At 34.8% G+C, this 72,089-nt stretch overlaps 1 protein-coding gene across 1 annotated transcript; it reads right to left on the bottom strand.

Moving 5' to 3' along the window:
- Positions 1-13,864: 13,864 nt before the first annotated feature.
- Positions 13,865-42,606, bottom strand: LOC123530749 (fibropellin-1-like). Its single transcript, XM_053517942.1, has 19 exons — positions 42,552-42,606; positions 41,986-42,128; positions 32,895-33,027; positions 29,480-29,593; positions 28,970-29,083; positions 23,077-23,190; positions 22,763-22,876; positions 21,658-21,771; positions 20,763-20,876; positions 20,318-20,431; positions 19,127-19,240; positions 18,584-18,697; positions 17,651-17,764; positions 17,296-17,409; positions 16,628-16,741; positions 16,214-16,324; positions 15,593-15,781; positions 14,980-15,197; positions 13,865-14,074 (listed from the first exon to the last, which is right to left on the bottom strand). The coding sequence occupies exons 1-19, from the start codon at positions 42,604-42,606 to the stop codon at positions 13,865-13,867; spliced, it is 2,427 nt and encodes an 808-aa protein (XP_053373917.1).
- Between the last annotated feature and the right edge of the window lie 29,483 nt (positions 42,607-72,089).

Here is a 72,089-nt window from a genome sequence, read left to right on the forward strand (position 1 = left end):
GTAAATAAATAGTTTTAGATAAGGTTTGTCCGTCTGTACGATCTATAGACTTGCTAAAGGGACCGTATAACCATAATTTTGGTCGCATGTTTTCATTTTATTATAAAAAGCCGTAAGAGTAAGATATCAAACTTAAATTTCTTTTAATAAGTAGTTGGATTTCTTTTTTAATGAATATGAAAAGCAATTTTCTTCCCTGGACACGCCGTCGGGGACGTTTGCTGAACTTTGCCATTTTTGGCTTTAAAAACTTTGCCATTTTTGGCTTTAATTATTACCCGTAAAATAAGGAAAAAGTGCTCACGAAACATTTATTTTAGGTAAATAACTGCAAATAAAAACTTCTTTTGATAGTAAATGACAAAATCTGAAATATGACAAAACAAAACAAAACAACAACATCTGTTCGTCCCTCTGTACGTAATTTAGGATAAAAGCTGTATTTTCGTACGGAAAAAGTATTGTGTCGTGCTGTCTACTGCCTGAAATATGGTCTGTGTATAAAAGTATAAAAATGTCAAGAACAAATGAATATAGGAATAACGAACAAGAGTATATATTTTACGAAGGAGCTACTATGTCCTGCTCTAACGTATGTTTAATAACAATCTGTGTTGCTCTCTTATACAAAGCTGAATGCGTGTTTGTCTTCAGTGTACATGTGATACAAACCTGACGAGACCGTCTCAAGTACATGTTTACCACGAATCCCATCTCCAGTTTAAGCTTAATATAGACTTGGCGTGTCCTGCTCCAGTACATGCGTAACAATAACCAGGAGTGCATTTCTCCAGTGTATATTCAATAACTACATGCTGTGCACGTCTCAGCACTTTTCAATGTATGTTAAAAACAAAGCTGCCGTTCCTTTTCCAGCGTATGTTAAATACAAAGCCGTTGTCTCCCTTTCAGTGTATGTTAAACACAAAGCTACCGTGCCCTTCTCCAATGTATGTTAAATACAAAGCAGCCTGTCCTTCTCCAGTGTATGTTAAATACAAAGCAGCCTGTCCTTCTCCAGTGTATGTTAAATACAAAGCCGCTGTGTCCCTTTCAGTGTATGTTAAAAACAAAGCTACCGTGCCCTTCTCCAGTGTATGTTAAATACAAAGCAGCCTGTCCTTTTCCAGTGTATGTTAAATACAAAGCCGCTGTGTCCCTTTCAGTGTATGTTAAAAACAAAGCTACCGTGCCCTTCTCCAGTGTATGTTAAATACAAAGCAGCCTGTCCTTCTCCAGTGTATGTTAAATACAAAGCCGCTGTGTCCCTTTCAGTGTATGTTAAAAACAAAGCTACCGTGCCCTTCTCCAGTGTATGTTAAATACAAAGCAGCCTGTCCTTCTCCAGTGTATGTTAAATACAAAGCCGCTGTATCCCTTTCAGTGTATGTTAAAAACAAAGCTACCATGCCCTTCTCCAGTGTATGTTAAATACAAAGCAGCCTGTCCTTCTCCAGTGTATGTTAAATACAAAGCCGCTGTGTCCCTTTCAGTGTATGTTAAAAACAAAGCTACCGTGCCCTTCTCCAGTGTATGTTAAATGCAAAGCCGCATGTCCTTCTCAAGTGTATGTTAAAAACAAAGCCGCTGTGTCCCTTTCAATGTATGTTAAAAACAAAGCTACCGTGCCCTTCTCCAGTGTATGTTAAAAACAAAGCCGCATGTCCTTCTCCAGTGTATGTTAAATACAAAGCCGCTGAGTCCCTTTCAGTGGATGTTAAAACAAAGATACTGTGCCCTTCTCCAGTGTATATTAAATACAAAGCCGCTGTGTCCCTTCCAGTGTCTGTTAAAAACAAAGCTACCATGCCCTTCTCCAGTGTATGTTAAATACAAAGCCGCTGTGCCCCTTTTAGTGTATGTTAAAACAAAGCTACCGTGCCCTTCTCCAGTGAATGTTAAATACAAAGCCGCCTGTCCTTCTCCAGTGTATGTTAAATACATAGCCGCTGAGTCCCTCTCAGTGTATATTAAAAAAAAGCTACCATGCCCTTCTCCAGTGTATGTTAAATACAAAACCGCCTGTCCTTCTCCAGTGTATGTTAAATACAAAGCCGCTGTGTCTCTTCCAGTGTCTGTTAAAAACAAAGCTACCATGCCATTCTCCAGTGTATGTTAAATACAAAGCCGCCTGTCCTTCTCCAGTGTATGTTAAATACAAAGCCGCTGTGTCCCTTTCAGTGTATATTAAAAAAAAGCTACCATGCCCCTCTCCGGTGTATGTTAAACACAAAGCCGCCTGTCCTCTTCCAGTGTATGTTAAATACAAAGCCGCTGTGTCCCTTCCAGTGTCTGTTAAAAACAAAGCTACCGTGCCCTTCTCCAGTGTATGTTAAATACAAAGCCGCCTGTCCTTCTCCAGTGTATGTTAAATACAAAGCCGCAAGGTCCCTTTCAAAGTATATTAAAAAAGCTACCACGCCCTTCTCCAGTGTATATTAAAAACAAAGCTACCGTGACCTTCTCCAGTGTATGTTAAATACAAAGCCGCTGTGTTCGTTCCAGTGTCTGTTAAAAACAAAGCTACCATGCCCTTCTCCAGTGTATGTTAAATACAAAGCCGCCTGTCCTTCTCCAGTGTATGTTAAATACAAAGCCGCTGTGTCCCTTTCAGTGTATATTAAAAAAAAGCTACCATGCCCTTCTCCAGTGTATGTTAAACACAAAGCCGCCTGTCCTCTTCCAGTGTATGTTAAATACAAAGCCGCTGTGTCCCTTCCAGTGTCTGTTAAAAACAAAGCTACCGTGCCCTTCTCCAGTGTATGTTAAATACAAAGCCGCCTATCCTTCTCCAGTGTATGTTAAATACAAAGCCGCTGAGTCCCTTTCAGTGTATATTGAAAAAAAAAGCTACCATGCCCTTCTTCAGTGTATGTTAAATACAAAGCCGCCTGTCCTTCTCCAGTGTATGTTAAATACAAAGCCGCTGTGTCCCTTCCAGTGTCTGTTAAAAACAAAGCTACCATGCCCTTCTCCAGTGTATGTTAAATACAAAGCCGCCTGTCCTTCTCCAGTGTATGTTAAATACAAAGCCGCTGTGTCCCTTTCAGTGTATATTAAAAAAAAGCTACCATGCCCTTCTCCAGTGTATGTTAAACACAAAGCCGCCTGTCCTCTTCCAGTGTATGTTAAATACAAAGCCGCTCTGTCCCGTCTAGTGTCTGTTAAAAACAAAGCTACCGTGCCCTTCTCCAGCGTATGTTAAATACAAAGCCGCTGTGTCCCTTCCAGTGTCTGTTAAAAACAAAGCTACCATGCCCTTCTCCAGTGTATGTTAAATACAAAGCCGCCTGTCCTTCTCCAGTGTATGTTAAATACAAAGCCGCAAGGTCCCTTTCAAAGTATATTAAAAAAAGCTACCACGCCCTTCTCCAGTGTATGTTAAAAACAAAGCTACCGTGCCCTTCTCCAGTGTATGTTAAATACAAAGCCACTGTGTCCCTTCCAGTGTCTGTTAAAAACAAATCTACCATGCCCTTCTCCAGTTTATGTGTGATACAAAGCCGCCTGTCCTTCTCCAGTGTATGTTAAATACAAAGCCGCTGAGTCCCTTTCAGTGTATATTAAAAAATAGCTACCATGCCCTTAACCAGTGTATGTTAAATACAAAGCCGCATGTCCTTCTCCAGTGTATGTTAAATACAAAGCCGCTGTGCCCCTTTCAGTGTATGTTAAAAACAAAGCTACCGTGCCCTTCTTCAGTGTATGTTAAATACAAAGCCGCTGTGCCCCTTTCAGTGTCTGTTAAAAACAAAACTAACGTGCCTTTCTCCAGTGTATGTTAAATACAAAGCCGCCTGTCCTTCTCCAGTGTATGTTAAATACAAAGCCGCTGTGTCCCTTTCAGTGTATATTCAACAAAGCTACCATGCCCTTCTCCAGTGTATGTTAAAAAAAGCTACAATGCCCTTCTTCAGTGTATGTTAAATACGAAGCCGCTGTGCCCCTTTCAGTGAATGTTAAAAACAAAGCTACCGTGTCCCTGTACAGTGAATGTTAAATACAAAGCCGCCTGTCCTTCTCCAGTGTATGTTAAATACAAAGCCGCCTGTCCTTCTCCAGTGTATGTTAAATACAGATCGCTGTGCCCCTTTCAGTGTATGTTAAAAACAAAGCTACCGTGTCCTTCTCCAGTGAATGTTAAATACAAAGCCGCTGTGCCCTTCTCCAGTGTATATTAAATACAAAGCTGTCGTATCCCTCCCAAGTGTATGTTAAATGTAAAGCTGCACTGCCCCGACTCTAGTGTATGTAATATACAAAGCTGTCGTGTAATTCTCCAGTGAATGTTTAATATAAAGCCTCCCCAGTGTATGTTAGATACTGCAGTGCACGTTTAATACAAAGCCGCCGTGCCCTTCCCCAGTGTATGTAATATGTAAAGCTGCACTGCCCCGACTCAAGTCTATGTTATATACAAAGCCACCGTGCCCTCTCCAGAGTATGTTATATACAAAGCTGCAGTGCACGTTTGATACAAAGCCGTCGTGCCCCTCCCCAGTGTATGTTACAGGTACAAAGCCACCGTGCCCCTCTCCAGTGTTTGTTAGATACAAAGCCACCGTGCCCCTCTCTAGTGTATGTTAGATACAAAGCCACCGTACCCCTCTCCAGTGTATGTTAGATACAAAGCCGCCGTACCCCTCTCCAGTGTATGTTAGATACAAAGCCGCCGTACCCCTCTCCAGTGTATGTTAGGTACAATGCCGCCGTACCCCTCTCCAGCGTATGTTAGATACAAAGCTGCCATGTCCCTCTCCAGTGCGTGTTAGATACAAAGCCGCCGTACCCTCTCCAGTGTATGTTAGGTACAAAGCCGCCGTACCCCTTATCAGTGTATGTTAGATATAAAGCCGCCGTACCCCTCTCCAGTGTATGTTAGGTACAAAGCAACCGTACCCCTCTCCAGTGTATGTTAGGTACAAAGCCGCCGTACCCCTCCCCAGTGTATGTTAGGTACAAAGCCGCCGTACCACACCCCAGTGTATGTTTGACACAAAGCCGCCGTAGCCCTCTCCAGTGTATGTTAGATACCAAGCCGCAGTACTCCTCTCCAGTGTATGTTAGATACAAAGCCTCCATACACGTCTCCAGTGTATGTTAGATACAAAGCTGCCATGCCCCTCTCCAGTGTATGTTAGATACAAAGCCGCCGTACCCCTCTCCAGTGTATGTTAGGTACAAAGCTGCTATGTCCCTCTTCAGTGTATGTTAGATACAAAGCTGCCATGTCCCTCTCCAGTGTATGTTAGATACAAAGCTGCTATGTCCCTCTTTAGTGTATGTTAAATAGAAAGCTGTCATGCCCCTCTCCAGTGTATGTTAGATACAAACCCGCCGTACCCCTCTCCAGTGTATGTTAGATACAAAGCCACCGTACCCCTCTCCAGTGTACGTTAGGTACAAAGCCGCCGTACCCCTCTCCAGTGTATGTTAGGTACAAAGCTGGTATGTCCCTCTCCAGTGTATGTTAGATACAAAGCTGCCATGTCCCTCTCCAGTGTATGTTAGATACAAAGCCGCCGTATCCCTCTCCAGTGTATGTTAGATACAAAGCCGCCGTACCCCTCTCCAGTGTATGTTAGATACAAAGCCACCGTACCCCTCTCCAGTGTACGTTAGGTACAAAGCCGCCCTTCTCTGTTGAGTATGTTAAAATCATAGCTGCCATACCCCTGTCAAGAGTATGGTTAACACATGAGAAAAAAATTCCCGCCTCCGTGCCTCTCTCCAGTGTATGTTAAATACAAAGCTTAACTATGGTAGAATTCCGCTTTAGCGATGCTAGGGGGCTTGAAAGATATTGCACATTTTATTACCTCTCACGAACGTACTCAGTCAAACCGACTCTACTATTAATTTGCTTGTTGCATTCTACACTTCCAAAAAATGTTTTTACGTTTTATTAACTATCACAACAGTAGTATTATAGTGCCATGTTGCGATTGTAAAGTCTCCCGGCTTCAGTATTGTTATATTTTCTTGTCCTTTGGGGTCATGTTAATTATTCAAATTTACTATAATAGAATTCCGCTTACGCCGGTGCTAGCGGATGTGAAGGGTGTTGTACATTTTATTTCCCCTCATGTACAGACTCAATCAAACCGAGTCGGTATAATGTCGCTTTGGTGAATTCTATGCTTCTAAAAATATTTTCACAGATTTTAATGATTGAGACTGTTATTGAGAGGTAATGAAATCTGCAACACCTCTTTCCGTCATTAATTTACAGGGAAAATGTGTTTTGTACATAATTATGTTAAACACATCTACAGGGCATGTTTAGGACATACCTGCCACGACCTTCTCCAACGCTTTGACACAAATTTATGCCGTTTATCTCTCAATATATGTTTAACACACACCAGTCTATGTTTAACAAACACAAAATGTGCAAATCTCTTATATACTAGACATAGCATTCTCTTTTTCTGTGTATTTTACAAAAAGGAAGTGCCATTTACCAGATACCAGTCCTTTTTAGTGTATGTTTAATCCGAACCTAGCATGTCTTCTTGTTTTTAATGGAAATGATCCTGCCAAGTTCATATACGGGGGTTGTTTGGGAAATTCTGAAAAGGACATTTTTAAATATGAATATGAAACTCTTACAATATTGAAAAAATATCATGTTTGTCGGATGATGTATAACAACAAACTACATCAACAATGCCGTCGTCATAGGAACTCATCACCTCGATGGCGGCGTAAGTCATATTTTGGCTTTAATTGCAAAACATTATACGTGCTTGAGTAAAATATATTTATCTCGTACATAACATTGTTCATGATTGCTTGATATCAAGGCGTTCATTAGAACGGCGCAAGTGGAACTAACCGATTAAACGCAATTTCGAAATACTGTATTGCGGAACTGATACGGGTATGTGCTTTTAAGAGTAGCACGTAAATGATGATAGCTGTCTTCAAGTCAAGGAAGAAAGCTTTACCATATCACGATAAAATGAAAAGTTCGAGTAAAAATTATTGTCTATCATGTATCAATGTACCCACTACCGCCTTCATCAGGATAATGGTATTTATAGGTATAATAATTTTAATTGATGTAGGACAAACGAAGTCCGCATTCAGATATCAATAAAACCTGACAATTTTGACATGTTTAGTCGGAACGTGTTTATCTTCAATGCCGCTTGATTATTTTCTAGATCAAATCTATGAAGCCCATATATACCTGTTTTACTCGACTTTTGTATTCATGTTTTGTTTAAATCATCATTACAGAAATTTCGTTCGGAATTACACATTGGATGGTGCACTGCTACGGATACCAATATTTAACACGTTTTGCAGACCAGAACTAATTTCTCAATGCGTTTCCTTTAAAAACATACTGCACTTTATTTTGTCAAATATCCTACAGACAGATTTGCCCATTGTCTAAATATTCGTGAGAAAATTCCATGAACTTCCCGCACAACTCTCGTATATATGCGTTTAACACAAAGCTACAATGCCATTGTAACATGTATTCAAGTACAAATGTACTGTGCGCAAATCTTCTGAATTATATAATACAAATCTTCTCATGTATATCTTAAAATTGTAATGTTTATCGGCATCAGGTAAGTTGTGTTCTCCGCCAGTGTAAGTTTAAAACAACTCTGTATGTATGTAAAATAAGCGTTCGATAATCAATCAAAATTGACAGTTATCCATACCGGCAAATATAGCAGTTTGTAAAATTATAAAGGTCATATCTCTTGAAACAGGACAGTATTTGCAAGCACATCTTATAGGGATACATTTCTGAAAGATTAGACCAGGTCCCTTGAAAAAAGCGGAATTATCCGGGCAAACATTTCAGTAGTAATATGAATTTTGTAAAATTTCAAAGGCCATAACTCCAAAACAGGACATGGTAAGTACATATCCTGATATTATGCGCAAGTACAAATCATAGAGAGTTTAGGCAAATTCACTTGATAAATGTAAGAGTTATTCGGGCAAGGCTATATCAGTTTTGGGAAATATACAGTATTCTGTAATTTTCAAAGAGCTAGAACTCCTAAACTGGGCATGATACAATTATTTTCCTGGCAGTCAACGCAGGATCACTACAATTTGTAGATCATTTCATGAACAAAATCGAAAAAATTCGAGAATCGTTGAAACATTTCGATAATTTTCAACCATGCGAAAAATATATTCTTTGCTTTGACAGTCTTAAAGATCTGAGTGAGGAAGAAGTAAGAAAACTTATAAACCAACTACAGACGAAATCATGTGAACTTGATATTCTACCAACAAAAGTGATAAAATTGTATTTAGATGAACTATTACCTATTATTGCCAAATTGGTAAATTTTTCGTTGCGTGACGGCATCTTTCAAACAAAATGGAAACAGGCAATTATAAGACCTTTGTTGAAGAAAGTGAGGCTCTTGCGAATCAGCATTGTTACGTCTAGTAAATGATTAACTTGATGCTATGGAGAAGAAAGAAGTTACGGCGCTAATTGCCATCGATCTCAGTGCCGCCTCTATCAACTGATGTATGATGTGTGAACATCTTGAAGGATTCCCCTATAATCGATCAATTATAATTTTTAAACTCCAGAATCCTCTAGAAAACAATTACACAACATTCATCAGTAAATAAGGTGCTGCCGGAAGTATTACTGTAGCTTCAGTTTTGGATACAGTTCATCCCCATGTTGTAAATTATTTACCTTGGGAGAAAATAAAGTTATCTGTCTGTCTGTCTCTCTGATACTGTAGACCATGACATTCTCGTTGATGTGTTGAACAAGCAGCATGGCATCTGTTGAACAGCCCTGAGCTAGGTTGATTCCTATTTGCGCCCCAGAAGTTGCCGTGTAAGTGTCAATTCAGCCGTGTCCTTTCCACGCCAATTACATTGTAGCGTTCCACAAGGGAGTTGCTTAAGACCATGGCTCTATTTGACATATGCGGGGACACTGTTTGATGTTATTCCGCCATCGATTTCAGTTTACGGCTTTGCGGATGACCACACTGCTTAAACACGCTTTAAACCATCATACTAACAGTCGAATCCCAGGCAATACAAGAACTTGAACAATGTGCTATAACAATCAATAACTGGATGAATGAAAAAATGCTCAAAATGTACACTTTCAAAACCGAGTTCATCATGTTTGGTAGTAGGCGACAGCTCTCTAAGTGTGCAACTGACAAAATATGCATTGTAGGCGAAGAAGTGAAATCAGTGAGCTTTATTCGATATCTAGGTGCATACCTGGATAGAAACTTGAATCTGAAAGAGCATGTAAAACGAAAATGTAGAACAGCAATGCTCAACTACGTCAGAATAAAATGTATCGAGAAATATCTTACCAAAGAGGCTGCCGAAACTCTTGTGCTGTCATTGGTGATATCCCATTTAGATTATTGCGATGTCATTCTGTACGGTATTGCTCAAAGCGAGGTAAACAAAATGCAACGAATTCAGAACATGTGTGCAAAACTTGTCCTAAATCGAAGAAAATATGATAGTTCCAAGCAAACGCTCTATGATCTTCACTGACTACACATCAAAGCCAGAATCACATTCAAAATGCTCACCTACATGTATAATTGTTCGGTTGGAAATTCTCCGGAATATCTTTCAGGACTTCTCATAAAACAAACACAGACAAGGGACTTGCGTTCTTCAAATTCCGTTTCTGGGTGTTTCGTTGTTCCTTTCAACAAGCGCAAAACGTTCAGCGACAGAAGTTTTGGTACTGTTGGACCTAAACTCTGGAATGAATGGCCTCTCGAAATAAGGAACTCAGACACATTAGATGTTTTCAATAAGAAGTTGAAAACTCATTATTTTGGAAATTACTTTGCACTCTTTTAGAGACTGTGACTGCGGGTTTTAAGATATTGTGGTAACATGAACTGGATGAATTTTACTATGTAAATACATTGGAATATGAACAATTTTATCACAAATACAAAAATACAGATGTTTGTAATAACTTATGGACATGTCACAATAACTTACTTCTACTTACTTACTAACAAAATAATCTTACTGTATCTTCATATTCTAATATTTAATTAATCTTATCTGATGCCTGATCTTTTATTTAATATTTACTAAATAGTTTATTCACAATGATATTTATGCTAATTTATTTCATACATCTTTAAAATGCCTTTATTTTTAGACGTATTTTTTATGTGTTTGTAAAATGCCATTGAATATGTTTTACGTAAAAAAGGCGTTTAATCAAATAAAACAGTTTCAGTTTCAGTAGACATGTTAAACACCCAGAGTTTACGTACAAAACATTTAAAGTTCACGGTATGGCACAGTTATATAACATTGCTGACCTCCTTACACTTCGTGTCTACGTATGGCTTATGTATTAGAAATTGTGTTTAGCAAGCCGATATTAGCCTATAAAATCATTATAATTAAGGGTAATCTATTGGGTTTTAGAGGGGCAAGTCGCAGATATATTTTAATACTGATCGGATTAATCAGATTAACTTATTTAAGCACAAAAAAATGTAACTGAAGTTGGTTAACGATCGATAGAAAGTAATGTTAATATCTGATTTCGTCCAGGCTTGTTGACAAAACCCATTAAGGAAAATGACAAATTACAAGAATAATCTAAGCAATATAAGACATTTTTGTATCAAATAAGATTACCAAACAGAATTGTTAAACTTTTATGTCATTTATGTAAAAATTTTAATTTTTATTTTGCATCCGATTTGTAAAGAAATCTCTAACCGACTATATAAAAACGGTTACAGTCTTTCCACCTTTCTATCATCAAAGACATCTGGAATATTGAAGCAAATTGGCTATGCACAGTCATCTTTTCTGGGAATGAGTTTGACAATACTTTAAGTCAGACTGTATTTTGTCGTTTGTGAATTGAGATAAAATAGGACAAATTAACAAATTAAAAGATGTATGCCACTCATCTGATTTATTCAGAGCGTCACATGTAAAAACAAATTAACAACACGGTGACTATGAAATACATGTGTAAACTACGTAAAAATGATGAAAGACATTCGTTATTTATGTTCATGTATATAAAGAGATGAAGACTACGTTAGTACAAGACAGAATCGATAAATTATGAGAGAAATAAAAACAAGACCGACAACTACTAAACAAAAAGACGATTCAAGTTGTTGATACAAAATATTTACACTTAAGGTTTCGATGGAGGCCTTGAGAAACAAAAATCAAACAACACCAAATCATAGAAAGAAAGAGTTGTTTGACATGAAAATTGAACAGCATGTAAAACATGTATATTACTTTACGAAACAAGTGTCAGTATACTGATATAAACATTGAATTCCGGAAAAGGGCTGCCTAAAGGGGCTCCACTTCCGGACAGTTAAACGCCTTTAAAAACTCACCATTTTCAAAGAACAGTTACACATGTTCGTTTTGATGCATTTGCAATAGCGTGCGAGTGGTGAAATTTCGCATAACAAGGTGGAACACAGTTTTCAGCAATTGTTTATTTTTATTTCTTTACAAATGGCATTCATTTTCAAAGGGAGACAACTGTTCCCGATTATTTTAAGTACAAATTGCATTCATTTTCAAAGGGAAACAACTTTTTCCGATTATTTTAAGTAATCTTTGAGAAAAAGTTGTCTCCCTTTGAAAATGAATGCCATTTGTAAAGAAATAAAGATAAACAATTGCTGAAAACTATGTTCCACCTTGTTACGTGAAATTTCACCACTCGCACGCTATTGTAAATGCATCAAAACAAACATGTGTAACAGTTCTTTGAAAATGGTGAGTTTTTAAAGGCGTTTAACTGTCCGGAAGTGGAGCCCCTTTAGGCAGCCCTTTTCCGGAATTCAATGTTTATATCAGTATGCTGACACTTGTTTCGTAAAGTAATATACATGTTTTACATGCTGTTCAATTTTCATGTCAAACAACTCTTTCTTTCTATGATTTGGTGTTGTTTGATTCTTGTTTCTCAAGGCCTCCATCGAAACCTTAATGTTAAAATTCCTGTCACACGTCACACAGCACTTCCTCTAATGTTTGGTATATAAATATATGTGATACAGATTTTAAATCATATCCGACAATGCCCTGTTTATGCCCTGTATGGAATCTAATTTATATAGCAGTTTTTCGGGGTGGGGGCAAATTGACAAACGAATATTTCTGGAAATCCACTTCTTCAATGTCTATAATGCTAAAGCTAGCAGTTTTATTTGCTTTTAAAGGTGGTATATATGCATATGTCGTCAACTGTTTGAGACAGACTCCATACCGTCTAGAATATCTTTCTTGGACAAACTACGGTCAATGTCATAAGCAGTACGGTCGCAAGAGATAGACTTTGTAGGCCTGAAATAAAAATAGAAAATAAAGATTGACATGGAACAACCTGACAACAATGAGCACATTATTCTTTTCTGAGAACGTCTCTATTGAGATATGCGTAATAATTCAGTTCTGACTGAGAAAGTAAAATATGTGTCAATAATGATTGTTGTATTGTACGGGAAACGGAATACTTTTCAATATATGAAACTTTTCACTTGTACCTAAGTTCTACCCATAATTCCATTTCTTCCCATAGTTCTGCTTTATAGTGCATAACCTTCAGGAAGACATTTAGTATGATAAAATTACAGATCCTTCAAAATTCCTACAGGACTGGTTTCCCGATATGATTCTCTTCGAAAGATACATATTTGAAAGAAATGTTTCGCTGACATTATAAAGTTGCTTTGACATTAAGCAGGCAAAATAATTTGTTAAAACTATCGAAAAAGAAACTGCGTACCCATATTCTAATCAATAAACTTAAATGTTTATATCATGTTTAACTTAAATATTATCGCAGCCCGTTTGTTCATTCCATTAAACGTGTTTTTTTTATATTCTAATTATCGTTGAGTGAAATCCTAAACACCAGATGCCCAACTTCACATGCTATAAAACAATTCCTTAATTCTTTATGACTGTTTGTTAAATAATTTTACATATGACACAAACGTGTATGCCCTTTATACATATTTTTGACAATCAAGGGCAATAACTCTGAACTGACTAACAAATTGAGAACAAAATCCCAGGTACACACCTTTATATGTTGAATAATATTACTAGTATGTTTCATGACCCTAGGTTAAATACTTTTTTAGATATGTTCGATACAAACTTAATTAAGTCAAGTACAATACCTCTGGTCTGGCATTGTGATATCTCTTACAGAATACCAGATGCACAAATTAACATGCCGAATAGAACTCCTGTAATGTTTCTAAATCCCTGTTCAAATACTTTCTTTAGAAACAACTGACACAAAATAAGGCCCTTTTCATGCATATTTTAGACTTTGGATTAAATGCGTTTTTTGAGATATGCACGGCACAAAAGGTGGACCACACACCCCTCCAAAAAGATGTTTTTGAAGGGGTGATGCACAAAAACCTACAAGTAAATATACACATACGTGTTAAGTTTCAAAAAAGAGCAGCTCGCCTAATTCTTGATAAAGACTTCGATACCCCTTCTGCTGAATTATTTCGAGAATTTAACTGGATGACTTTTCCGGAGCGGGTAATATTTCAAAAAGCAGTTTTAATGTACAAAAGTCTAAACGATCAAGCACCTATTTACCTCAGAAATTCATTTACATTTAGCTGTGATATACATGACATACATGCTCGAACTTTGAGGTCAGATTCTAATTTGCAGCTTTACCTTCCTCGACCGAAAACTGAACTATTTAAAAAAAGTTTTACATATTCTGGTGCTACTATCTGGAATTCCTTACCAAGTCATATAAAAAGAGCATCATCAGTAGGGCAATTCAAATCACTATACACAGCTTGCATTGCAATTCACCTGTTTTAATGTGTTATATCACTAGATATCTCAAAGAAACGAATAAGAAACAATTTGCTAACCAACCTGGAGAATCATTGTCTGGACAGATGTCTGTACAACCAGCCCAAACCTGGTTTTCATCACTTCCGTCGTCACAATCAGAGAAACAATCACATCTGAATATTTCCTGTATACACGTGAGTCTTCCCGAGTAACATGTGAAATAGCCATTTGGACAAACCTGGAAAGCACCAGAAAAAATGGTCGGTTTTTCAAACGTTTCTTGCGGGCTATCAATTGATAAGTTGGATTTTATAGAATAAATGTATTAAAAACCGTATTTTCTCAGATATTAACACCATTCAGGCTAACACTACCCTTTTGCACACAAATGGGATCGGCCACAACATAAGCATAGAAATTCGCGGAAAAAATTCCTCCGCGATACCTATTTGGCAGCGTACATCACTTTATCGCTTCGGTAAATATTGTCTTCTTCTGTTCAATATCACATCATATTGAATGGCTGAAATTCTTTTATTATACCAAAGTTCGTTTTTAGGCTAAACGTAAGTGTTCAATATTTGACAGACAAAAAACACATTTATCTTTATATTTTAAAACTAAACATATAAGTATTAAGAAACAGTCATTAGTACATCTAGTTGTTTTTCCTTTCAAGAGCCTCCCTCTCAGTTAAAATTTTACTCTTCTCTCCGTTTGATAAAGAAGCAAATCTCAATAGTTTAGTTTTTTGTCGTTTGTTTTCATAATCATTTTGATAACCTAAGTCAGCAGCACTAAACTTAATTACAGCGAACATGAACGTCAAATGGAAATAAAATGGCGAACAGTAAAAGAACAGAATGGTTAACAGTTGTGTTGCTGCTTTTGTGTGTGTTTAATATGACGCACAGTTAACTGGGAACCAAGCATTGTTTAATATTTAGGAAACGCATGGTGCTATTTTTAGACCTTTTTTCTACAGGGAAAACCCTAATATAATGCCCGGTTGACAGTGACTGAAACACGCAGCGCTGACCGATCAATAACCGGTTCTCACCTATTACACTGAACTACATTCGGGGATGCAAACTAACCAAGAACTAACTGATTGGAGCCATAGCTTCAAGATAAAAAGCGTACATTAACATAGGCGCCTCCGTTAGAGTTCGAGCTACTTCCAGCTGTGCAGTTGGCAACTATGCATGTGGAAAGTACCGCAGCGTCACCGGTGCACACATTCCCTCCATTGCTAGGAGCTGGGTTATCACACTGTCGTGTCTTCAATGACTTTCCTTGTCCACAGGTAGCGCTGCAAGACGATACTGTTGTCCAGGCTCCCCAGTTACCATCGACAACCACTTGTAGAAAGAATAAGGTTGCATCATTTACACATAAATTTACTTTTTACTCCTTTTATCAAAAAACTATTTAAAATTTTGTCATTCTTACTAATCTGAATTGGTACTCATTGCAATTTAGTACTGAGGAACGGAAATGCCTAGATTTGAACATGCTAAATCTAAAACTCACTTAAAACATATATAACACGGAAAATGAATACCTGTCATATACATATATGAACAGAAACGTATGGTAATCTTAAATGTATAAATGTTATGCTGTGTATCTCCTTATTAATTTGTGTTTTAACTACAGGATATGTTCAGTTTATCACTTATGCGCTCAAATATTGTTTCTCTATATCGCAGGATATCAAAAAAACAAAGCAGTAAGTCTTGAAATGAATACAAACCAGGGCAAGCGCTTCCTCCAGAGCAACTGGTTTCGTCAAATCCGTAACCAACACATGGCTGGCCGCCGTAATCTGGTGGTGGATCATCACAGGCACGGTATCGACGTTGCCGTCCAGTTCCACAAGTCGCAGAGCAACCCTGCCACGCCTCCCATTGACCCCACTCTCCATCCATTGGGGATCCGATCACTGAGTAAAGTAACATGAAAAACAAAATGTCCGTAAACAGTTGAATAATGAAATCGCAATTACTTATTACTTAATTTTATTTCTCTTTGACATCGATTACTTACATGTTGGTGTTTCCGAGTAGGATAATACTAATTAAACTATTCTACTGTATTTGTTTGTTGTTTTCGAATGTATTTCTACTGTTTCAAACTCCACATATTCAATAAAAAGTTAATATATTTTGATGATACAACTTACGAAATTAAGAATGACAGCAAACAGGTCAACAGAGAAATCTGTCAGTGGAAGTATAGAACTTGACCAAGTAAACTAATAGCACACTCGGTGTTACTGAGTCTGTACATAACAGATAACAAATTAAATATAACAGTAAATGTATTTTAAAACAGGGCATAGCTACAATTTCTTTTAAAATTCAAATTTACTTACAGTAATCGCAATTCCTAGCGGTGTATTTTGGGAAGCACGTGCACATGTAGGCGTTCTGGAGATTTGTGCACGTGCCATTGATGCACGGACTACTGAGACATTCATCAATATCTGAAAAAAAAAGGTTATGAACAAAAATCTAGTAAAATAATGTACTAGTTATGTTATTTGAACTAATTGAATAATGTCAAGTCAGTGTAGTCCAACAAAGTAAAATCTTTCTGTTTTCTTTAAAACTATTTCGGCCAAAACATAGGTTCCTCTCGCAATACTAGCATGAAGCAATTTTCTAGAATACATCACATCAAGCTAAAAAAGAATACAAACAAAATGTTGTAGTAGCTAATTACTGAGAATAAGCAACATGACTAGCATAAGAAAACAAAAAAGTGTTGAATGCTATTTATACCGTACCAACATCACAGTCATAGCCTTGCCAACCACCCGTACAATCGCACGTGTATTGGTCCAGTAGGTTGTTACACGTGGCTCCATTATAGCACGGATTGCTCGCACACTCATCAATGTCTGAAATGTTGAAGATCAATTGTTAACTTCAAGGTAGCTTTAAATTCCTAATGTAATTAAATTTAAATTTTACGAAATTGCATCCCATTTTTGATGCTTCAGGGAGACATATAACAAAACGAAATTCATCTTCTACTAGTACAGGCACAGAGCGAGATGACCAGAGGGACAGAGTGAGATAAAGCCCACAGAACAGATACAGGCCTGTCCGGCTAACTTAGCCTAGCTCTTTGCGAACAGGCAGTCTGGTTCTTTAACGTGCCCGGTGTATAGCACCGACACATGCGAAGCCGTCTTTCCTGGGAAGAACCAATACAGGCCTCTTACGTGGGAGACACTCAAGAGCATCTCAGAAATATCCAGTGCCTGGACCTGGATTTGAACCCCGGACCTCTGGATTGACAGTTAAGTTTGTTACCACTAGACCATCGGCCCATCTCTTCCATAAAAGAACTTTGTAAATTGTGTATTTGAACCGGAAACGTACATACATAATACGGAAGTACAAGTATTTTATTTTATTGATTGATATGCAAAGAGCAAGCGCTTCTTACCTATATCACAGTCGTATCCCTGCCAGCCACCGGCACATGTGCACGTGTAATGGTTGACAAGGTTGTTGCATGTGGCTCCATTCTGGCACGGGTTGCTCGCACATTCATCAATATCTGTTCAAGTTCAGTTATACACATTTATGGAACTCAATAGAAGATACTCGCTTTAGGTATTTATCATGAAAACAATATCTGTTTCACAAAAATAGCCTCAGTGATCGCTTACTTCCTGAAATATATTGACTACATGTCCATCAACTACATTAATTTATTTGAAGTGAATTCTTACAGATCATCTTAACTCCATTCAGCAAGTGTAAATAATGATAATAAAAAACCTGTTGCTTGAACATACCAATGTCACAGTCATACCCCTGCCAACCACCGGCGCAGTCACAAGTGTATAGATCTAACAAGTTGTTGCACGTGGCACCATTCTGGCACGGGTTGCTTGCGCACTCATCAATGTCTGAGGTAAAAATAAACACCACTCATATCGATTAACCATAAAAAATGTACAATCTGACGTCACAAGTGTCCAAGTCATTACATGTATAAACAGTTTTATTGCAAGCTCGAGAAGCTTTATAGTGCGATAATTTAAACATTCTTTTAAGAGATAAATGTTCGGGAAAAAAATAAGAAGAGTTTGTCCTTATTGTTCCGAAAACACGCAGCGAACAGCAAATGACACCAACGACACCGCCTCTCCCCCCATACACACACACGCCCACCCACTCCTTGATAGACCTGTACAGTATGATATTCACTCTAACAAGTAGAACAGAACAGAACAAAACAGAACAGAACACAACACAACAGAACAGAACAGAACAGAATTGAATATAATAGAATAGAATAGTATACACTTTATCAAGCAATTGTTGAACATCACTGGCATTGAAATCAAGTATAAACGCAACATAACAAAACATAAAAGATATAATGCCACGAAATTAAAACATTTTAAAAAAGTAATTTAAATGATTTCACGCAAGTATTATCGTTTCGTCGTAACAATTAAAAAAATCCTCGAGCTCACTTATTTTATATCATATTATCATCTATAGATGCGATGTTTATTGCAAATGTATACAGTATATATATAGATGTCATTTAAATATTCAACCTTCGCCAACTCAAGGACAGAATCAGGTTTTACACACCAATTAGAAGCCAGTTTCATCGTGAGTCAACCTGTACTTTATCTATGACGCCTTCTAACTCTACAACTTAGAATGACATGTGCATATATCAAATGGAATATCATCTTCTCAGAACAACCTACCCTGATCACAGTCGTATCCTTGCCAACCACCAGCACAGGTGCACGTGTAGTGATCCAGTAAATTGTTGCACGTGGCTCCATTGTGGCACGGGTTGCTTGCACATTCGTCAATATCTGGTTGAGAAACAACGTTATTTTCATATAACTTGTACAAAATAAAGCCGCGGACGTTAACATCGCCAAAACAGCTGTACACGATGTTTCTCCATATTTAAATCTGATATTAATTCCAACGTTAATCTAATTAGAGTAGGCATGTGTGATGTAACTAGATTGAATATGAAAATAAATTTGTAAGTATTCAAAAAGCTTGTAATACTGATATTTTTCAGTTGTTACAAATAAAACTTAATACAAGCTTACTTCCGTGAGCACAAAGTTTTGCGGTTTTTGCTAAAAGGGCTGTTTTGTAGAGATATAATTTCAAGGATATTGATCTTTGAATTTAACATAAAAGAGAATTTTACGTGTTCGTTGCGATCTAATTTCGTGGAATGACTCAACCACAAAATCAACTATTAAAATATTATTATGCAAACAGACCTATATCACAGTCATATCCTTGCCAGCCTCCAGCACATGTGCACGAGTAACTGTTCTGGTTGTTGTGACACGTGGCTCCATTCTGGCATGGGTTGCTCAAACATTCGTCGATATCTGCAAGCAGATGGAATATTTACAGGTTATTAGCTTTGTATCGGAAAATATGCACGAGTTCTTCAGAGGAAATACTGCGCGACTTTAGGAGCGCAATATTCTTCCGCTGAAGAACGAGTGCATATTTCCCGATGCAAAGATAATAACCTTTTTATTACATACGCATCTACACGTATAAATATTATGTAAATATCATAAATAAATTCAATAGCCTGAATAGGATTGACAATACTGAACTAAATAGAAAAAAATAGTGCAACAACACACACTGAATTACGCCACGCACCCGATATGAAATTCGGGCGTCAGTGTATGGAAAAATATTGACGTTTCCGGTACCAGTGTAACTTAACGGGGAATAGAAACGAGTATGTAATAAGACCAGTGTAACTTAACGGGGAATAGAAACGAGTATGTAATAAGATAATTTATTACATACTCGTTTCTATTCCCCGTTAAGTTACACTGGTACCGGAAACGTCAATATTTTTCCATACACTGACGCCTGAATTTCATATCGGGTGCGTGACGTAATTCAGTGTGTGTTGTTGCACTATTTATTTCTGTTTAGTTCAATATTGTCAATCCTATTCAGGCTGTTGAACATATATATGATATTTACATAATATTTATACGTGTAGATGCGTATGTAATAATAAGGTTATTATCTTTGCATCAGGAAATATGCTCCTAAAGTCGCGCAATATTTCCGCTGAAGAACACGTGCATATTTCCCGATACAAAGCTAATAACCTTTAAATATATTACATGAACCGCATATTAAAATAAACGTACCTTAAACTTACTTTATTTTTCCACAGATAAATTTTTATCATTTTATTATTTCCTTTATAAAAAACGGTCAACAATGCAATATAGTTAAGACCCTAACAAACAAAAAAAGATAAAACGTGAATCTATTCATCAATCCATACGAAAGGAAAGTACATGTATATGCAACGTTTAAATTTATAATATTCCTATACATGTAAATAACATTTTGGATATCAAACATTTCACTTTATTGAGTATATTCATATAGAGTATATTACGAAGAATACCGATTAAGTTGCATACCTAAGTCACAGTCATATCCTTGCCATCCTCCGGCACAAGTGCACGTGTACTGGTCAAGCAAGTTGTTACACGTAGCACCGTTAAAGCACGGGTTACTTGCGCATTCATCAATATCTGAAAATCATAAAGTGAATATTTCTGATAATCTAAGAACATTTTTTGATGTAAACAATTTTTAAACGGAAGAAAAGACGGATATCTTTGGACGTCATTTTGGTAATGTTGGTCATAAAACATCAAGTTAAACAAAATACACAGAAGATTGTACTTTCTTCTTGAATAGATAGCAATTGCCTTGCTTTGTCACCACAAAACTATGTTTATTCTTAAATATAAAATGCCAATCAAAGTAACTGCATGTTTAATGTTTTACAGGCTATTTTAAATTCCGTCTTCGTTTTGCAGTATAAGTAAATTTCAATTAGTTTTATATCCGTTAACTTACCTTGATCACAGTCATAGGCCTGCCAACCTGCTGCACACGTGCATGTGTATTGATCTAGTAAATTATTGCACGTGGCTCCGTTCTTGCACGGGTTGCTTGCACACTCGTTTATATCTAGAATCAGAAAATATCCGCGTATAAATTTGGCTAAAAAACTGATACATGTTTATTTTAGAAATTGTTTCTTTACTTCAATTAACTTATTGAGAATCAATATACATGGTGAGATAGTAATTCAAGTTTGGTATGTCAGTAAAAGTGGTTTGCATTTAATCAAAGGAGAGATAAAAGCTTTAAAACTAAGCGTCATCCTTAATTTATATGTAATAAAAACAAATATACCCTACCCTGATCACAGTCGTTTCCTTGCCAACCACCAGCACAAGTGCACGTGTACTGATTCTGTAAATTGTTGCACGTGGCTCCATTTTGGCACGGGTTACTGTCGCATTCGTTAATGTCTAGTAAGTGATATAAGCAGAGTTGTTTTGTTGTTGTTAGTTACAGAAAACACTTAAATATTTTCAGATCAATTTTAAAAAATATCGTCTTCAAAATTTCAAAAGTGAACTATTATTATTTGTCCCATTTTTCATAGTCTAGGAAAGTGATGTTGATATCTATCGAAAATATAGTTAATGAAATTGCCATCCATTCTTTTGGCATGCTTCCCTTATGTAAGACATCTTTGGTCGTGTCGCATACTCCCTAACGTCTACTGATGACACACTTTATAATGTGGCAAAACTAGATCATATATAAATTATAAATATTTGCTTCCTTTTGGAGCTATGGTTTAATTTCACAACGGGTAAAATTGTTTTAAACATTTAAACGAAAGAAAGAGTGCTGATTAAATGCATTCTGCCATATTTTGTTATAAAAATATTCATACCCAGGTCACAGTCGTATCCTTGCCAGCCTCCTGCACACGTGCACGAGTAACTGTTCTGGTTGTTGTGACATGTAGCTCCATTCTGGCACGGGTTACTCGCGCATTCGTTGACATCTAAAACATGTATCATTTCAAAATTGATAAGCAAAAAATCATATTGATACCTTTATGTACCTTTTGTACAATGATATATTGTTTTCTTTTGAATTATTGAAAAATTAGAGTGAAATATATCTTAATTTATCAGTTAAAATATCAAGTAAACAAAATTTTGGACAACTGAAAATCGTGAAATAATAAGAATATTTGTTTGTCTTGCCTGTAAGATAACATATTTTTCACCCTTGAACACAAGATTTTACATTATCACTCGTGGGTACAACACTCGTAAACATATCGCATCTGGTGTTCATTCGGTGAAAAATAGTTCGATCTTATAAAATGTTTACTGAAACAAACATATTTGGTCTATGTATTGCAAAGAAATTATATGTGTTGAAATGAGCGAATGTGAAGTTGCGATTCGTAAAAAGTTCTGTGTTCCGTTTGGGCCTTTGGGCCAGCGTAAGATCCCTGTTTAAACGCAAAGTGCGAAGGCACGATGGCAAAGCACGAAGTTTTAATCGCACTTTGTTTGTTATAGTCCCCGCCGGAAACCCATATTGGCGACTCCTCCAGAAAACTGTATATCTAGTTGAATGATAGTGCCTTGCCAAGATACAGAAGACGCTCCTGTTGTAGTACCTTCCCTGGTTCGTGTAAAGCACCAATATATGGGTCTCTTATCACAATGTTAGTAGTTTAATTGGAGGAGCGGTGGCTCGAACGCATTACGGGTTTGATTTAACGCCCTACTCCAACAGGCGTCTGGGTTGTCAAATTCAAATATTGAAATTAGCATATACTTTAACCTTAAACTTAAATATGAAATGTAAAATATTTAGACTGATGTGTATTTTCAGGAATGTATAGGACATATACATTGGCTTTTGTGAACGTCTTCCAACTTTTCTCTTAAGTAGCTTCGGATCAATACTTCAAAAAGACAAAAAATATTTGGGGCATAGGTTAAGCCATTTAAGATATAAAGAAGTCCAAGCATTACCTGTGTTACAGTCCGCGCCAGTCCAGCCACCAGTACACGTGCATACAAAACGGTTTTGCTCATTTGAGCACGCAGCTCCATTTTGGCACGGGCTACTTGCACACTCGTCAATATCTATAGATGACAAAACAGTATAGATTAGAAAATATATATTTTTGCTTTCAACATTCTAAAGTTGTATGTAGCTGTTGAAAACAAACAAAATAAACAATAAGTTTTTGTATGCATTCAAACCTACATGTTTTAAGGAAAGCATATCTTTAAAGTGTATTCTATAATTTTATATAGATATTCTGACAATACCAAGACAGTACCTAGTTCACAGTGTGTTCCTGTCCACCCTCCCGCGCATTCGCACGTGTAACTATTCTGTCCGTTATGACACGTGGCTCCATTCTGACATGGGTTGCTCGCACATTCGTCAATATCTAACAACAAACACGAAACAAAATTATTATACTAAAAAACTCTCTGTCTTGGTTTTCACTTCCCCTTCTTGTTGCATTATTATTATTATTATTTTTATTATTATTATTATTATTATACTACACTTACCTAGTCAGCTTTTCATGCATATGCATATTCAAAAGTACTTTAAAGAAAAATCCTAACTATTTTTTTTTTAATTTCCAGATATATTTATGAATTTTTAAACAATCAAAGGGCAATAACTCTGCAGTTTCTGAAGAGCTCCTTATGAAAGATGTGCATGCGCCATTACCCTATAGCGATCTATATTAGTCTTAAAATTTCATGAAGATCCATCTACGGATTACTTTGGTTTGTGATAATTTATGGATTATAAAACAATTAAAGGAAAACACCTCTAAGCAATAAGTGATCCTGACGAAAGTCGTGCGAGTACCACCGCTCTATGGTGATGTACACTTGTGTAACGTTTCATGAAGATCCATCAATAGGTTACCTAGATACAGTCATAAACTCCTGTTTTTAACCAAATAGGGGAAAAAACTCTGCTTTTACTGGAATAAGTGGGAAATGCATATGTGAGTTTATTAATAGTTATCTGAGGTTTGGTAATTCTAGCTTAAATATTTTTTGAATAATTAATACAACAACAACAACAACAACACATTTATTAGCAAAAATCGGCAATAACATGCCTTTGGCTAATGAACAGAAAAAAACAACACATTTTATATCTTAATCACAATGTGCACATACATGAAGATATTTAACAATATATTTAGATAGTACTATCAAATATAATTGTGGTAACCATATATAAATTATACAATTCAACACAAAGTTTCTTCACTTTCCCAGTTTTTTGAAGTATAGATTTATAAATCTGGATTCCTTACATTATATGCTTCTTTCAGGTATTTGCAAATTCCTAATACTGTTTTCTTTTTATTTGAAGACATCAGTCTATTGAAAAGGTTAATATTTGGCCACGATGTATTTGGTAAGAATTTAGTGCGAATATGGCTATACTTTGGACAAGTCAATAAAAAGTGATATTCAGATTCGACAACGTTGAAGTTACAATTTCTACATATCCTATCAGTTCTATTTATTCCCACATATCTTCCAGTTTCAATTGCAAGGGCATGCGACGATAACCTAAAACATGTAAAGAGTTTTCTCAGATATTCGTTCTCAACAATGTCAAGATAGTTTTCATATTTAAATTCATTCTTAAATCTAACACATAAGAGTCAAGTTTCGACATACTATGGACACTACCACTCCAATTTTGAACAAACTGGTCCCTCAAACGACATTTTAACATATTAAAAGAAATATTTTCATCAAAATGATTCCAAAGATACCCGTACCCAAGACTCTCTAAAAGCGACTTAACCTGTTTTGCCCAATATGAACATCCAGCATTATATGTCTCCTTATATTGTATTTGATAAATGTTATACATCAGTGATTCCCTATTTTTATTAATTCTCACCCAGTAATTCAAAACTCTCTCTTTGCATAAAACAGATATAGGTAATCTTCCAAGTTCGCCCAGAACAGCCATATTTGGAGTAGATGGTTTAACTCCTAGAATCTTTTTACAAAACTTTATCTGAATTCTGTCTAAAACATCTGTCTTGTAAACACTTAATACTTCTGCACAATAGAGTAAAATAGGTTCAACCATTCTATCAAATAGTAAAAACTTGGTTTTAACATCGAACTTGATTCTTGTGAAAATAGAGTATAAACTATTTATAGCTCTAAATGCCTGGTCAGACAAAGATTTCATTGCACCTAGCATTAACCCATTGTATTTGAAATTTACCCCGAGATAACAGAATGAATCTACAATTTCAATGTTTTCATTATTAATATACCAACTATAATTAATGTTTGTTCTCCCTTTTCTAAAAACACAATTTTTCGGCGACGCCGTCTAAATTCGTTTTCGTTACCTATGCCACGTGACTTCAGTTTGCAAATCAAACTACTTGATAACGCATTATAGATAATTTATCAAAATGGAAGATTTATGCAACGCTCTGCCTGATTGGACGAGAGTGTCAATTTCTTTCACTCTGTTGATTGTGCTACGCTGAGTGAAATGTAGACAAAGCGTTTATCCTAAACGACGCTGTTCACAGTTTTAAAGCTAACTTTGGCTCAGTATATTTAGCAAGAATATTGATATATCTCAAAATGATAAGTAAGTTTAATAAATATGATAAAAAAAACTGTTCAAATACCAACATATATCAAATTAAAGAAAGAGCTGAATACGGTCTGCGTATCACATGAATAAGGGTGTAATAAGAGTCTTTTATGTAGAGAAGTGTTTTTTAAAAGATTTTCCTTGTTACAATTGTCGTCTGTATATGAAAAGGTTTCTTGCTTTTGTGACTTATTCAGATTGCATATTAAAATGAGTACTTGTTTGCTTTGATATATTTGTTATAAATTATTGAACTGATTTATTATATATGAATATTTTTCTTTAGTATGGTATGCAAATATTGAACTCAGTTGAAATCTGTTTTATTATATATATGCTATATAATGACTGAATCTCATTACACTGACGCTGCATACAGTTTATCTATGTGATATGACTACGGTCAAACTTTACTTATGAAACAGAAATATTGAAATAATTACAATTGTATGTTTTGCTTGACCTTCACTTTTTTATAGGTGTGACGTCATTGTCCAAAGATTCATGAATAGCGAATATGCATTTGTTAAAGCGGGATCAGTTGGCCTATTTTAGAAATGAATAAAAATAATAAATCCTTTAACTGATTTTTTCTCGTGTATTCTAATCAAACTTGATTTGTAGCATCTTTATTAGGCCCGCAGCCAATTTTGTTCAGCTGGGACATTTAACCCCTTTTAGGGGCTGCTACAGCTAAAACTAGAAATGCCTTTATACAGCGTCTCATGAACAGCTTGGTGGATCTTTGTCATACTTGGTCTGGAGCATCATTATAAGGCCCTCTTCCAAATTTATTTATATAGGAACTTGGGCCCTATTAGGGACCACTATAGCTAAAAGTAGATATGCCTTTCTTCGCATTAACCACTAAAATGTAACGGATTTTTATCAAACTCGATGTGTAACAATATCGTAAGGTCTCCTGCTATTTTGTTACAAATGGGGATAGGGACCAATTTAGCTAAAAATATAAACAGGTCTAATGACCTCTTCTCATGAACCACTTCATGAATCTTCATCAAACTACTGCTGTAATTATTCGTCTAAGGATAAACGAAACAAAATTGCAACCCTACGAAACCTTTGCGAAAAATTAAAAGAGAACCATTTAAATTGTTAAAGTGCGGTGTTTAGTTTTGCAATTTGAAAAATGTTAGATGAAAGATGAATGTTAGATGAAAAATTCATAAACTTCTTTCCTTATTACAATTCGCCGACCATCATTTTTAAAGATATTTCTTGTTTGTCTTCTTAACGTTTATCTTTAAACCCCATTTAAGGGAATATGTATATAAGCTGTCTAACTGTGTCTGTAGACTTTGTGCGCTAGTGGTAAACAACACCATGTCGTCCGCAAATAATAACATATATATGCTCAAAAAGTTAAGGTCTGTTTCAGTCAATGAATTAAAATCAAGATTTTCTGTTACATCATTTACGAACAGTATAAAAAGTATGGGCGAGAGTGGTTCTCCTTGTTTCAATCCAAGCGACACATCAAAAAAGTCAGACAAATTTGCATGCACTTTAACACAGGCTGACACTTTTTGATATAAGGACTTTAACATTGTTACCATTTTACTACTAACACCAGTTTCAATCAATTTGTACCATAAAGCATCCCTAGCTATTGTACCAAAGGCCTTTTCGTAATCGATAAAAGCGCAATAAAGTGATTTATTTTCAGACAATACCTTTTGAATTATGCTATGCAAAATAAAAACACAATCCACTGTACTCCTGTTACTTCTAAATCCAAATTGCATATCATTGAAAATTGACATACTTTCACACCATTTATCTAATCGGTTTCTTAAACATAAAGAAAATAGCTTAGCCATAGTACTGATTAGTGAAATTCCTCTATAATTGTTTGGGTCGGCCTTATCTCCCTTTTTATGAATCGGGACAATAATACCCTTTGTCCAGCTTAAAAGATAAACGCCTTCACTGTATATTTTATTAAAAATTTGTACTAAAAATGGTGTAATAAAAGGCTTGGCATCTATGAAAAAATCTGAAACAATTAAATCGATGCCTGGTGCCTTATTTCTTGATAATGTTGAGATGCACTTATCAATTTCAGTTTCATCAAAAGGCTTTTCCAAACTCTCTATGACAATATGCTGATCCTCATCAAGAGTAAAATCATTTAACATTGCATCATTTTGAGCTGGTCTATTTAAAATGTCCGCAAAATATGTAGAAAACTGAGTTGTATCAATAGGAATGTGTTTTGAACTTTTAGTGTTTCTGTACCTATTCACTTTACTCCAAAACTGTTTAGGTGATTTACGGCTTAACTCCGACAAAGTACGTTTCTCTTTAGAAAAATAGACATATTTAGCTCTACGCTTAGCTGTACAAAAGTATTTACGACTTTCTAGAAACAATAATTTATTCTCCGGTGATGGATTATTTTTAAATCTTCTTTTTTCAGCAAAGAATCTAGCCTTTGCATTCCTGCAGTCTTCATTGAACCATAAAGTTTTGCGGTTTTTACGATTCTGTCTTATATGTACAGTTTTACCAAAAACTTCGAATGAACAATCATACATAATATCTGAAAAAGACGATATATTTGTATCCAAATCTCCCACATCATTTAAAATGTCGTTTGTAATACCAACAAATAGATGTCTCTTAGACTCTAGTGCGTTTATAAATTCCTGAGACCTCGAAGAATCCCACGACAACTTATTAAATGAAATGTCATTAAGCAGTGGTTTATGTACATTATTTTGACACGTGGTATTGAATGTAACTGGGCAGTGATCCGAAAGCTCAGTCATATGTAAAATAGACATATTTGTTATGTGCTCAAAATTTTCATACGTAGTGATTAAATAGTCTACAACACTTGCTCCAGTTTTGTTCCTGCTAACACAATGATAGGTATAATCGCCCTTTTCTAACCGTCCGTAAGCAATTAATAAATCATGCTCTTTACATAAGGTAAGAAGCTTATGACCAAACGAATTTACAGTTCTGTCGTTCGATTTTCGCTCGGTAATCGGCAAATGTTCAAACTCAGGTAGGTCTACGTATCTGTCAAAATTGCTTTTCTGAATGAAATTCAAAGCTTCTCCGGTTCTACTGTTCATGTCCCCGCACAGATATACTTCTCCTAAGGCACTGTATCTTAAAATATCGTCACTTAAAATTTCAAAAAAACCGAATTCAAAAAGACAGGATTGGTTGTTTCTATAAACATTTGAATCTTCCGGTGGAATGTAACAGGCACAAATATTTAGATTCTTTTTCTCGTTTGACTGGATACTCTTTAATCTAAACCACACAATACCATTTCGATGCACTTTTACTAGGTCAGTATTAGAGATTAAAGATTCTTTCGCATATATAATGAGCATTTTCAATTCAGACGGACGCACCGTCGGAGGTACAGTCCGATACATATAGAACACCAAATCTATATCCCTCCGCCTTCAGCGGGGGGGGGGGGGGGGGGATAACAAGAGATAACAAGGCGAGAGTCGTCTCTTTATCAACACGCATTCCTAATTTTTCTTTAGACATGTCGCCATTCACGTACTTACCAACGTCACAATTTGTTGATGTCCAACCGGCAGCACAAGTACACGTGTATTCATTTCGACCATTGACGCACGTGGCTCCATTTTTGCAGGGGTTACTGGCACATTCATTTACATCTGTGTAAAGACAAAAGGAACATGTTAAATCAAATTGCTTACCGCGGCGACATAAACAATAGCTGTCTCAAATATTTGTGAATTAAAACATTTTCTACAGATTCTTTTCATTTAATGCATCCTTGTCTATCTTAAGCGCGATTTCTGTCATGCAAATACAGCAACATTCATTTCGTTCTCTTTCCACGAACTACTTTCACCTATAATGATGTTTCTCATGAAAATCTAACTATATATCATTACGATAGTTTCTTTCTTTTACTGCTCAGAATACGATAATATTTCAAACCTTTCGATACTGTGTACGAGTGTCTAGCGAAATCAACAGGAATTTCTCATATCTACTTAAAATTTGTAAACATCAAATCATTAACATGTGTTTCGACTTAAACTTACCTTGGTCACAATTTGTTCCTTGCCAACCTCCGGTACATGTACACGAGTAACTATTCACAAGGTTGTTGCATGTGGCTCCATTTTCGCACGGGTTGCTCGAGCATTCGTTGATGTCTGTAATAGGCAATTCAATGTAGACAGAGTGAAATGAAGCTATATGATGGATACTATGCACTGTGGCGGCAACCATACCAGATCGTCATAACTCTCTACCACCATCCCAATCTCGAAGAAAAAAGTGTTTTGTGATTTACAACATGAAACGTGCAATGCTTCATAAACTGTCTTAGAATAAAAGAATCTATCTACCTAACATTTCTTATGACATTTCTTATGAACGAATGGGAGCCATTCGCTCTATTTTCGTCTACTTAACTATGTTGATCTAATTTTCGTTTCGTTTTTCTTCTTTTTTCATTTACTATTTACATATGAGCTGAAGTAAGAGTACCTTTAAGCTCTTTTCTTCTTAAAGTAGCGTAGCTGATTAATTTACCCGAATTCAATCATTATTTGCCGAGGTTTTAAAAGAGTTTTTTTCCAGCACCGTGAAAACACCGGAAACTTCTGTCTGGTATGCAAGTTTTATATGGGAAGTCCTTCACGAAACTTCCAATCAGAAGTCGTGTATATTGAAGCCGAGAAGCGTTTGCTAACATGGATGATTGACCGAATACTACACATCCTAAGAAATTCGTCCGCCACCTTTGCTTTAAGTGGGGATTATTTTCAGTCACGAATCCAGGAACGGGGGTTATATAAACTGACCGCCTATTTTTCAGTTGAACAATCATCCAGTATACCTAGCATAGAGCACTGATCCATTTTGCAAGACCGCTTCAATATTTAACTACAAAACAACTGATAATAGATAATTATTAAAGAAATGATAATGAAAAGTATATAATAAAAAAAATAATAAGAATAATTATAAGAATGATTAAATAAAGTAATAAATAATAATGGTAATAATAATAATGATAACATAATCATAATAAAGATAATTATAAACATTTCATCATTTTTTCACCATCATCACTATCATCATCATCATCATCATCACTCGTATAATCAGATTTCGTTTTCTACCTTGATCACAGTTGGTACCCGTCCACCCACTCGGACACGAGCACACATAACTGTTGGCGTTGATGTCACGACACGAGGCACCGTTCTTGCATGGACCGGTTGCACACCCTGAAATAAATGCCTGTTACATTTAATTTGTGTTTCCACTAGCATTAGTAACGAAGAAAGGGCAAATAATTAAAGACTAAATACAACAAGAAATATCTTTAAAAATGATAGTCGGCGAATTGTAATAAGGAAAGAACTTTATGAATTTTTCATCTAACATTCATCTTTCACCTAACATTTTTCAAATTGCAAAACTAAACACCGCACTTTAACAATTTAAATGGTTCTCTTTTAATTTTTCGCAAAGGTTTCGTAGGACGAATAATTACAGCAGTAGTTTGATCAAGATTCATGAAGCGGTTCATGAGAAGAGGTCATTAAACGTGTTTATATTTCTAGCTAAATTGGTCCCTATCCCCATTTGTAACAAAATAGCAGGAGACCTTACGATATTGTTACACATCGAGTTTGATAAAAATTCATTACATTTTAGTGGTAAATGCGAAGAAAGGCATATCTACTTTTAGCTATAGTGGTCCATAATAGGGCCCAAGTTCCTATATAAATAAATTTGGAAGAGGACCTTATAATGATGCTCGAAACCAAGTATGACAAAGATCCACCAAGCTGTTCATGAGACGCTGTATAAAGGCATTTCTAGTTTTAGCTCTAGCAGCCCCTAAAAGGGGTCAAATGTCCCAGCTGAACAAAGTTGGCTGCTGGCCTAATAAAGATGCTACAAATCAAGTTTGATTAGAATACATGAGAAAAAATCAATTAAAGGATTTTTATTTATTATTTCTATTTATTTCTAAAATAGGCCAACTGATCCCTGCATATTCGCTATTCATGAATCTTTGGACAATGACGTCACACCTATAAAAATGTGAAGGTCAAGCAAAACATACAATTGTAATTATTTCAATATTTCTGTTAATAACCAAAGTTTAATCGTAGTCATAACACTTAGATAAACTGTATGCAGCGTACCTTCATTTCAGTGTAATGAGATTCTGTCATTATATAGCATATATATAACGAAACAGATTTCAACTGAGTTCAATATTTGCATACCATACTAAAGAAAAATATTCATATATAATAAATCAGTTAAATAATTTATAACAAATATATCAAAGCAAACAAGTACTCATTTTAATATGCAATCTGAATAAATCACAAAAGCAAGAAACCTTTTCATATACAGACGACAATTGTAACAAGGAAAATCTTTTAAAAAGTACTTCTCTACATAAAAGACTCTTATCACACCCTTATTTATGTGATACGCAGACCGTATTCAGCTCTTTCTTTAATTTGATATATGTTGGTATTTGAACAGGTTTTTATCATATTTATTAAACTTACTTATCATTTTGAGATATATCAATATTCTTGCTAAATATACTGAGCCAAAGTAAGCTTTAAAACTGTGAACAGCGTCGTTTACTCGTTTAGGATAAACGCTTTGTCTACATTTCACTCAGCGTAGCACAATCAACAGAGTGAAAGAAATTGATACTCTCGTCCAATCAGGCAGAGTGTTGCATAAATCTTCCATTTTGATAAATTATCTATAATGCGTTATCAAGTAGTTTGATTTGCAAACTGAAGTCACGTGGCATAGGTAACGAAAAACGAATTTAGACGGCGTCGCCGAAAAAAGACCGAGATACCTATGAATTTAATCCTATCAGTGTTGAAAAATGAGTTATCACCGGAACAAACTTTTGTGCTGTGGGCGCGTAACAGCTAGATAGAGATTTTGCAATATGAATTGTCGATGTGATGCATGTGCTTAGTAGGTCTTTCCTGATAATTATATCGTTTGCATGTATAATCGTCCGGAGTCCGGTGTCAGATGTCTTTGGTTTAGATTAGGAATAGACTAACTAGTAAGCACTTCCGTTTTTAACAAAATAAAGCTTTAAAACGTTATGGCTACACACGGCAAAAGTGGTATCATTAATGAATTAGATTACAAAATTCAATGCCCCTACAGTAAGCTTGTATGTACAAAGCTATGAATCGAAAGAACGCGAGTTTGATCCTTAGTGAGTTTGTAACTTCGGAGTCGCTTGTTCTCTACCTTTGAGCAAAGTCAGGATGTTGCCAGTTACACATGTACTTGCTGAGAAAAGGACCAGTTTTATTTTTCAAATGGCCACCGTTAATTGACTTACATACTACTTAACGAAAGAGTACTATCCAATATATTTATATATCTTAATGTACGAAGATATTGCTATGTATCCCAAGACGAACATGGTTTACTTACACCAAGTGTCATAAATAGATATGTGCCAATCGCCTCCACAGTACTCGTTCCTGTTTCCCGTGCATCTCATGTTACATCCGTTCCCTTTCGGATAATTTTTCATGGAGTTTCCACAGAAACATTCTTTTGACCACTGCAACAAAAATAAATAAAATTAAGAATAACGGTTTGGACGTTTGTCGAACCTGTATTGATTTATAAAAGAGAAATCTAGACGTTTGATCGGGATTTGTGTATGTAATGCTGGGTGCAAACTCATATATACATGTATTTTTAAAAAACAGTTTTATAAATTTATGCATGTGGAACACTGAATATGGTCTAATAAATACATTATATCAACGATAATACAACCATCATCCCATACCTTGTCTCTTCTATATTAAATATCTGTAACATTTTGAGGTAATTTTAAACTTTGTTTCGTAGTATCAATAACCTTCTGAGGAAATGTATCCTCGCTTCACATACCTCAGTTGATGCATATAGATATATGTACGTTCTAGCGAATAAATGATCGTCTGATTTTATATACCTCAGTCCCAGCGTATCCATGACCTTTAAAGTTTGCATACCTCTGCCCCTTTCAAGTTTGCATACCTCTGTCCCAGCGTATCCATGACCTTTAAAGTTTGCATAAATCTACCCCTTTCAAGTTTGCATACCTTTGTCCAGTTTATCTATGACCTTTAAAGTTTGCATACCTCTGCCCCTTTCAAGTTTGCATACCTTTGTCCAGTGTATCCATGACCTTTAAAGTTTGAATACCTCTGCCCCTTTCAAGTTTGCATATCTTTGTCCAGTGTATCCATGACCTTTAAAGTTTGCAAACCTCTGCCCCTTTCAAGTTTGCCTACCTTTGTCCAGTGTATCCATGACCTTTAAAGTTTGAATACCTCTGCCCCTTTCAGGTTTGCATACCTTTGTCTTATTCATTCCCAATTATACATGTACAGGATTAAAACATACACCACAGTTTGAACAAGATAAGCAGAAAAAGATTAAAATGAAAGACTTATAGTCTTATAGAGAATCTCTCTTTGTGGGCAAGATATTTTTTGTACATGTATAAGCTCGGAGTTGTATCGGGGCAAAAATATTTAGTCCTAGGGCATAAACAAAATTATATATAAATGTAAAAAAAGAATAAACAGCAATGTGAGGACAAGAAAATGTCTTAGGGCAACAGTCATGTAAAAGAATCTCTTACTATTTAGTACAAGTAAAATTTAGTATTTTCCTGATCCGAAAGGTTTAAGGCGCCAAATAAAATATCCATCTCAATATGGAATCTCTGCAAACTATTTAAGATGGCACTCAAGGAAGTAGTGTCTTCCACATAAGCACAATGGAGTAGGAGATATGACCATAGCAAGAGATGACAACTAATTGACATTTAGTGGAAAGTAATGTATGGAGGACCTTGGCCAACTTTGTAATTTAGACGGGAATAAACGGGTTTAGACCCGTCTCGTGCAATTTCTTAAAAAAACCAGTAAAATCCTAATTTATATGCCAGATATTTACCGCATACTCGGCATATATGACTTAAGACTTTATATACATGCTTTTGTTAAAACCGCGAAATTGCCAGCTGTTTTGACATGGAAAACAGTGGTAAAAAGAGAAGTTAAAGATTATGAACACTTTCAATTCAGGTCAATTTTATTTTAAATGATGAATGTTTGCATGCCTTTCTTAGCCTACACGCACTTCCGTATGGCATATGGCGATTCTGTCAGCTTTATCGTGATAACTTGCCTTGTTCGCAGCAATCAGCAAACTATTTGGTAATAGATATGATACAATTTGTCCAAATTGTAAACTGTTTTCTGACTCAACTGCAGAACTCCTTCTTCTATTTTGTAGAGCGAATGATTCCATCCGACAAAATACGTGGTATACCTTACATAGACTCCTGGGAAATGAGAATTTCATTGCATGATTTAGATCAAGTAGTGGAAATGTACTTAGGTTTCACCTCGATGCCTATGTATGATTTACAGAGAAAAGAATGCTTTAAAGTCATACTGGGATAAATAGTATCAAGCTTCAAATTAAATCCTATAGTATTCTAAATTTAGATCAACATCCAAACCTACCATGGTCAAAATCATCCTGTTACTTTTCATCACCTGTGTCACATTTTTATCATTTTTTCCATTGAAAATACATTTGTATAGCCAGCAAATTTGAAAAAGTTTTTCACCACAAGCTTAAAGCAACCTTTATGCTTTCAGTTAGAAGAAACTATGATTAAGAATATATTTGATAAAATGTACCAGAATCCAAATCAAAAACAATTGTGAAAACATGCATTTTTATGTAAATTTTATGATTTCTTGTAATTTTGCTATAGTTTGTATGTTGTATATAGTGTTTTGTGTACAAGTAACTTTAAAAGAATATATTAGTCAGCATGTGGAACTATGTAGAAAGCTTATTTAAAACTGCTTCTTTTATATACTACCAACACATTTAATATACGACTTTCTAAATTGATTTAAAGTACTACAAACATACAGTAGCATATACCCGGTATCAGTCTTAGGACAATAGTAACAGTGCCTATGCTTGCAATTTAGTAAATCTAAATTTGTCGCTGCTTATTACATTGAGTACGTAATTATTTATAACGAATTTTCTCAAGAACAATACCATTGTTTAAAATGCATGCATTTCTGTATGAGTATAAATCAAACTCCATCCCTACAGCGCTTGAAATTGTAAAGAAAATACCTCTTTTTAGCTGCCTATAGATTTCACCCAATTTAGTTGTTGAAAATGTTAGTAAATCTCTAAAATCAAGACCGTGTGGTCTTAAGACCGTGCGGTCTTCTCAACTGCGCATCTGACAGAAAGTATAATCCATATATTTAGATACTACACATCACCTACCTTATATTCTCAAACTAAACTGACAAATATGATAAATTCTATACACTTACTTTTAAGCTTATCTCATTGTACATCTTCAAGAATGTCTCCTTCTCCAAGTACTCTTTTAGCATAGAAATTCGCAAAAGTAAATTCCACTTGTAAACAAAATGAAATATACATAACGATTACATCACTGTCAAGTTGTCAATAGTAACCAAAACACTGTACGTCTATAATTTCGAACAACCTAACACGAAAACTTGTTCTGCTTTTAACGAAAAACAATCAGCTACGCCACTTCTGTTTTTAATTCCACATTGAAGCGACGTTCGAATTAAAACATAAATTCCCATGTTCCAAATTAGTAGCTCCATTTATGAATTAACTGTCAAGAACAGTATTCTTTAAAATACACTTTTACTAAAACACGTGAACGCATAGTAAAATGAAATAGTAAACATCCCATCGAAATACTCATTCACAATTATGTGTAAAAATTCACAAATTAATCCAAGCGTTTACATCAATGAAATAGACACCATATCTATTGTGTTACCCGCTTTATTGACCAATCGGATCGCTTTACCTCAACTGACCTGTCACTTTATGTGTCAATAAATATACATACTCAATCAACCCGACTTTCAACTAAAATGACCTGTCATATTTAAGTAACATAGGTTCATGGGGTACAAAAAAAAAATCGCCATAAGAAAAACATGATTATACACAACTGTATGAATATTTTTTTTTATTACACTTGAAATATAAAATCTTTAGTTCTGGTCGTGTGTTATGACCAAACAAACATACAAACACATTATGTTCGCACATACCTCAATCCTCTACCTCAACTACTATCCTCTCTTTTACTTTTCTATCTCTATCTCATGTAGTGGTCACTTTAGGCTCTGGTTCTGGGTATCCTCGCCCAATTACATTTTCAATCCTGGAATAACCTATGTCAGCTGATATTGATACGTATCGGGTGAGGATTGGACTTTTTGCTATCTGTCAAAATTTAATGAAAACAAAGGGTTTGCGCTATTTCACTTACTTTGAACTATTAACCTGGATGGCATTGCTTCTGCTTAGAGCCGGAGATATTCACGAAAATCCTGGTCCTGATTCCCACATCTCGACATCAACTTCCTCTTCGGTTTCTGATATCATGGAAAACTTCAGTCAATCTCTATCTTTTGTACACTATAATGTTCAAAGCTTCACTAACAAACAGGACACCTTAAAAGGGGAACTCAATCATTTTGACGTCATTTCTTTCACTGAAACATGGCTCGGTCACAACACCAAATCCGACTCTATTTGTTTTGACAACTATGCCCCTCCGTTTAGAAAAGACAGACCAGGAGATAACCATGGCGGTGTTCTTGTCTACGTGAAAAACTATATTCCTGCTGTGAGAAGACAGGATCTTGAACCCGACGGAGTTGAGTGCATTTGGGTAGAAATTCGAATTAATAATAAAAAGTTTCTTTATGGAACGTTCTATCGTCCTCCAAATTCCTCTCCTCTTGTCTTGTCTAGTATAGAAAACTCAATCGGACTTGCCTTTGACACAAACGTAAACAATATTGTCATCGCAGGGGACTTCAATCTAGACATGAGAAAACTCCATACACAAAAAAAATCAGCGACATCGCGACACAATATAATATGACACAAGTGATTTCTGAACCTACTCATTACACTGAATCTTCTAACTCTCTCATTGATCTTTTTCTTGTCTCTTCTTCGTGTAGTGTTTATACATCTGGAGTTGGTGATCCCTTCCTTGATCAACAAGTTAGATTTCACTGTCCTATATTCTGTTGTCTGAGCTGCTCTAAACCTAAATCTCGGTCTTATAAGCGAATGGTATGGAAATTTGACCAGGGTGACTATGACAGTCTGAGACAAGAGGCTGCATCTACTGACTGGGACTCTTTTGAACACCATGACATTAATGCACATGCACACAATCTGACTGAACACATACTATTTATTTCAAAAAAGCATATACCTAACAAAATAGCCACAATAAGACAAACAGATCCGCCATGGATGCACAACGACATACGCAAATACATCAGAAAAAGAAAACGGGCATATGACAAAGCAAAACAAACGCAAAATGAACAACATTGGCACAAGTACAAACAACTACGTAATAAAACAACCCAGCTACTCAGAAACGCAAAATCACAGCTCTCACAAAAACTGTCAGATCAACTAAAAAATGAAAACCTTAAAACAACAGACTATTGGAAAATCTTAAAAAAATTCATTGCACCAACAACGCCAAATACAAACGTACAAACTCTGAACCACAATGGTAATCTTATCACCTCTGACACAGAAAAGGCTAACATATTAAATAACTTCTTCCAATCACAAACTATCTTAAATGACACTAACAAAGCACTGCCACATATACATAACATATCAAATCATCCGCAACTCAGATCAATCACAATAACAGAAGATGAAATAGCTACTACATTAAAATCATTATCAATTGGAAAGGCTTCTGGACCGGACAATGTAAATAATAGAATTCTAAAGGAACTATCGCACCAACTGTCACAACCACTTTGCAAACTTTTCAACAAATCAATAAGCAACGGCAGAGTTCCTTCACAATGGAAACTAGCACATGTCAGCGCTGTTTTCAAAAAGAATGACCCTCAATTAGTTTCAAATTACAGACCAATATCATTACTTAGCACAATTAGCAAGGCACTAGAAAAAATTATTCATAAGCGGGTATTCAATTTCTTCTTACAGAATAACACAATTTCTTCTCTTCAGTCTGGATTTGTACCTAATGATTCAACAACAAACCAATTAGTATCCATATACAATACATTCTGTCAAGCTCTAGACGAAGGGAAAGAAGTCCGTGCAGTCTTTTGCGATATCTCCAAAGCTTTTGACCGTGTTTGGCATAGAGGTCTTCTCCATAAGCTCGAGTCTACAGGAATTTCTGGAAGTCTCCTGGAATGGTTCCGAGACTATCTATCAAATAGAAGTCAGAAAGTGGTCCTTCCTGGTGGCTCTTCCGACACTGTTGCTATTTCTGCTGGTGTCCCTCAAGGTTCTATTCTTGGTCCTCTTCTCTTCATCGTTTTCATCAACGACATTGTCAAGGACATTAACTCTACTATCAAACTGTTTGCTGACGACACATCATTGTTGATAATCCAACTGCAGCTGCGGATATTCTTAATTCTGATCTTCTGAAAATCACCAACTGGGCGAATGATTGGTTGGTCGATTTCAATCCAAGAAAAACAGAGACTCTTCTTATATCACGCAAACATAACAAACCTATCCATCCTCCCCTCTCTATGAATGGTTTCCAAATAAACGAAGTTGATTCCCATAAGCATCTTGGAGTTACATTTTCGAACGATGGAAGCTGGCACGAACATATAGAAAACATCAAAGAGAAGGCCTGGAAACGAATAAACGTCATGAGATCCCTAAAATTCGTTTTAGATAGAAAAGCACTTGAAACTATTTATCTATCATTCATAAGGCCACTTCTGGAGTATTCGGACGTATTCGGACGTTGTGTGGAGCAATATAACTCAACAACAAGAGACAGAACTTGAGAAAATTCAGTTAGAAGCCTGTCGAATTATCACCGGCGCAACAAAGCTAGTCTCATTTGAAAATCTCTACACAGACACTGGATTCGAGCTTCTTAAAACCAGAAGACAAAAACACAAACTCATTCTATTCTATAAAATGTATAATCTTCTATCTCCGGAGTATCTCTCTACACTAGTTCCTCACACTGTTGGACAGGCCTCTGCATACAATCTTAGAAATGCAAGCAATACCAGAAACTTTCAATGTAATACCCAGCTTTTTGCTAACTCTTTCCTTCCATCAACTATAACTGATTGGAACCAATTACCAACAGACATTCGAAACTGTCCAACTTTGTCAACCTTCAAAAGAAGACTATTTGCTGATATACACAAACCTCCTTGTCATTACTATATTGGAGATCGCAAATACCAAATACTGCACTGTAGGCTTCGGACTCATTGTAGCTCTCTTAACGAACACCTCTTTTCCAAAAATATTGTCAACAGTCCTCTATGCTCATGCGGTGAAGCGGAAGACACCTATCATTATTTCTTTCTTTGTCCAAAATATATCATGGAACGCACTGAACTCTTAAACAATATCAGACCACTAACAACTATTACTTTACACACGCTGCTTTATGGTGACACCTCTATTACAAACACACACAACAGCTCAATATTCATGCACATACAAAAGTACATACAAAAAACAAGGAGATTCGAAACATAATTACTATGCACTGCCATACTAACCCATATATATTTACACACGGTATACAGACACAGTTCAAATCCAAGCTAGTCTCTAAAGCGACCACTCAACTCATTTCTTCTGTAATTTCCTACTTTTCGCCTCCTACCTCTTTTCTTTGCCACATAGACACACACATTTTATAACAATTAATATATTGCCAACCTATGACTTTAATGTTATATTATTTCCTATTTTGTTTTTGCGTTCATACGCGTAACGTGGTTATAACCTAAAAACCTATAATAAGAACAAAACAAATGTAGATGAATAACTGCAAGCAATTTACATTATCAATCACTTTATAAGTTACCGTGATTTAACATGCTAAACGTAAATATTTAAGGAGAGAGTTTCAAATAAGCTTTCAGCTTCCTACTCAATCCTGTATGCTTTTTTTTGATATATATATACATGTTGTAAATTTTGTGATTAATAAAATATTGTTTAAACCAAAGTCATACTGAGATACACACGTCATTTAACAAAAATATTCGGCAATCTTAAGTAAGATTTCTTAAATTACCCCTTCCCCATTCTTTTCTTTTTCCAGCTCTTTCGCTTTCGATTAGGGTCTCGGCATCGGGAAAGCTATAAAAGAATTATATATAGCAGACTTACATCGAAGCATCTTTATATATTTATATATACCCTGTACAGAGTTTGAAACTGATAAGTAATTCTGATTTTTTCTCTATACTTCAGATTGTAACATAGAATTAGACTGTTTAAATGATTTCGGTTGATAATCAGTTTAACTGTGAACTAAAACATGTTATATATGCATTAATATATGCCTGCTTCTTGCTTTGTTAAGTTATGGTACATTGTGTGGCAAGCTTTACCAATGAGAAAATGCTATAGTATATTAAATTGAAGTATGTTTTACATATTAAGCTGTTAAAACAGTGATGCTCGTGTTTGGTAATCGATGACCATATAATTATGATGTTTATATTTATTATAAATATTAAGTTGAATGTATCATTTGAAATCAGAACGATTTCTATTGTCCGCTCATTATGAAAATATGTGTAGCTTAAATTCGAGTGTTTTGTTGTTGTTCACTTTCATCCATATATGAGCCGCACCACGAGAAATTAACGTAGTGGCTTTGCGACCAGCATGGATCCAGACGGATGCGCAGGCTGGTCTGGATCCATGCTGGTCGCAAAGCCACTATGTTGGTTTTCTCAAGGCACGGCTCATATGCGTTTACTCTGTTCACTTCAATATATGTAATTGTTATCAAATTGTCTGTATTACATGTTTCTCATCTTATGGTGGAATAAAAGATATCTATCTATGTAGATTGTCTGGTCAGGGACAAGAGAGGATAGATGGACTGGCGTAAAATTACACTTCATTTTATAGAACATGATTTGTCTGTGTTTGTATCGTCTGTCTGAGGAGAGAGTTTTCCAAGTAACTTCTCGATATAGATAGTTCAAAGAAAATATCTGGTAGCAACAGAGGCATTGCGTGCAGATTCCTTTTGTATTTTGTCCAGTTGTTCAAAATTCATATTTAGTACAGTTTTCTCCATACCACGTCAGCGCATTCAATGATAGTTCTGGAGTGTCAACAGCAGACATTTGACAGGAGGAAGATTCCGGAATGTTTATATAGTAGTATCGCGGGTATTTGTTTGCTAGCGGAATATTCGGAGGGGAGGGTTAGGTTGACAAGTTCGTTTTTTAAATTAGAAGAGATTCGGATTTGGAGGGGCTGGAAGTCACTAGGTATTTCTCTGCCCATTAACAATATGTTTGAATGTCAGACTGGAGAAGATATGCCGCTGAATACGGCTGCTTGAAAATTAATTATTTTATTTTCTCTGTGATCTTTTATATATACATACCTCTGTCCCAGCGTATCTGTAACCTTTAGCTTTACATCTTCGCTTACATTCGTCACCAGAATTCGTATTGGAATCGCTTACACGGCCTGACATGATTCTTGAACTTTTGTCTGTCCAGCAACCCATGTAGCCAGCGGGATAAGCTAAATATAGATTCATTAACATTTTATATAGTACATGTTTATCAATTAAAATGACCGTTTCTTAAATCAGTGTTACCTTAAAATCCGAGATTAAAAACTTGAATATTATAAATAAAACCTAGTTTGTTACTGTTTATTTCTAACTATAATTTAAAATTTACTTATGATTAAAAGAGGTCAGTAAGACAAATAAAAATTTCCTAGAACTATTACACAGCAATACTCCATGAGATGGCTATTTTATTAAGCTGAAAATTCAAGTAAATCTTCGTGAAAATTAAGCTGGCACTTAACTGTTGGTACATGCAAGTAGTGGGGGATGTTCTGTCAAAATTTCACTTTTGGTCGAATGATTCTTAATTAATATCTGAATTACGGATTTGGAGACATGATTTATATATAGACGAGCTAAAGTATAGTTACCTTGGACAGTGCTGCTCAGGAACACAGAAAGGGAGAGCAGGATCAGCTTCTTCATCGCCTACATCAACAAAAGAGAATATTTGAGTCATTTAGAGGAATGGATATATAGTAACGTACTGTATAAATTTTTCTGTCTGAAATTAAAATCTTCAAAAATGTGTATATTGTTTTACTACACAAAGTAGCAAATACAGTTTAAATTTAAGTAAGGTATTTATCCCAAGCTTTAAAGGCACTGACCTCCAGATTTTGGCAAAAAATATCTTTCTATCAAATTGAAGTTTGGTCATAATTATGAACATTAGAATATGACTTTTCGTTTTTTAAACTATTTTAAGAATGCCAAATCAAGAAAAAAGATGACCGCGTCGGGAATCGAACCGGGACCGTCGCAGCAATAAAATAGAGTTATTATAACAGTAGCTCGATTGTCTAACAGTAGCTCGATTGTCAGGATACTGGTTATATGACCCAGGGAAGTGCCTACACCTTTAGTATCTTGAACAATGGTTTGGGTCCAATCGCTAAGGTGACTATGTCTCAGACTAGCTGACAAACGATGAAGAATGTCCTTTGTTAAAACGTAGAGCTGGTGAGACCAAATATCTCATATATAGAATTTTCCTCTGGCTACCTTGCCTAAATGTACCAATAATTCGTAAATGATTTCTGATTATGAGCTCGACAATTTCAGGGATCAGGCAAATCACTAAATGTTTCAAACTAACAATCTTTAATTAAAAATGATTAGCTCAATCTCCTAAAGGCTGGAGATTCTATACTTGACTGGTCTTTTTGTTGAAGTTTCCGTCAGACAATGTCTTTGAATCAACGACATACGAGTACTATCGCATAGATGCTCGGCCTCTGACCTCTCAAACTCTATATGATTGCCCTGACTCCTGGATGCTCAGCGCTATCATATGTAGCATTCAACTACCATATAGGTATATCCCCGATGCCTTGGCTGTACTTCGCCAATAACGCTGAACCGTCTATAAGCTAGAACTCTCCTACTATCTCAGTAGATTATCAAACTCTGGGTCTCTGTCTCACCTTTCCGATGCTCAGCTTATATCTGCTATCGTCTATAGCAAAACTACCCTTAAGGTAAAACTCCTATGCGCTGGCCCTATAGCTCGAAACCTTATTGAAATTCTGCAACTCTTCTTTAGTCTATGAACTTCCAAAGTCTTCTTTTTAATGATTTATCCGCCCTGACAGAGTAACTGCAATAGTCTCCTTATCAAGGTACTGGGATAAATTATTAATTGAACCCTCGATGTGTCTTCTACAAACGCTGGATACCGAACGAGCTCTCTGTCATCCATCTACCTATTTATACCCCAGCAGACGTGCCATTTTTAGAACTTGTTTTAAAATTTAAACATAACGTTTCACAACGAGTACTTGCTCCGTCAAATATCTGGTTCCCTTTAACTTTTGTATATGACATAATGTGCGAAGCTGGGACCCAGCCATCCACATAATGAACCCAAATCAGCCACAAATGACCCAAATTCTATTATTAACAGCAATTCAACGATAATTATAGCAATGACAACCTAAAAAGGAAGTCAAGCACTATCTGTGCTTATGAGTTACGTTATCAATATATTAAATATACAAATTATTCTGACATCAATCTGGGATGCTGTATTCAGCTCGAGAGGATTTTTGCTAGATCAGATCTCATGAGGCGCGCAAGCGCCGAGTGTAATCCGACCTTGCAAAATTTACGAGTGCCAGATTAATAGCTACTGTTATAATGACCCTTTTATTATATACTCTACCTTTTTATTTGTTGTTTTGTTATTGAACGTAATCTTCAATGTTTATCGATATTAAAATGTAACTAAGTGAATTTTTATGTGCGCTATTTATAGAACTTTATCAGGTCATGCATATTAATGTAGTCCGGCAGCATACAATACGGAAGGTACAATACGGAATTTAAAAGGTACAATACGGAATATTTGTCTGCCTGTTCATATTTAAATGTGAAATACAAACAGATTTCTTACAGAATTTATATAGGTATATAATAAAAAAGTATTCCGCTGTAATTACCAATACCGCTATAAAGGATTTAGTATTCAATACGCGTTAAATATAGATATTTAAAATCGAGGCAGTTTACCTCGAGTAAAGCGTTTAAAACGCTTTTCAATTTTCATCGTTAAAAGTAGTAAAAAACAATTAATTCTAATGTGTTTCCGTAACATTAGGTCTGTCAGTAATTCAGTTTCAAAGCATTCTAAATATATACATATCACATTAGTTTCCAGATATCTAAAAAAATATTTTGTCGTCGAACGATATGGAGGCCAATATCTTTAATTGAGCCTTGTTCAAAATTTAAGACAAGTAAGACGTTCTATATTCCTTTTAGTTACTTACAGCATTTTGTAGTCACAAGTTAAATGACCTTATTACACATTTAAAAGACCTTTCTAAAATATGTTGGTTTAAATACTTCCGAAATAAAATTTAAAAAAAAATCTTTGGAAAATTTCGTCAAAGCGTTGTACGCCTCATTTGATGCACTGTATGGTTATCATTCATGTTTATTGGTTATCTCAGTTGATAAAGTTGATATTTGACAACATGTGAAATCAAAAAGAAAATGTAATTAAAAAGTAACTGACCAAAAATTCTCCACATTTTACTACGTTTATGGAAAATGAAGCAAATTTCGATTTTAGGAAAAGAGGAACTTTATATTCTACGAAAATGTTCAGGCAAATACGTCACTCGACATACAATATATTGCAGGCTTATGACCATAGTATGGATGGATCTATTTGTCTTTATGTCAATGAAATTTGAAAATACTATTTCTATACTTTTTCAAGTTTGAATGGAAGAAGTAAAAACAACTAATTCTCATATGTTTCCATAACATATAATTTGTCAGTAACTAAGTTTCAAAGTCTTCTTAAAAATAAAACAATTTTTGATACCTAAAAACTTTCTTTCTTTTTTTTGTCGTACGATCTGGAGGTCAGTCCCTTTAAATAAACGACATATACATAACTTGGGTCGCATGAATTTATAAAAAATATCTGTTTTCTTTAAAAAGCAAAGTATAAAAATCAGCAAACAAATATACTTAATGTTTTTCCACAGGCCAAGATAGGGGAAGCCTGCACGACTCAATAACCGAGATAATGCCGTTGAGTTTGACACGATTGACGATTGTTTTTTGTTTTTTTTTTTTTAAATCAACAACAGCATGTTAATACCTCATTCTCATAAAAATAACTGTGAAATTTATCAATAATCAGGTTGAATCCTAAGGAGGTTCTTCATGTTCAGTTTTATAAATGAAAATACCCCCTTTGCTTTCATCGAAATCGTAGATAATGATTTATATTGTTCTTATATTGTTTAACTTCAAATCTTAGTAAAACAATGGTTGAAATTAACACATACACATTTATACGGATAATATTTCTTTCAGGTCTGTGTAAGTTAAAATACAGCGATACAATGTACAGCGATACAAGGTACAGCAATATGAGCAAATTAAACAACAACAAAAATCTTACGAAATCTGTGTAATTCCTTCACTGAAGAAAAAAACACAGCTTTCTCCGAAAGAAATCCAAAAAGTTATGCCGGGCGGGACGTTACACAACCAATGACGGTAGGAAAACCAATGGATATGGACTCATGACCTTAATAAAAGTATTAACTTAATTTAGATCGACATAGTTGGTAACATTTCAAGCTTATTGTTAATACCCTAGTTAAGTAATATATTTGGCAAAAATAACAAGTGTAGAATTAAGACTTTATTAAAAGCTCTCAGAGGTGCGTAAAAAGTAAATGTTGGGAGTTGAACACCACTAACCAAAACTATTCGTCATTTCATTATTTCTTTACCTACTTGATAATGTTATTTCGACATTTTCTAGAATATCAGATTTTCAGAAACTTGTATTCCTATCAAAAATTATACCTCTATTATAGAAAAACATAAAAAGAAATGATTCACTAACTACAATCCCCTAAATTAAGTCCTTTATGCTTCTTTCAGTCCAAAAACACGCCGTCATTTTTATCTAGCACACGAAAAGAACATGCCAATTAAAACAGAACGCTACAAATACATGCTAAAACTCAGTAAAGTAAAAGAGACCATGATGGTATTGGGGAAGAACACGACGAAAGTAAGAAAGATTACGACTTCATATTTGAACCGCCGGCTTTTTTGCAAAATGCTTTAAATTACTTTCCTTTATTCTATGTAAAACTTTCCTATGGCTGGAGTATTGACAATCATGGACCATTTTAAAACGTCTTTATACTACATTTCCTTGTTGAGACTGCCAGTATACAATACAATACAATACAAAGGAACGTGGAGGCGAGGGTGGGTGGATGGTTTGGGAGAGGGGGTCTTAAGACTCGCAAAACGTTGCCATAAAATAAGAGGAAATGCTCTGAAAATAACAAAAGAAATGCAATGGAAAGAAAGTCATACAAGGACCAAGCAGTATTCGCCAATTATTTTTTTGATTTTTGGTGGAAGTTTGCTGCATTTTTTTTTGAAATGGGAAAATCTCAGAAATTTCACTTCGGTTGTTTTTGTTCTTGTTTTTTTTTTTTTTGATATATAGAAGAAAACATTTATAAACTGCTGAATTTCATTCGATAATTTGCCCTTAGTTTGAGAACGTTTTTTATGCAGGCAGTTGCAGTCCTCAAATAAACAATACCCTCACGCGTTGTCCAGGGAACGTAGGGAAAGGTTATATTCGGAAAGCCTCATCTTATTGGAAAAGACGGGTTGATACAATTAGAAGAACAAGAAGTATCTTTAAAAAAATACACGGACGCATTAGTCAATGCACACTTTAAGCTACGAAAAGTGCATGCACTCTGCACTTTCACATATGATAGGGTTTTTATAAAGCAAAACAAAATATAGTTTTTAAAGTAAAATTTTCATATTTTTAATGTAGAAAATATTTTACAGAACACATACTTTACATCATAATTATAGTAATCATAATCCAGGAAACTTTGACAAAACATTAGACTAAAAAGGAGGGGCCGAAAAGTGGGGGACGAAATGACCATTTCTGAAATCGTCAAGAGATTATACTGTCAAACAATACAGCTCAGAGCACCTGCACAGCCCTTATCTATTCCATTCGAAAACCTGTGGAATTTTTTATCCACCAATCAAAATGTACAGTTTTAATTAGCTGTTAAATGACCTTCACCCCAGATATTTACAGGAAGAAAAGGTAAAATCAATACCGGCATGCGGCAGAAAAAATAATAACACAATATAATATTGAAAATGAATTGGTTTATTGTAACAGTAACTTGATCTACAATGTTGTATTCGACTTGACTGGATTTTGTAAGGTTCAGTCCAATATTTCTGTGGACGGACGATCAAGGGAGATAACTAGAGTCACAGATTGAGACTAGTGCTATATCAGCCAAATCTTACTATCATTTTACACATGTTAAACTGAAAAAACAAACGTTCGAGACTGAAAGTTTTGTCGCATGGAATGTCAAGACACCACCGTTAGGCCAACGTCATTTTTGACGTCAAAACAAAAGCAAGTAGTCTCAGCATTGAATTATTTTTCTATCAGATGGGAGTTGAATTCGTTTTTGAAATACATGATGAATATTGTGATGAAAACGATTCGATATTTTATCAGTACATGCCATCGGCTCCTATACACGCGATTCCTTCAGAAGAATGTTTGTTATTTAAGGTTTCCAAGGATAGTGCAATATACTCAAGAAAAAAAGTCACATCTGAAAGACTATTACATGTAGTAGGCCTATTTTGATATTAATAGTTGGGTCTCTGGTGGCGTTTGAACCGACGACCTCCCGCTTGCGAAGCCAGTGAAATAATCACATTCCTTAATATGTGCTCCTGACCAGGAAGATATCATTTTATCCCCACTTGATGCGTCAAATGAATATATACCTACTGCGTTAGCAAGGCAGTAAAATGTGCTTTATAATAACAGGAAGTTCGCTATAGCTTACAGCTTATTTAAATGGCAAAATTGATACTGATTTATGTTTTTGACATTCTGTACACGTTTATATTTGTTTGTTTTAACAAATGAATTGTGATGTAATTTAAGAAGGGAATGCCTCAAGATTTCTGTCACTTTTAACGAAATTTAGAAAATGTTTTCATTTGTTTGAAAAGATACCTGTGCACCTGCAACGTTAAAGCACACATCTATTTCAATTAAGCATGTCAGTAAAGTTTCTATAATGATTTAAAAGTTTTAAATTTTTCGACCACTGATTTACCTGTATAATCAGATCACATACTGGTTGTACAATATCTTCTGTCAGGCTCTCAACGAATGACTTGAAATAAGAACAGTATTTTTGTATAGAAGTAAAACCTTTGACCAAGTGTGACACAAAGGTCTCCTACTCAAATTAGAAAATACTGAATTGAATGGATATTTATTGATCGCGTTTTCTGATTATCTCTCTAACAGATGCCAGTGTGTTGTTTTGCCGGGTACTCAATTTAATTTGTCAAATTAGGAACAAGGATCTATTTTTGTGAATAACCGTGGATGTAGTGTCATAGATTATGTATTATGTAAACCAGAAATGTTTAAATATGTAGAAAATTTCGTGGTTGATGAACCGAACATTTTATCAGATCATTGCCTTATAAGTTGTACTTTTAGTTTTGACACTCTATGTAGTAAAGAGAGCTGTGAATTTACTTCGAACGAACAAGGAGAGAATATTACTTACAAATTCGTTTGGAATGATGAATTTAGGGCAGATTTCCTTGCTCATTTAAACAGTGATGATATTTCACGTGATCTTAACACTTTTTCAACTGAGGTCAATTCATGCTCTTCTTATTCCGATGTAGATATATGCATACAAAACTTCCGAAATATTATCGATAATGTAGCATCACCTTTGTTTAAAAAGAATATTAATACAAATAATTATATTAGCGATAGAAATAGTAAGGGAGATAATCCATGGAATAATGAAGATTGCTTTGAGAAGAAAAATACATTCCTACGTTTACTAAACAAATATAGAGATTGTCCGAATGACGTAAATAGGAAAAATATGGTGAAAGCTAGGTCTGATTACAAATGTACTATTAGAAAATGTCGGTATAATTATGACAAAGAAAAAACTTCAACGCTTATGAAAGCTAAGTTAAAAAATGCCCGAATGTCTTGGAGTATGTTAAAACAGTCTGCAGGTATTAAAGCAGGAAATATACCGTTGTCGTCTTTTGAAACTTATTTTAAAGCTGTTAATAATCCTACTGATAGATTTTTATACCAGATGAAGATGTTATATATTTTAATGAACAGTATGAAAACAATGAATTTAAAATTATGTTTGAAGAACTAAATGAGCAGATTTCTGTTAGTGAAATAAAATTAGCTATAAAACAGTTACAAAGTAATAAATCAGCTGGGCCAGATTGTATGATAAATGAATTCTTTGTTGTTGGAAAAGACACTTTAGCGCCTGTGCTGTATACACTATTCAACAAAATTTTTAACATTGGATATTTTCCAGAAAAATGGTCAGAAGGATACATTGTTCCGTTACATAAAAAGGGAAGCGTAAATAATGTAGATAATTATAGAGGGATTACTTTATTAAGTTGTATAGGTAAACTTTTCACACGTATATTGAATAATAGACTTAAAAGTTGGGCCGAAGAATACCATGTATATGTGGAAGCAAATATGAGTACAACAGATAATGTTTTTTGTATTGAATGGACTTATTAGCCATATGTTAAATCAAGGGAAGCAACTCTACACCTTATTTCATGATTGATTTTTCAAAAGCTTTTGATTATGTAGTTAGGGAAAATCTGTGGTACAAGTTGATTAAGTTAGGCCTACGTGGAAATTTTTTAGATATTATACAATCTATGTATAAGTCTGTTAAGTCCAGAGTAAAATACTTAAACAAACTTAGTGAGGAATTCTCTTGTATGCTCGGAGTCAGACAAGGGGAGTGCTTGTCTCCCTTTTTATTCTCAATGTGTATTAATGATCTTGAAGATGTATTTATTCATAGTGGTACTCAAGGTATAGATGTTCATATGTTTAAGGTATTTTTATTATTATATGCTGACGATATAGTTGTTTTTGCTAACTCAGCAGAAGAATTACAACATTGTATATATTTGGTATCTGATTATTGTAAAACTTGAAAGATGAAAGTTAATACATCAATAACTAAAGTAATGATTTTTAAGAAGGGCGCTTTACCCAGAAATTTAGCTTTTTATTATGATGTAGAGTTATTAAATATTGTAAATAAATTCACATACTTAGGCATCGTTTTTACGTGTGGCGGTTCATTGAGCACTGTTCAAAGCACTTTGGCTGGGCAAGCTCAGAAAGCAGTATTTAAGTTAAACAAATACCTTTATAAATTTACTTATATATCTCCAAAGAATAAGCTAGAGTTGTTTGACAAATTAGTCGCGCCTATTATGAATTATTGCTGTGAAGTATGTGGCTTTTCAAAAGATCTATCCATTGAAAGAGTGCATTTACAATTTTGTAAGAAATTACTAGGAGTTAAGAAAACTACACAGAATGATTTTATACATGGTGAACTGGGTAAAATTAGTTTTAAATGTATACATTTTTATAACATTATTAAATACTGGACAAAAATTGTGTGTACAAGTGAAAATAAATATGTAACTCTTGTGTACAAAATGTTAAAAGATGACTTAGAAAATGCTCCAAAAAAGGTAAATTGGTGTTCACTGCTTAAAAATTTGTTATGTTCTTTCGGTTTTTATGATGCCTGGTTACAACAAAGTGTAGGTAATACTAACCTATTCTTAAGCATGGTTAAGCAAAGAATAAATGATCAATTTATACAAAATTGGCACGATAGATTAGAAAATTCTTCACGTGCGCTCTTTTATCGAAACATAGCCTCATTTAGATTTCAACCATACTTGGAATATCTTTCTGTTAACAAATTTTGTCAGTCACTCGTTCAGTTGAGGGTTTCTTCTCATAGGCTACAGATAGAGGCAGGCCGTTGGGCTAGACCATTAAGTATTCCTGTAAATGAACGTCGATGTCATATTTGCAATGTATTAGAAGATGAATTTCATTTTGTTCTTGAATGTAGATTGTATAATGATTTGAGGAAACAATATATCCCAATAAAATTCTGTAGAAGACCAAATATGTATAAATTTATAGAATTGTTAAATAATGAAAATCAGTCAGTCGTGAGAAAATTAGGAGCATATGTATACCATGCTTTTACTTTAAGAAATGCAAATATGTATCAGTAACAATATTTCATTTTCCCGTAAAAATATTCCAGCCAAAACAAATACTGTTGTAATTTAAATATGTATGTATATTTCACAGTAGTTATTTCTTGAAACAGATTTATGATTATCCAGTCTGTTGTTCCTTTTGTTTCGTTTCGTTAAGGATCAACTCAAGACCGGAATATATCTTAATCTACAAGACTGGAATATTTTTCAGTTCATTATTAGTAGATACTATGTATGAATATATGTGTTATGCTAATCTATTATTAGTGTGTAACCTTCTCCAAATGTAAAAATGTAGACACATATACACAAATGTTTTATATATGTACATGCTGATTTCGCTGTTAATGCTAATCTATTATTAGTGTGTAACCTTCTTCAAATGTAAAAATGTAGACACGTATACATAAATGTTTTGTATATGTACATGCTGATTTCACTGTTAATGCTAATCTATTATTAGTGTGTAACCTTCTCCAAATGTAAAAATGTAGACACGTATACATAAATGTTTTGTATATGTACATGCTGATTTCACTGTTAATGCTAATCTATTATTAGTGTGTAACCTTCTCCAAATGTAAAAATGTAGACACGTATACATAAATGTTTTGTATATGTACATGCTGATTTCACTGTTCGTCATATACTGTGCCTGTTTATGTCCTCATGGGCTTCTAGCCTATTGGAATTGAAATAAACTTACTACTACTTTGTCCCCCGCAAGCACATCTCTTTGCTGATGATAATAGTGTGCATATTAGTGTTCTTTATCCTATTTCTCTTGCGGCAATGCTCTAATCTGACATCGAGAGGATATCAAATTAGGCCGATACTTGTTTAGGTACCTTTATATCCCCTTCACATCTACGATTTTTTCTTACGATTCCTACGATTTGCCAACTCGTAGGCAGTCGCACGCAATCGTAAATAGCTCGTCGGTAGTCGTAAATAGCTCGGTTCTACTCACAGACAATCGCAAGCAATCGTGAACGTTGAGGTGATATTTTTTACATGTCAAAAATTTCTTACGATCGTCCGCGATTTGAATTATCAGTGAATAGCTCGTAAAGAGCTCGTAACAAGTCGTAAGTATCGTAAACAACACGTAAACCACTTGTAAGCGCTCGTAAATGTATCGTAAAGACTTTGTTTTACGATTAAATACGATGTGTTTACGATGTGTTTACGAGTTCTTACGAGTTCTTACGATTTCTTTCATGATGCGGTACGAGGGGTTTAAGATTTGTTACGGGCACTTTACGAGTACTTTACGAGTACGTACGTATGCTTTACGATTTACGAGAGGTATAAAAGCTGCCAAATCGAACAGTTCCTTTCAGTTGCTGTCAGTACGTCAAAGGAGTGAGAACTCAATCATATCTGCAACAATGCCACCTAAAAAGAAGGTAGTCAACAAGAAGAGGAGAGCACGCTCGCTTTCGTGCAAATTTAAATTGTAAAAATATGATATTCGTAAATACTCGTATCTAACACGCAACTACTCGTAACAACTTGTAAACAAATCGTAATGTACTCGTAAAGCCTTTGGTGAATCACGATATTCCGTAATTCACTCGCAACTGCTCGTAAATAGCTCGTAAAACGATCGTATTGATCAGTAATTACTCGGAACAAATCGGTAATTTTAGTCGTAAATGCATCGTAATAACTCGGAATAAATCGCAATTTGATCGTAAACAGCTCTTAAATAGCTCGTAAATGTGGGGAATCGGTGAAATTTTACGATTTTGTGCAATCCGTCACAAATCGTAAGAAAAATCGTAGATGTGAAGGGGGTATAATACCATAAACATCTTATGTAACCTGTCCAAAACCTTTACATCTATCATTTCGTATAATCAACCCATCAACCCATTTCTACAGTAATTGGCCTTCTACTTTTCTGATGAATGTTCCTGGCATTCTCATATTAACTCCATCTGTGACCGGACCTGAAAAAGTATATATACATATCATGCGTATACCAAAAAAGTTCCGATATACCTATCTTTATTCAGACCTGTAATTGAATATACTGAATCAAGATTTGTATTTTCTTAAATATACTCAATTTCATTGGTGCTAGAAAAGAAACATCTTACACCCCGGGATGTAAGATAACTCTCGTGCTTTAAATGACGTATAAGGAACTGCATCTATGTAGAAGATTTATGTCTAATAATTTATATTTTATTACACAAAATGGGGTAAAAATCAAATACCTGGAAAGTTTCTCTTTGTTGCTTAAAGTATATTTCTTGATTCAAAAATCGTTATTTCATGAAACATGTAAAACGTTATGCTCCAAATGGTAAAAGAAAACTAGAACTAAACACCGTCATTTATGTTTGAAACGTCATGGCGTCTTTCCTGTTTTCGGGCGTTGATTTCCCGCTCTTTGTTTAAATACGCTGCTGCAAGAAACAAGTTTTATAAAGAAAGTCATTCGTTTGATTTTAATTTCATATTGTTTTGCAAGAAAAGGATTCTATCACTGGCTGTAGATGCGCATGGGAATATTCAACACTAGGGCAACTGTTTACACAGAAACTCGATAGAGCCTCGTTACCGTCCAAACAGTTACCCGGATATTTCGATATTTCCATCCGCACCTACATTATTGTATACCAGACGGGGATTTCTGGTGTTTCCACAGGTGCTGGAAAACTTCATCTTACACCCGAGTGAGTAAGACTCTGGTGCTATAAATGACGTATAACGAATTGCAGATTTCATTAGTAGTAGTCTATATTTTTTAGTTCATAAACAACGGGGGGGGGGGGGGATCAAATACCATCATACTTCCTCATTGTTCCTCATATCACGTATTTCTTGATGCAGAAAACGTTATTCTATCAAAAGTATATAACGTTACACTGCAATTGATAAAACTAAACCAGAACTAAACATTGTTTTTGTTTCGAGACGGATAATCCAATCTGCACCTGCAACCAGTGAACGAAATTTATAATAGCAACTGTACTGTACGCAATATGAGAAAGTCGAACTCAGCAAAATTCAGCACTGATCTTCCCGTATTGTTGTTGGGCAAACAAAATTTTGTCTTTCAATAAACACCACAGAAAAATTCCTTGCTTAAATGTGGAAGTCCTGATTTCATTTTTTCTATAATCCCATCATCTGTAGGGGAAACTTCTCGGCTTCACGTAAGCAATATGCCGATGATGTCCAGTGTTTATGCACAAAAACATCCCTTTAAAGTCCATATGTAACGCTTATCTGTCATCGGCTCTGAGAAACTGGAAGAGTATCAAGAGAGTTACAAATCTCACCGCCCTTAGCTTCAAAACGCAATAAAAAGATTACGATGTCTTGAATACTTTTAGGTAAGCGATAAGTAATGGCGAGTACGTCTTGCTCATCTCCGCACTGAATGTACCTCAAACCAGCATTTCTTTAAAATATATTTTTTACCAGATGTGTCCTTGTTTCACTTAGCATCTTTTTTTTTTTGACAATTTTCTAATTTGAAGTTCTTTATTTAAGCGTTTACTGAACCTACAGTCAAGATCACAAACACTGTCTTACCGTGCATACAACAGCATTTTATTATAGGAGAAGACCTCTTCACGCATCTATTGTACTGTGTAACATGCATTACATATATTGTAAACGTTGTTTGAAATAACGTATTAAACTAAAGTAAGTTACAGTTGAAATAAAGGCATAAGCGTTAGTCGGCCAATAGAAGCTTCCTGTTATAGCACACTCATTATATACCAAGTTAGATAATACTGAATTATACTTCTGATATTCAATATACACTGCATTTTTGTTTTAAAACAGTTGATAATTGTGACGTAAATTTAGATGCATTTTGTAGTTTGATATTTCTGCCGTAAGATAACCAGTTAAGATATCACGAACAAATTCCATGGATTCGCATTATCTAGATAAATACAGGGATAATTGTCTGGTTATCTAGTTAATATTTTTGTTCTAGTAAGATAGAATACTCGTAACATCCTTCTGTTGAATAACCAGGTAACTGTCAGCTTGAGCCTTAATAGACAGAAATAGGCAACGAAAACATTCCAACTTAAAGACGGAAAATAAAATCATTATAAACATTACTTTTGATTACTAATCTTTCTGCGTTAAAAACCGTGTTATTTAAATGGTATTTTAATATTACGTGAGATTAAAATCAGTTTAAAAATAATCCAGTTACAGGTTATAGTATTAAAATTTCGGTTTGCTTTACTTCACCTAAAAATGTCAAATCATTTAAGAAGTCTTACTGCGTAAAGTACAATATCAAGGTGAAAATTTTAATTAAATTTTTAGACAGTCTGTTACCAATTTATTAAGTAAAAAAAGAATTGCAGATGGCCAGTAATTTTCGCTCAGTTTTACCAGAATATCTTTACTGAAGTAACGAAGTTAAGTTGTCACCTTTGTTTTAGTTGACCAATCAAATTATAAGAGTTTGTTTGTTTTGGCAAAGGTTATTGTATGTGGAATAATATTCTGTTGAACAAAATATAGATCGCATGTGATTATAAGACTAGCGGCTATATACATGAAAATGAACCACCATGCATCCCTACCAACAGAAAATATCTGAGGGGGCCTCCGTGACAGAGTGGTTAAGGTCGCTGACTTTGAATCACTTGCCTCTCACCGAAGAAGGTTCGAGCCTTGCTGGTAGCATTGAAATCTTCATGTGAGGATGCATCAAGTTGGCTTACGGAAGATCGGTGGTTCAGATTATTATGGAAGCCCTGGAGAGACAATTGATTTCCGTACTTCCCACTTCTGACTTCTTACTTTTGCACTTCTCACTTCAAACTTCTTGACTTCCTACTTCTTATTTCTACGTCCGCACTTCTAACTTCCACAATTCTGCCTTCCAACTTCCTGACTTTCGACTTCTGATTTCCAACTTCCACACTTCTTACTTCCGACTTCTTGACTTCTTACTTCCTTCTTCTAACTTCCGCACTTCTGACTTCCAACTTCCGCACTTCTGACTTCTAACTTCCTGACTTTCGACTTCTGATTTCCAACTTCCACACTTCTTACTTCCGACTTCTTGCCTTCTTACTTCCCTCTTCTAACTTCCGCACTTCTGACTTCTAATTTCCACACTTCTGACTTCAAACTTCCTGACTTCCGACTTCCAACTTCCGCACTTCTGACTTCCAACTTTCCCTCTTTGGAAGTCGGAAGTAAGAAGTCAGGAAGTTGGAAGTAAGAAGTGCGGAAGTTGAAAGTCGGAAGTTAGAAGAAGGAAGTAAGAAGTCAAGAAGTCGGAAGTAAGAAGTGTGGAAGCTGGAAATCAGAAGTCGAAAGTCAGGAAGTTGGAAGTCAGAAGTGCGGAAGTTAGAAGTCAGAAGTGTGGAAGTTAGAAGTAGGAAGTAGGAAGTCAAGAAGTTGGAAGTGAGAAGTGCAAAAGTTAGAAGTCAGAAGTGGGAAGTACGGAAATCAATTGTCCCTCCAGGGCTTCCATACTCAAGGGCTTCCATAGATTATTGCCAAATGATGGGTTTCTTTGAAACTTGAACAACTATTCAGCTACACTTCTTTGAGGTATTTTCAGGTTTTGTTTTTTCCTATCCTGGTTGGCAAACCAAGATTAATAATTCAAGTATAAGTTTAAATTTAATAAACGTACTTTCCTTAAAGAATGGTATGAATATAAGAACAATTGAACTACTGTATTGCAAAGATTTAATTCATAATTATATGTCTAGCCGAAATTTATTGACATGAAATCAATTAAAAATCCAAACGGGCTCTTTGTCATGAATTTAATCAACCACACCAACTGAGACTTTCTAGCATCCTTACATGACTAACAAATATGAGAATCAAGATAAGAAAACCTGTCTGTTTTCCTTGATCAGCTTATTAACAGACGTATATTACCATTTAGAAAGAAACGACACGGGTAAGCAGAATTGCGGTGAAAATGTACTTTGAGGTTTTAAAAATGCGCATTTTAAATAGCAGAGACATCATAGAATTAAATATCACAAACTTTAAAAAATGAAATATTTATGATTGATTGAATACTACTTTTCTTATTATTAAATAAAAAAAAAACAACAACTGTTGCTTTGTCATTGAATACCCATTCAGGGTTCAAATGCTTTATTTTATTTAGATGTAAATGTATGCAACTGAAATGGCTCAGGATCAATTAAAACAGTCAAGTAAATATGAGAGATAGAAAGCTGTAAATATAAATATGCAATGCAGTTATAGTGATTTTCATTTTCATACATTTGGTATGTTTTGAACTAAACTCGAAACCTTTCAGAATTTTCAAATACTTTATATTCTACCCCAGATGAAAACTACGCCTTTAATTTATTCTTTAATATTCTTTGTACAACGTTTTAAGGATTCTTCAGAAATATTAGCTAGGTATACATATATATTTTCTAATGTACGAATATGATTCCTCTGCACACCAGACTGGCGATTTAACCATGCTGGCTTCCTTTCCTCCATGCTAGACTACTCTCGTGCTGTTAATGACAACGAACTGGTTACAAATAGATTAGATAAAATATTGTTTATTCTTTTGACATGTGCATGAATAAGACATAATTACAGAATATAACACCCGGCGTGTTTAAATCATATTTAGACACATTTCTGAAATGCACTATTTCTTAAATAACTGCATTTTGTACTTCGATTAATCAGTATGATAGTACTTTAATATTAATAGTCAGGAGAGGTACTTAACCAAGTGATTACTTTGAATTCCTCGCTATTTAGCGGAATCAAAATATCGCGAGAATTAACGACGAGAGTGTCTTTGTTAGAAAGAATATGGCGGACAGAGGTGGCACGATGGGAGAAACGAAAGAAAACGTGACAAAATGTAAGTATTTCTCGCATTTTTAGCGATTTTCATTGATAATTTTCATATACTTTTGAAGTTTCGAGGCAACTAGTAGAGGTTTTCCCAGTAACCATCGTGGTTACGTGATTTCATCATCACGGTATCGACTTTCACCATCGGGCATGCATATCAGACTGGCAATCCGATGGACGGATGGAAGGGCGGCGTACAGATTTGGTGTCCGTTCAATAACTTTATTTTGGGTTGAGAGATTGAAAGAAACTTGGCCGATAGGATCAAGGTTGGGTTTGAATTTGGGGTCAGTGGAGTCAAGGTCACTGTTAGTTGGAATAGAAAAAAAAACAGTTTCCGCTCAATAGCGTTTCAATTGATGGTTTGGACTTAAACTTGGTATATGGATAGCTAATAGAAAAGCCAAGACTGGGGTTGCATATGGGACCAGTGGGCTCAAATTCAAGGTCAGTATAACTTATTTAATGTGCATACTTCTGAACTTCCATCGTGGCGCATTTGTCTAAGGCGTTGGTCCACATTGTACCTTTTGTAATGTTACAGTAGTAATTTTGGAGTGCGGCGGACGAGTAGTAGTTCTTGTCCCTGTCCGGCTTTAACTTTAAGAACTAGCTGAGGATTGTATTTAGGGTCTCTGTTACTAAGCTCTAGTTATGAATGAGATATTGCAATGGAACTTTGTATGCAGGTAGCTTAACAGGAAAGAAAGGTTAGGGGATTGTTCTTTTTGACACTAGGGCCAAGGTCACTGTTAGGTTAAAGTCAATGTTAATAAAAGTAAAAAAAAAATGTTTGAAAGACCTGGTTTTCAGGGAATTTTCACGTCTATTGTTGCTGATTTATATCAATAACAGATTGCTTCTCAGTAAAAACAAACTATTGATAAAACAGACTTTGTGAACCATTCCAAAGCCTTTAAAATTTACTGAAGCAACGTTTAAGAATATATAAGCTTAAACGCTAAACATAAAAGCAAATGTCATTTTCCGCCCTTAATTAATAGCGATTTAGTTGAGGCTGTAAACTTTTTTCATAATTTCAAAGCTTAAACATTTCGTAAAACATATCGTATACTTCTTTCATGAAATGTTTCACCTATCCTGTTTTCATCACCTATCCTGTTTTCATCTTTGCTAACTTCCATAAAGCTGAATTCATTTTCTGTGTTTTCTTTGGTACTTTATCTTTTTAAATCATTAATATCAGTCAGGGTTTCCTTTGTTTGTGATTTTTAAAATCACTTTTATAAGTCATATTTCGAGCTTTGCTAATAAATAATCCATCCCTTATTTTCCTTGCGTATTGAGCTGATTAACATAGTCAAGTTATAACTACCGGCGGCCTCTATTTAAAGACAATTTAAAAAATTGGAACACATGGGCATTGATCTTGCGCCGTCAATAATTTGACTTGTTATGTATATTAAAATCAACTGAGTGACAAGGGTGTTTTCTTGTTTCGTTATGATTTTTATAGTCTTGAGAAACGTTGCTATTGGTCTTGCAACTTTAAGTTTTCAATGTTCACTTCCAAAGTGTAATTAACCTCTCGTCTACTCTCTTCTATTTCTTCAGGTCTGCAGTTTGATTATGCACTCAGACAAGTAATAGTTGCTTTTTATATCTATTATCATTATATTTAAAGAAAAAAACCTCGTTCAATACAGCCAGACAATATAAGAGACATTGCCATCCACCATAAGATATTATAAATTAATTGATGCTTTTTATTAAATAATGGGACTACCGTGTTCAGAAAAACTACCATTTGCTAAAAATGTAAGGTCTCTGGTTAAAGATGGAGATAGGAATATCTGGCTCTTGGGTAATTTGAAGGAGGTAATAAGTTTTGTTTTTTTATACACACAGACATGTTTATTTATGTATCATATTTTGAGACATACAATTCTGGAAAAGTTTATCTGTATTTTATGAAAATAATAACAATGCATTGTTGTATGATTTCTCTAGTCCGATTGACTTTTTTCATATGACAGAATGTCAGAATTCTGACACATTTTTCTTTGTATTACGACAATTTAAATGTTTTATTAAAAAATAATATTCGGAATAACAATAACAAGGGTGCCACAGTCACAAAATCACAAAATACGCCCGTCGAGAGCTTGTACAAGTCGAAAATGCATTTTCATAATAAAGGTCACAGTGACCTTGGCATTTTACCTATTGACCTGGACCTCCAAATGGGTGTTATATACGCTTAGATTTGACCTTTGACCCCTGAACTTTGAAGTAAATAGGTGGAATCATTCACCTTCATATGCATTTTAATAAAAGAAGTCACAGTGACCTTGATATTTGACCGATTGACCTTGACCTAAAATGAGTGTCACTGGTGACCTGCATATAAAGTTTGGTGACAAAAGATAGAAGCATTCATCAACCCACTAAAAGGCCGTACAAGAAAATTTCATTCTTATATTTGACCTTTGACCTCTAAGTGTGACCTTGACCTTAAATCTAGGACCTTGTTCTTGCGTATGACACGTCTCATAATGGTGAAGAATCGTGACAAGTTACATCAAAATACCTCCATTCATGAAGAAGAAATGCTCCGGACAAAGTAGTCATTTTTATATCTGACCTTTGACCTCTAAGTGGGACCTTGACGTTAGACCTAGGGACCTTGTTCTTGCGCATGACACCCCGACTTATGGTGTTGAACATTTGTGCCAAGTTACATCAAAATCCCCCCTTTCATGAAGAAGAAATGCTCCGGACAAAGTCATTCTTGACCTAGGGACCTGGTTCTTGCGCATGACACATCCCTCCAGACAAAGTTTGTGGACGGCGCCCTTCCGCCTAGGGCGTTCCAATAATACGTCTCGTCTTTCAGACGGGCGTATAAAAATGACAAGGTAGTTCTTACGCCATTTTCTCGACCAAAGGGAATGGATTTAGCCTAGTTTGGCAATGAAAACGCCCGCACACGCCGGAAACCCCACTCTTTCTATATATATCGAGGATTATGTTGTTTTGGTTGCAAAGCGAGGCTCAATCAACTATCGTTGGTTGCAAAAAGGGCATGAGAACTACCTTTTCATTTGTTTAATATCATCGCCACATTTTGAATATTTTAAGAAGCATATTAATCGAAAATTGTTAGATATTTGGTAACGATATAATTATGTAAAGAATTTCAAATAGGAGAAATATCGGTCAAATCTCAGCGGAAGTCAATACTGTGGCTATATGTGCAACCGCAAAGTGCCGCGCGGGGGCCTAGAAATAACTTAACCACGATTTAATTGTAATATTTACAGTTTTATTTTCTCATTCTTTCAAACTGTTACTTAATGCAATGATGAACGCATTTAAGGTGACAGATCTCCGAAGCAACAAAAAGGTGAGCTAACGACATATATTAAAAAACAACCTTTCTAAGGTCGCATCACAGCGCACGCTTTCCATGAGAGACGTCCAGTAAAATGTACTTATTGCGTGCTCAACTTGTTACATTGGTACCTGAAACATCAAAGTTTTCCATACTGACGTCGAAATTTCATATCGGGTGCATGGCGTCATTTGTGACGTCAGTTTCAAGAGACAAATTTCATCAGTCTGTATTGTTTTGACTGATCAAAATGATTTGTGTAATGATGGTAACGGTTACAGTATCATTCAATAATTCAGTCAGTGTTTTTTTTTTTCATTTTTTCTTTCATTTCCTGTCTAAAATGCATTTTTCCTTCGCTTAACGAGAGAAAGCATTCCCAAGTTTGAGAATGATACTTTGTTTTCAAGAACATAAAACTGCAATGACAGCTATTGAAAATTGTGCATCTAGATTTGACTAATTCCAGCTGATGTATTACATAATGATACTGCCTTCTCCTTTCTGCACGTTTCTGATGTTAAATGAGTCAATGATAAGAACTGTAGCCAAAGCTTGGTGTCGTATTTTACCAAGAAAAGCTAATTTTATACGTAGATAGTGCCTTGTTCGGAATCTTAGGGACTACTTTAGTTAGTATTTTAATTCTGGTTGGTATTTTAATGCAATTGAGAATTTATAATGTATATGGTTGTTGGGCCCTATATTTTATTAATGGCTAAATATTGAAATATTTTACTAAAATCTAACGATCATTTCGATAGAGTACGACAACGATGTTATTTTATTTTTGTTGTCATCGTCTTCCCTCAAAGTGTGTATCACTTGTTGATAAATGCTAGACGTTTAATGTATTTTGTGACTTCTAAAAAAATGGCGGAAGTCGTAAAGTGTGTAAACATGTATAATGGTATTGTTTGATTTTGTGGACATTTTGTAATTTTATCAACAACATATTTTTTTAAGGATATTGTCTAATTACTTGAATCAGACGGGCACCAAAATCATTGCATTTTGTTAAAGCACGCACCTTGCCTGAACAGGAAATCTTATCACATCATTAATTTTTGCATTTGCTTTGTAAACTTATTAACTACATCTCAGCTGCCAAACTTTGCTAAATATGTCTAAAATAAGAAAGTTGCGTTGATTTAAATTAACCATGCGCAAATGTTAATGAATTTCTTATTGCTTTTTACCCATGTTACAAAAAAATCTGCACTTTCTCCAGTTGTAATCAACTGAAAATAGAAATTTGTAGGACATAGTTTCAACATCAGCTGAATTTATAAATATACATTTAAATGAAATACATTACCTAGAATTAGTATACAGGTTATTCCCAAAATTTTATCATCTTATATATTTCGTCTAAAAACTACTTTACCTGAATTTGTTTTTATATGTGAATGTAAATGAATCGTGTTTTAGGCCAGACATGATACGATTCCAGTTGAATAGTTGCATCTTAGTTATACTAACCAGACTTGTAAAAGTTGTAACTAAATGTCCATACCTTGTACTACTGCTTGCAAATGGTAGTGAGGCTATGTTGGCTTCTACTGTCTGTACTTTAATTATCTTTACTTGACAAGTATGATACAACAACATTTAAATATATTAATTTTAACTATGTGAAAGCATTGCTTTATGTCTATTTTTTGCACATATTTTATATTTTACTATATCAGCTGACGGCATTTAGATAATATGCTTAAGGCTCTTACTTGGAAATGAAAGCTGATTTTAAATAATGTGGATATCTTGAGGATGAACAAGTAAATAATCAATAAAATAAGTTAAATTTAGTATATTTAAGCTTAGTTTATATTATTGCACAAGGAATGAATCCTTATCCCCACCAATATTGGTAACTCTAGGCTACACTAAATTGCAAAACAAGTACTTTGTGTAATGTTCAGATATCAGCAAAGAACTGGCGGGCTAGCTGTTTTGTATTACAGTTGCGTGATATTATCATACATAAGCTCGTACAGTTTTATTGTTCAGGGCTTTAGAAAATATCTTTGCCAGTTACCTCATAATTTGACCTAGATACAAAAATGTAATATGAACACAGAAGTCAGCAGCCTGTGATACTAAGGAGTCCAAAATGCATTTTATTCAAACAAACAAAAATAGCATCCATCATATTGATGTATTGACAAATTCTCAGCTAGGTGCAGCGTGTAAGAAGAACAATTAAATTTCAGTATAGTTTCGCATTTAAAAAAGATTTATATGTTTTCGACAGATTTTGCATGATGCCGCTTAATCTGACAGATCACAAATTCATACCGTATTAATTATCAGTTAAATGAGATTTCACTCTTGCACAGACATGGGACACGGGGGGGGGGGGGTACTTCTTTGAAATGACCAACGGCAAAAGCACTGCTGAAGAGCTTTAACCGACTTAAGGTACGCACCGAACATGACTTTTCAAAACAATTCTAGTCACAGAATGTATTGAAATACTTAAACGCATTTTTGTTTCTGTGAGGCAAACGGGGACACTCTTCACAAATAAGTGTTATTCATTTACCAAAGGATGTTGATAATATATACTAATAAAAACTTCTAACGCTCCCTAGATGTTTAGCAATATGTTTCATAACTCATTAATTACAGTTATCAAAATTCTTGCTCATTTAGACAAATATGTTGTTGATAATATTCAAAACTTCTACAAAATTGATTAGCGCAAAGACATCATTTCATTTGTCATACGACCTCTATTCATTTTTCAAATGTCACACCAGTACACATACAGCTAGTGTTTTATGAAGCAAAATGGGTTCAGGAAAAAACTGAGTTCAATTGATCATAATTATATCTTCTTTATCTTCTGAAATAGAATTACGTATTAAGAAAAAGCAGAGTACATTTGCCGCCTTTATTGATTTTCGTAAGGCGTATGACTATGTCAATAGAAATATTTTATTTGAAAAGTTAAAAAAAAATTTGGAGTGAATGGAAAAATGTTTAGTGCTATTCAGTCAATTTATAGAAATGTTACATGCTGTGTTAAAATAAACGGCTTGTTATCAGAGTGGTTTGATGTTAAATTAGGTTTGAGGCAAGGTTGTATATTGTCACCTTTATTATATAATTGTTTTAACGATTTAGCTGTTAAAATAAAGGCTCTAGGATTGGGAGTGGATATTGGTGAAGATGACATGTTATCAATTTTGCTGTATGCTGATGACATTTTACTGATAGCTTCTAATAAGCAAGAGCTACAGCAAATGCTAAATTGTTCATCATATTTGTGTTTGTATTGTTTGTCATGTATAGTAATGAGACTCTGATAAAGATATATACCTGGGTGAATAAACAAAATATGAAAAAAGGAAATATCGTTTATAAGGGTAGTACAGAGGTGTACATATTTTGACTTTTTTTCTCTGATATACGGTAACATATTAAACCAAAGTCAAATCTGTTCCCAAGAAATAACAAATTAAAGAAGTTATTTAGTTCTTGTTATGATTTTCCAGCCTTACAACGAAATTCGCTCGTTTCTAAATTCTAGATATTAATGTGTATTTTCTGGCTTTTTAGAATTGGGAGAAGTCAATAGATAAACAAAATGATACCATTGCATCATTCGGTTTTGTTGAAATTGTAATATATCATTAAAACATATGATTCTTACAGTCTGACAAATTTCAACAATGTATCGTTAGTAGTATGAAACATATTGTCATATATATCGAGGGGATGTTAGTAGTACCGTTAAGTGTATAATTATTCAGTTCAACTTGTAGAAAGGCCACGTCTACAAAGAGACTACCTGCATTAAGACACCAAATTTTAGTTGTATGAAGCGTTACCAGTTGAGTTAAGTGACTTTTTGTCCTTTCCATCTGCGGTCTTTTAGTGCAAGTTATACTATATAAGAAGAAAATCCCTTATTGATTCAAGGCTGTGTAAATTTGGCTGTTAGTTTATCATCGTCTAGGGTTAAAAACTTCATTTCGAACAATGACAAATAACATCATGCACCATTGGAAGCAGTATGTGTATTATAAACATACGTTTTTGCTCTATACCACAGCAAAAAAGCACTTTTCTACTTAAATAAATGTCTTTATCTGAATAATTTTCAAGCTGATATTGCTGCAGAAACTACTTAATATGTGCCTCAACTCTAATGTGCGTCTCCAAGATAAAGAGGTAATTGAGGTTTTCGTAGTTTAAAGAACAATTGTCTATCATTTATGAGCGGAAATGACTATGTAATACTATATTACAATAGGACTAATAGCTACGCATCGAGAAACATGTCCTCGTTCTTTTGAGGATTAATACGACAGTGCTGAACTTGTAAGTACGGTATGTATTGCTACGCTTAACATTTCCTCTGCATACGAACGTCTTTTTGCTACATATCTATGATATCGAATTCTGTACCAGTACAAACCTGTTCTCTGCAAGTAACTGCCAACTTCCCCACATGAATCAGAGGTGGAGGACTAATGATTTCAGACACAATGTCATTTATCAAATAGTCACAGAGAACATACGCCCCGCCCGAGGATCGAACTCATGACCCTGAAATCTGTAGACCAACGCTCTACCTACTGAGCTAACCGGGCGGACATTGCACTGTATGTGGGCAAGTTACTGTGAAATTGAACTGACTGAAAATTAAAGAGGCAGCACCATAAAAATAAATTACGAGTGGTATGTCAACTTGTCAATAGAGATCATTTATGCCTCAAAGATGATATTTTCATGAAATATATGAGAAAACAGCTATAATAAATTATTTGGGATGATGGAAAATTGAAGGGACATCTTATCACAAGGTCATATATTCTAACATTTTACAGTAATTATTATTGTAATTTCTATATTATTCAATATCTCATTGCATTAAGCTGTGTATGCAGATCTTTCCGATTAAGATGTAACTTTAGGAATATATACTGTCTATATTGATCCTTTTTCTAAGAATATAGTCTGAATACTTGCACAATGATAAAAGGATTTTCCCTGGAGGGCATTTCAGTATTGAAATAAAGTACTTTAATAATAAAAAAACTAAATAAAAGCATTTATTGTCACAATTAACAAACATAACAATCATACAGTCCATAAATAAACTGACACACAGAAAATTCACTTTAAAACAGTCCTTACAGCTAGTGACAGTCTCATATTTTTATAGGCATAGAATATCAATAAATCTAAATAAAGCTCTTTCCACAATTGCTCAAGGGATAAACAGCTGAATTTTGATTACATTATCGTATATTATCCAAATCTACTAATTTAGATTGAAGTGACAGCGGCTGAATAATGATGTAATTAATGTAAACAAACTTTTCTAAGACCTATTCGCATGTAGTGCCACCTATACGCACACCTGTTTAATCAGGGAAATTAACTGACCGATATCGCCCATTACAAGGAAGTTATGCTTACAATTAAATAAAGCTTATAATTCTTCATCAAATATGAAGAGAGAAGGCAATCTGAACAGACTGATCACTTTTTTAACTTCGTGTTGTTACAGGCAATAACTGCATTAAAATGTGTTAAACTACAATATTTATGTCATATCATAAAATCATATAGTTTATTGGATTTCTTTTGTGTCTTTCATTCATGGCCTACTGTCCACCAAATTGTTTAATTGTTTCTTATCTGTTAGATGAATCCTTAAACAGACATCCTGCCATTGGAATAACTATAGTATAAATATTTAAGTTATAGTGTTTACTCCCTCTTCTACTCTTTTACAGAATAAGAGCTAAAATTGTGAAATAAAGGAAATATCTAAAGTATATCTTATGTTATAAAACCGCTTTAAAACCTTTCCAAACTAGTAAATGCTTTTGTAGAAAAGTGCATGTCTCCACAAGTACATAAATGTATAGGCAAGAAGTCAATAGGAGGCAAGAGCAAAAGTCAAAGAGACACTGGTGGTTGGCTACAACAGGGATCATTTACTAAGTCTCAATAAGAGACCTCTACTTTAAAAGGAAGATATACCGAGGGGCATAATTTGGTCAAAAATACATATCAAAGTTAGTGGGATTGTTACCATACATACAGATGATGATGATGATAAAGATACATTTTTAAGTTTCAAGTCTTTATCTTATATTGTACTAAAGTTATATCGTTAAAAGCTAAGATTGCCAAAACACTATAAGTATGAAAGGGGCATAATTCTGTCAAAAATACAGTAAGAGTTTAGGGGATTGTAACCACACAATCATGCAGATGATGATTATAAAGAAATAGCTTTTAAGTTTCAAGTCATTATCTTTTAAAAGTACCAAAGATAATTATTATGTCTATAAACAAAGCTTTCAAAAAAAATTAACATGAAAATAATTCCAAGTATAACACCATGGTGGCCTTGACCTTGGGTATAATGGGCCTAGCTCCTGCTCATATTTTGTTTATATGCTAGACAATGTTTATGTGAACTTACAGTATGATATAAGCAATAGTAAGAAAGACATGACAGAAAAACGGAGTTGCAGAAAAACTTTTACCTTAAAAATAACATAAGTATAACACCTTGGTAACCTTGACCTTAGGAATAATGGGCCCAGCCCCTGCGCATATTTTGTTTGTATGCTGGACAATGTTTATGTAAAGTTACAGTAAGATATAAGCAATAGTAACAAAGCTATGACAGAAAAACAAAAAGGTTGCCGAAAAACTTTAACCAAGAAAGGTCACGCTGACGCCAGGCGAGTAGAATAGCCCCCCCCCCCCCCCAATCTTACGAATAGTGGAGCTAAAAATGAAAAACAGGGGAATGGGGGAAGAGACTGGGCACTGTTACTACAACAAACATTTGTCTTTATACACTTAATATTTTCAGCGTCACTGAAAAGTTACCACCCTAATGGCCCTTATATTTAAAAAATCGCACTGGACTGTGTTAAAAGCATAACACGACTACATTTTTGACGCAGCTGAGATGTCACTGGTGTAAAGATTTGTCAAATTCGATTAACTCCATTTGAGGCACGGGCTGCACGTGGAAAATGACTTTTTCAAGCAATGTCAACATGTACGAATTTTCTATCGCAAATCATTCATCGCACTTGAAAGTTAGTCAACAGACTAAAAGAAATATGTTAAAAAACCCAGAATATTCTTGCTAAGAATGCCACGTTTAAGGCACGATCAACGCCATATATTGTATTAAAATAGTAAAGAGGTATATATTAGGTAGTAACTTTTCAGTGACGCTGAGTATAATTTTATGAAATTTTTGTGAATAAGTTTTTGTTGAACAGGTTGGAATAGAAAAATAGCCAACCATTTATATTTTATGAGCATATGAAAAAAATAATAATTTAAAGTTTCTCATTTTGGTTCGAGTAAGTTTTGACCTGCTGGCCCGCAACAGAGCAAACTGATAAAAAAGGTAATAACATTGGCATACAGTACAGTGTAATCATACAGGGATATAAACTAGCTATTTCTATTCAAGGGCCCAGACTGTCAAAAACAAATGGTTACCATTAGGTATGTGCATTTTCTCCAACAATTTAGGAGCCCATTCTAAAATCTAGGGACCATGGGCTACTAGGTCCCTGCTAATTTATATCTGTCAAGAAGTGCATGCATTTGAAAATGCTGTTAGAAAATATGTACTATACAACAATGCATTATCTTAAACCATAATCATGACATATATAGGTATGCGCTTTGAATATTACTGCTATGAACTTGTTGCATTTTTAGCGGACTGTTCTAAGTTTTTAATAAAATCAAATATCACTTGTTACTATTAAAGCTATTGACTTGAATTTATATCAAATAAATTCATATCAAAGTACCCCAGAAGAAACAATTCCCATAACCCTGATCTGAAATCTGATAGAGTTATGCCCCTTTTTGACTTAGAATTTTTGGTTATTATAAAGTTTTATATAGTGTCCAATATCTCTTAGACTATTGCTTTTAAAGCTACTGACTATTGATTATGCCACTTTCACTGGCAAAGTGCTCAGGTACACCTCAAATTACAGGAAATGCATTCCAGATTCAAGAAAAAAATCACGGGAAGGTCCCAATACCTCACCTACACTGCAGCTGTGGGGGACATCCTTCTGCACCTATTCCAAGCTTGTATTCACACAACCTTCCAGAAAATCCTGGTTACTCTTGTTGAGATATGAATAAATTAAACAGAGTTCATTCAATTACATTTGTTATGAATACAGTCCACTGAATATAACATTTGCAGTAATTAGGTAGAATTGTTTATCTAAAGGTCTTTGATTTTGATTATAAGTGAAATAAATGTTTCAGTGAAATAACGTACTTCAAATATTTTTTAAATTAAGACAAAAATGCATGTAAACAAAACACAATTTTCATAATAATTGTTTTATTAAACATCTGACATGCTGAAACAGATCCCTTAAAAAGAATATTTAATATGCGCTAGAAAGAACCTTTTGGTAAACTAAATCACATTATAGTACTCTGGTAACCAAACAACAAAACTGTAACACAAGTGGCGTATTTGTAACAAAGGGGAATAACTTAATAATTAGACTATTGGTAATAACCACCATTTTTGACATGCACAAATTCTTCAGGTTTTGTATCTTCTTGCAATTTTTCAGCTTCATGTATTTGTCTATTTAAAGGAAGATTTTTCCTAGTTTCTTAATTATAGAAATTACACAGTCATTCGTTAAAAAAAGAAAAATGAAATTTTAGTCAAATACAGGAAATACTTTCACTGACATCAAGTCAAAACGTCCCCTAGTCAAAACGTCCCCTTGTCAAAACACCCCCCATTTTGGTCAAAACGTCCCCCATTCAGTTTAGAATTTGGTCAAAACACCCCCCTAATATTTTTTTGTATTATTCTTAATTCTTTTTAATTAATTTATATATTTTATTATCTTTTCAATTTGAAACTTACAGATTATGTACTGATAATACACAAAATTGATTTATTAGCACCTAAAATAATGCAATCAACACCTATCAACTATATATAGTTGTGCTTTAATTGAGCTGTGGACTTAATATTAATAGGTGTCATAAACCATTAATCACCAGTAATAAGGTGTGAACATTTGTGAAGGGAAAATCTTTTCTTCTATACAATCAAAATTTGTATAGAATGAACAAAATGCTGTTCAAAGTTATAACTTTATTTATAAAACATTAATTAATAAAACATCAGAACAGTCACAACTGCATATTTACTAAGTAAAAATAACATCACACTATTCATTCACTGTTCTTCACCAAGAAGTCAAATTCACAATATCATATATTATTATTATTGTTATTATTATACCAGATTTGTTGAGCGCCCTTTTCATATGAAATATACGATCAAGGGCGCTTTACAATTAAACATGTGACATATCGCAGATATGTAGGAAAATCACAAAACATGGCATATGCAATTATAAAACTGAAACTGAATAATTTGCTTTTCCAGTGTTCGTAGGTAATTCCAGTCTTAGTGAACCATTCTGGGATCGTAAGTCTCGTTTTGATTGGTATACATTCAACATTTTCTTGATATATATTGGAACTTTGTTACGTAATGTTTTATAGGTAAGTGTTAGGTTTTTGAATTTGATTCTGTACTCTACAGGTAGCCAGTGGTGATCTTTCAGGATAGGAGTAACATGGTCATAGCGGGACGATTTTGTGATGAGTCAGGCTGCTGTGTTTTGAACGAGCTGTAGTCTTTTAAGATTTGTTTTCGGTATTACATGCAGCAGCACATTACAATAGTTCATCCGTGATGTTACTAGGGAGCTTACTAGACATTTTGTTGCGTCAGTTGTTATATATTTTCTTATGTGACCAATTTGTCTGATCTGAAAATTCTGATCCATACACAAACAATGTAAAAACATTTTGTTTTGCCCACCGCCAGATAAACAGGTGTTGATGCGTGACGTCAGGGCGATCTCTCACTTAATGTAAGGACACTTAATTTTTAATAGTTATAACTTTTTTCACATTATTTAATTGTTGTGCAATTATACTT

The sequence above is a fragment of the Mercenaria mercenaria genome, chromosome 11 (assembly GCF_021730395.1).
Source record: "Mercenaria mercenaria strain notata chromosome 11, MADL_Memer_1, whole genome shotgun sequence".
In the NCBI taxonomy this organism is placed as follows: domain Eukaryota; kingdom Metazoa; phylum Mollusca; class Bivalvia; order Venerida; family Veneridae; genus Mercenaria; species Mercenaria mercenaria.

Excerpts from the sequence above, each read along its gene's own strand:
- LOC123530749 (XM_053517942.1), bottom strand. The coding sequence starts at position 42,606 with ATGAAGAAGCTGATCCTGCTCTCCCTTTCTGTGTTCCTGAGCAGCACT. Across the intron at positions 42,129-42,551 it reads CCTGAGCAGCACTGTCCAAG|CTTATCCCGCTGGCTACATG; the intron begins GTAACTATACTT and ends ATCTATATTTAG. Across the intron at positions 20,877-21,657 it reads AGGATACGACTGTGACCTGG|ATATAAACGAGTGTGCAAGC; the intron begins GTATGAATATTT and ends TTCTGATTCTAG.